Consider the following 72,089-nt stretch of genomic DNA (forward strand, 5'->3'; position numbering starts at 1 on the left):
GAAGGCAACCAGGTGATCAGGGGAAGGCGATGCCCCCATCACACCTCTGCTGCTGCCACTGCTGGCAGTGCAAGCCTTGGCTGGCCCTGGTTACCTGAGCCTCGGGCAGCCCAGGGAGGCTAGGCAGCCACCATCCGAGGCTTGCCTGCACCTTGGGCCAGCCCTGGGCAGCTGGAGGGCTGAGGGAACTGGAGGACTCTGGAGGCAGGCATGTGGAGTGGCCAGACTTGCCTGGGGGCCGGCCCGGCCATGCTGTGTGCCTGCCGCCCCGGCGGGGCTGAGGGCACTGGGCACCGCCATCTTGTGGCTGTGGACACTGCCATCTTTGAGGGTGTGACAGTTAATTAGCATGTTCCCTCTTTATTAGATAGGATGGTTATAATACTGGCTTACTTTATGATTGTTAAATGCCAGCAATATGAGCTATTTTCTTTCCAAAATTTTTTTTCTTCTTACAGATAATTAGCTGAATGTATAGTCATAATATGGCTTCCAGGAACATATACCACTATAATTTTGAGTAACACACAGTGGCCACAATAACTTTTGAAAAAGTTTCTTCTATCTTGTTCCACTTTTGCTATCCTGGATGATGAAATTATCATGTCCTGAACCCTCTGAATAGGCGACATATATAGTATCTGGTTCCAGAGTGATATCATCGTCTGGCATCAGTAATGTAAATGGATTCTTTCTGATGGATTTTGGCCAGTGCATTCTTTACCAAATGTCCCTACTGGTTGTATTTTTATTTGTTTTTGTGTTGTTTTTTAATCATTTCCCCCTGCATTACTGAATCTGCAAAAATGTTGCTTTACTTTGCCTAGGCTAACCAAGGGCTGGTATATCTGTATTATGTTCTATGACCCTAAGGACAATAGTTCTGTCTTTAAGTTGTAGATGACATTCATGTTGAAAGCTGCCTCTTTTATTCATGTGACACAGAGTATTCACACCTATGAGCTAGGATATTTTCTTGGATTTTAGGCTGACTTTATCATTTTTTTATCCAAATCATGTTACTTTTGAAAGTAAAAGCTAGTATGCAAATCAACTGAATGGTGGCATGACCGGTCACTATGATGTACACTGACCACCAGCGGGAAGATGCTAAATGCAGGAACTACCTCCTGGTGGTCAATGTGCTCTCACAGGGGGAGGGCTGCTCAGCCAGAAGCCCTGAGCCAGGCTCACGGCAGTGGTGGTGGTGGGAGCCTCTCCTGCCTCTGCAGTAGTGCTAAGGATGCCCGGGGGAGTTGGCCTAAGCCATCAGTCAGACATCCCCTGAGGGTTCCTGGACTGGAAGAGGGCACAGGCCAGGCTGAGGGACACCCCTCCCCCCTGAGTGCAAGCATTTTGTGCACTGGACCTCTAATGCTATTAATAATTACACTTGGACAGTAGGGATGAATAAGCACTATACCAACCACATCAAATTGTATCTTTGTTACAGGATAGTGAGAAGCTAGGAAAATTCCAGGCAGGAGGAATAGGGCACTGAGACAAGAAAATTAAACAAGGCCCAACAGTTTGCGCAGCTTACAGCTAGTTTGTGACTCCCAAGACCTTATCTTCCCCAAGGACACTTCAGAACAAATGGTTAATTCCCCTCTTCCCACAAACCAAAGAATTCAGGAAAGAAGAGGGCAGGGGGAAGAAAATTAGGGGGAGATTTATCTCAAAGAAGTCCTTCCTGGGGGAAGGAGAGAGGAGGGAGTTTTCATCTCATTGTTTATTTTTGCTTTTTTTTTAAATCCTCACCCGAGGATATTTTTCCATTGATATCTAGAGACAGTGGAAGAGAGAGGAAAAGACACAGAGAGATATCAATGTGAGAGAAACACATTGATTGGTTGCCTCCTGCACTTGTCCCAGATACTTCTCATAAATTCTGGGAAAGCCATAACAAAGTAAAAGGGAAACCTTGAGAGTTAATCCATATCAAGATATTTGGCAGAGGAATTTTGAAACCTATAGGCAGAAGGATATATAACCCCTTGAATCCCACTGCACTCACTTCTCAGACTAGCTGGGAAGTCTGTCTTTGCTTTTATAAGTTTGATGTATTTGATAGATTTGCTTGCCTTGCTTTTTTAATTTAATAAACTTATTTGCTTTACCTTTTAATAAATTGGCTTTACTACAATGCAATCATCTGGAGTCACTCACTTGAATTCCTTCCTAAGAGATTGACAAGAACCAAGGAGAGGACAGCCCTCTTGCTTCAACTCAGGGGGGCTATCTTACAACACTTTTCCCGGTGTTTGGAGTGCCTATAACATCTTCATTGTAGTTATTATGTTTGTAAAACTTAACGTAATGAGACATTTGGTGGGCTTTGTTGTGGTTTCCTTCACATTAAAATTATAGTGTTAAAAATATGGCAAAACATATTTTGCCATAAGTAGCGGAGTGCTTACAAGACCAAACAGTCTTTCTTATGGGCGGCCTCTGTTCCTAAATCTTACCTCTATTATTGAACTGGTCACGATATATTGCAATTATTGGAGTATGTCTTCACCTCCTGGGACTAGAACAATGCTTGTGGCCTGGAAGGGAATCAATGTGTATTTTTTGAATTGAGGTTATATGAATAAGTTGAAAGAATAGAATATTTTTAGAAACTTTCTTTCTCTAGGTGCATTAACAAAGATAGGAATATCTGTGTAAAAGATATGGTGAATTCTTTATATAACATACTTGGATATTAATATAGCTCCATGAAGCAAGCTAATATATTACTGTACAATTCATAAGATAACTTGGTAGATCTTATTGAAGGAGCAACATGGTGCAATAGTTAAGAGGATCAACTATGGAGAAAGATTGCTGGAGTCTGAATCTAGACTTTGCCACTTAGTGTCTATATGACCTTGGGAAAACGAGCTTCTCTGTGTATCTGTTTCTATCTGTGAAATGGGGTGGTAATAGTATTTATCTCATGGAGTTGTAATACATAAATGAGTTGTTTCACAAAAAGAGTGCCCAATTTTTATAAACACAAAACAGTCAGATATGGTCTTGTTATAATAATAATTATAACTACTACTAGAGGCCCAGTGCACGGATTCGTGCACCAGTGGGGTCCCTTGGAGTGCTCCTGCTCATCCCAGCCCCACTGTGCCTGCCACCGCCACCGCTCAGTAGGCTCGCTGCCAGTCTTCTGTGGTCTCCTGGCTGTGGTGGCCAGCTGTAGTCCTGCATCTGGCACCCAGTGGTCAGCTGAGCGGTGCCTCCACTGTGGGAGCACACTGACCACCAGGGGCATCCCCTGTGTTGAGCATCTGCCCCCTGGTGGTCAGTGTGCATCGTAGTGACCAGTCATTTGGTTGCTTAGGCTTTTATATATATAGACTAGAGGCCTGGTGCACAAAAATGTGTGCACCCAGCGGGGAGGGGGGTCCCTCAGCCCGGCCTGTGCCCTCTCGCAGTCTGGGACCCCTCGGGAGATAACGACCTGCTGGTTTAGGCCTGCTCCTGGGTGGCAGAGGGCAGGCCCAATCCCTAGGTGCAGCCCCTGGTTGGGCTCAGAGCAGGGCCAATTGGGGAGTTGGGGCACCGCCCCCTATCATGCACAGAGCAGGGTGATCGGGGAGGTTGTGATGCCACCCTCAGTCATGCTCAGGGTAGGGCCGATTGGGGGGTTGGGGCACTGTCCCGTCACACTCAAGGCAGGGTCGATGGGGAGGTTGCGGTGCCACCCCCTGTCACGCACAGGGCAGGGCCCATCAGGGGGGTTGGGGCTCTGTACCCTGTCACGCACAGGGCAAGGCCCATCAGGGGGGTTGGGGCTCTGTACCCTGTCACGCACAGAGCAGGGCCAATCAGGGGGTTGGGGCGCCGCCACTCTCACACACAGGGCAGGGCTGATGGGGAAGTTATGGCTCTACCCCGTCACACACAGAGCAGGGCCCGTGGGGGGGGAGGGGATTGGGGTGCCGCACGCTGTCACACACAGAGCCACAGGACGATCAGGGGGTTGGGGAGTTCCCCCCTATCAGGCACAGAGCAGGGCTGATCAGGGGGTCTGTGCGCCTTCCCCTGTCACGAACAGAGCAGGGTGGATAGGGAGGTTGTGGCCCCACCCCTTGTCACACACAGAGCCGCAGGGCAATCAGAGGGTTTGGGCGCTGCCCCCTGTCACGCTGATCCCGGTGTTGGGAGGCATGTTACCCTTTTACTATATAGGGTAGAGGCCTGGTGCACAGGTGGGTGCCAGCTTGTTTGCCCTGAAGGGTGTCCTGGATCAGGGTGGGGGTCCCCACTGGGGTGCCTGGCCAGCCTGGGTGAGGGGATGATGGCTGTTTGCAGCTGGTCACACACCCATCAGGGTGGGGGTCTCCACTGGGGTGCCTGGCCAGTCTTGGTGAGGGGCTGAGGGCTGTTTTCAGGCTGGGGGTGACTGAAGCTCCCAACCGCTCCTTTTTTTCTTTTTTTCTTTTTTTATTAGTGCCAGCTTTAGCTTTGAGGCTTGGCTCCAGCTCTTTGGCCTCCGCTGCTGAAAGTAGGTTTCTGGCCTATGCTTACAATGTTGCAATCCTGCTGCGGACTAAAGCAGGTTTCTGGGGTTTTCTTTAGCTTCTATATTTGTTACATAGTTGCTTAGAGTTGCAGCTCAGAGGCCTGCAGCGGCAGCGGGGGAATGTTGGAGTCCTCCATCACTGAAGCAAGCAAGCCTCATGTTAGTTTCAAGCTGCCTGGCTGCCGGCCGCCATCTTGGCTGGCAGTTAATTTGCAATCTCGCTGATTAGCCAATGGGAAGGGTAGCGGTCATACGCTAATTACCATGTTTCTCTTTTATTAGATTGGACTAGAGACCAGTTGCATGAAGATTTGTGCAATAGGCCTTCTTTCCCCTGGCAGCCAGCACAAGTTTTCCTCTGGCACCCAGGACCCAGACCTTCACTCTGGCCACCTCCTTCCATCTTCGCTCTGGACACAGTCTTTGCTGTGGCTGGAGCCTTCAGTCTTTGCTCCTCACTCTGGTGGGAGTCTTCAGTCTCCGGCCAGAGCTGCTCCTGTAGCTCCTTCCGCCCCCCCACCCTCCCACTCATAGCTTGATCGCTGCTTCGCCTGCAGACCTCGCCGATGGGCTCCTGGGTCCCAGGGGGCCGCCTTGCCTGCAGCCTGGCTTTCCGGTGGTTCCTGGGGTCACACATGGGGGCCTGGATGGTGGCTCCTGGTGTCCCGCCCTGCCTGCAGTATGCAAATTAGCAGCCATCTTTGTTGGTGGTTAATTTGCATATCACACTGACCAGCCAATGGCGATGGTAGTGAACGTATGGTTAATTACCATGTTTGTCTATTACTAGATAGGATTATTATTAAAGATTGAACCTCACATGCATAGATCAATAAAGATACAGATGTAGATGTTATACTCAAAGATTCGGACTACAACCTGGTTCCTTGCTTATTCTTGTAATAAAAATTCAATATGTTGAACATAAATGAAATACTAATTTAAGGATGGGAATAAGATCAGGTAGGTCAAAGTATTCATGTGGGATAAGACAATTGACTTAAATAAAAACCTATCTGCCTGAGCCCAAATATTATGAAAGAATGCAAAATAAATGTAGAGGACATTTATAATCTCTTACTTCCTCTCTTCCTATCCATCTTTCAAAGAGTAGGAATATATTTAAGATATTTCCACATATCTCTGAAGGTAGGAATATATTATCTTTTCTTTAATGCAGAACTATTTTACTTAAACATGGGGAAAGTTTATGTGCATAATGAAAAAATGACAATTTCATTTTCCAAAGGTTTTTTAATTAATTGGGAAGATCACTTCATGTTTAGAAGCAAAATATCCCCATCATTTTACAGTGTAAGTATAAAAAGATATAAATGTGCAATATTTTCATAAATGCTTCATGTTAAAATGTTTTATAAACTGCACATTGAAAGCCTCCTACATAAAATTGTTAAAAGTAGATTATGCATTATTTAAGTGTTTACAAAGAGAATTTCTGACCTCTTATAGTTGATTTTAAGTACCACCTTTCTGCTGTTTAATATTATGTTATGAACAGTGTGTCTTTAAAAAATTTTAAATGTTTCCACTCAAAGACAAGTCAACTAATACAAGATACTGATGACTTCTGTCTGCAATATATATACATGTATCTGGCTTTTATGTAAGTCTTAAGAGACCAATTGCTGGTGGTCTTAAGCTGTTATATGACATGCTTCTACATTTCTAGGCCATATACTGCTTTTCTTTAGACTCTGACTCAAAAATAGGCATATCTTTGCATTATCATTTTAATTTCATATCTAAATAGGATAGAATGAGTTTCTTCAAGGAACGGATAAACCTCTTACATATTATATGTATATGACTAAACATTGTTTTAGTTGACTATGTTCTCTGCTATTACTGTCATCAGATATTGGAATATTGTGTCTGCGTGTATGTACATGTATGTATGCGTCTGTGTGCCCATGTGTGTGTTTGTGTATATACATACTCTCATATGTTAATCAAGCAAATGTTTTCTTTTCACAAAAACACTGACTGTTTTCGCTAGTTCTGTTTGCTTACCCTAAAGGTTGACCCTCAGAACAGGTGTGAAATTGAGAGGTCAGCCATTTTCAAAGGGCACGGGGGCAGTTGGGAAGATTGAGTTTCTTACACTTTATACCTTGTGATGTTTATTCATTTTTAAGCTACTGAGCTACTTTATCTAAAAACATGTCTTGTGCTATTTTTGTCTCCATATTCTCTTGGTATCTTTCTACCTTGTCTTTGGTGGTTTACTAAAATACCCTAGCTCTGTTTTGATTAAGTTTATTCATTTTAAAACCAGTCCTAGAATATCCTGTCTACGTTTCAGGAGCAGGATAGGAAGGAGACAGCACTGCAATTCAATTCCAGCCACAAGTGTTGACTAAGGATTCCCACAAAACAAAGTAGGCCTCGTGAGTTCTAAAAGGGAAGGAGAAACCATTGTCTCTGTCCTGAGCAAGCAGACAGGCCAGTTAGTCAAATGCCCAATGCACGCAAGAAAATTAGTGTCCGCAGAGGTGTGAAAATTGTGATCCCAACGTCATCTGAAATAGTAGGAGGCTTCAAAAAGATGCAGACTTGAGCTGTACACAGAAAATGTGCAGAGTTGGATAGGGAGAAAGGCTTAGAGACAACTGAAAGTGACCTCCAGAGAGAGGGCGCACATGAGCAGTCCCAGAGAAACCAGATGAGCATATTCTAGGGACAATGTGACTGGCTTGGCTGACAGAGGACTTGAAGCAGAGAGCAGTGGAAATAAGGCTGCATGGTGCAGGCAGGATGATATGAAGGGCAAAGCTGATGCACTACTTCTGACAAAGACGAGTAACTTAATTAGGCATTGACATATATGTGCAAAATCAGATCTTGGCGGAATTTCAGCCAAATAAAAATAATTTCTTTATAATCCATTATTGATTTGACCATGACCCTCTTTATTATGAATATAAAGAATTGGATGTGTTAGGAAAAGACTTAGGAAAACTTTCCTTAAATTTCCACATAATATATGGTTTTCTATTTGAAAAATGAAGGTAATATCTACATATTTAACAAATATTGAAATGACACAAAATGAAAATCCTGAACTTTCAAAATAGTTGTTTAATAAGTTTTTACCAAACTACGATAATGACATTTCTTGTAAAACATAATTCAAAGTTAGGCTGAAAATCTAATGAAAGTTTAATTTGCAGTTTTAAAGAGTTTGGGTAAAGTTATGGAAACATTGGACTAATGAGAAAATCTGTTTTTAAAAGATGAAAACTAAATTATGTTGCCATAAATTAATATAATTTGTTTCTGAAAATAGAAAAATAATTTAATAAATAAAAGAAACTTTAAATAATATTTTTATTGGATGTATCATTGGAAAATATATTCGCTTATGTAGCGGGCTTTCTTGTTATTTTGTTGATGGCTTCTTTTGCAGTGCAGAAGACTTTTATTTTAAAGTAGTCTCATTTGTTTATTTTCTCCTTAGTTCCCATTGTCCTAGGAGATGTATCATTAAACATGTTGCAAAGAGAGATGGCTGAGATTTTGGAGCCTATGGCTTCTAGGACTTTTATGGTTTCACATCTTACATTTAAGTCTTTTATCCATTTTGAGTTTATTCTTGTGTATGGTGTAAGTTGGTGGTCTAGTTTCATTATTTTGCATGTACCTGTCCAATTTTCCCAACACCATTTATTGAAGAAACTATCTCTGCTCCAATGTATGCTCTTGCCTCCTTTGTCAAATATTAATTGAGCATAGTGGATTGGGTGAGTTTCTGGATTCTCTCCAAAATATGTAGGGAAATCATACAACTTAAGTGGGCAAAGGACCTTAATAGACACTTCTCCAAAGTGGACATACAGAAAACCAAGAGACGTATGAAAAGATGCTCAAAGTCACTAATCATCTGAGAGACCCAAATCAATATGACAATGAGATATCACCTTACACCTGTCAGAATGGCTATCATCAATAAATCATCAAATAACAAGTGTTTCAAGATTGCAGAGAAAAGGGAACCCTCGTGCACTGCTGGTGGGAATGCAGACTGGTGCAGCCATTATGGAAAACAATATTGAGTTTCCTAAAAAAATTAAAAATTGAACTCCCACTTGACCAAGTGATCCCACTTCTAGGAATATACCCTAAGAAACCCGAAACTCTCATCAGAAAGGATATATCCACCGCTATGTTCACAGCAGTGCAATTTACAATAGCTAAGATTTGGAAACAGCCTAAGTGCCCATCAGAAGATGAATAGATAAAAAACACACACACACAGTGGTATATTTACACAATGGAATACTACACGGCAATAAAAAAGTAAAAACTCCTACCATTTGCAATAGCACTATGGACCTGGAGAGTATTATGCTAAATGAAATAAGCCACTCGGAAAAAGATAAGTATCACATGATCTCACTCATATGTGGAATCTAATGAACCAAGTAAACTGATGAACAAAAATATGCCCAGAGACATTGAAGCATAAACAGACTGTTGAACCTCAGGATGAAGGCAGGAGAGGGTAGGTGGGAAGAGATCAACCAATGAACTTACATAACCCCTGGACACAGACAATGGGATGGTGAGGGCTGGGTTCGGGGTGGTGGTGAATGGGAGTAGACTGGAAGAGGTTAATGGGGGGCGGGGAAAGAAGGACCTAAGTAATACTTTCAACAATAAAAATTTAAAATAAATAGGCAGAAAAGAAAAGAGTGGCCCATGTGGCTCCAAGTTTATTAGGTGATGTCGCTGCTCTTACCTGGCCAGGCTCAGATGAGCACATTAAAAAAAATTTTTTTTTAATTGGTTTCAGAGAAGAAGGAATGGGGGGTAGGGAGAGAGAAACAGAAGCATCAATGATGAGAGAGAATCATTGCACACCCCCTACTGAGGATCAAGCCCGCAATCTGGGCATGTGCCCTGAACGGGAACTGAATGCCAACCACCTGGTTCATAGGTGACCACTCAACCACTGGACTACATGTCCTGGCTAAGAGGACCTTTTTTAGCTGTTCTCTTCATATAGGTGTACAACTGAGGAGATGCTGGAAGAGCATGGCCTGTCATACTTTTTTTGAACCTTGCTGCAAAATTAGAGTAGATTCTATTCTTTAGTTCCACAAGAACTGGTTAAGACAGGATTCAAATAACCAAAGACAAGCCTCAGTGTACGTTTCAATTTCTATGCTCGCTCACTGAAAATTTGAAGGAAAGGTCAGAAATCAGTAGATGAATTGGCCCTAGAGACAACAGCCCTCCTGCCTCATCTGTATTAGTTCTCCTGCTAGTTGACTTTTTTGTTTTGCTTTCTTTTCAGTTTTGATTTATGTATATACAAAAAAGTGAGCCTAATAAAGAAAACAACAAGCCTCCTGATACAAAATAATATTCATGACTAAAGAAATTATTAAGAACATAACATATATGCTAATGGGAAAAGTAAAGTATTTTATTCATTTCCCTAAATTTGGTACGTATATTTTAAAGTTTTCCATTTAACCAGGGAACTGGCTTAATATGACAAGTAAAAGATAATCTTGTTTCTCTCACAAAATTGTAACAGAATACATATATTCTTTGAAAGAGTTCACTATCAAAATATTGGAACTCAGCAGGGAAACACATTGCATTAATCCAATGTTCTTAAATCTTGAGGGATGAATGTCATATCAATGACATTTCTTCTTACATTAAAAGTATATTTGGCTTATACAGATGTGAATTTTTTTCCTTCTTTTTTTTTAGATGCATTTTTATTTCTTTAAATTTATCTTTATTGTTAAAAGTATTACACAGGTCCCCTTTTCTGCCCCTATTGATCCCCTCCACTCCACTTCCCACTCCCCACCACCCACCACCCCCTGACCCACAGCACTATTATCTATGTCCATGGGTTATGCATACATGCCTATAAATTCTTTGGTTAATTTCTTTCTGGCCCCACCCCCTTCCTTCAAAGATTTTTTTGGTCTGTTCTATGCTTCCATGTCTCTGGATCTATTTTGATCATCAATTTAGTTTGTTCATTAGATTCCACATGTAAGTGAGATCATGTGATACTTGTCTTTCTCTGCCTGACTTATTTTACTTAGCATAATCCTCTCCAGGTCCTCCATGCTGCCTCAAAGGGAAGAGATCCTCCTTTTTTTTTTTACAGCTATACAGATGTGGATTTTAAAGATGATTTTCCTACCTATACTTGCTAGAGTTGCCAATTTATTTTTATAATTTTGTTTCTAATAGTTAGATAAAAGGCGATGGTTTCATACATCCCATTTCTTACCCGCTATAAGATGCAAGTGTGCAATGCATTTCCCTTAGCTTATTCTCATGCCACACCCACTCTTGGCTCTTAACTAATACTTGGGAAGACACTGTGGAAGCAGTTATGCTTTGCAGAGGTCACCTTGCCATGATGGTTAACAATCAAATCTTGATTAACCAGGCTTTGACAGTTCTTTCTGAGATGTACTTCTCTTGTTCAATATAGTGATGTGACCAAAACATGTACCAACAGTCTACCTCTCCACCTAGCAATAGTTTTATAAGTCCTTAGGACTTATGTTTTCAAATGCTTCCTAAGTAATGTTTGCAAAGTCAGGTAAATCACCAATTTTTTCTTTATTGCATGCAGAAAAATACACAACTTTTTAGATCCTTTGATTGTCATATTACAAAGATGTATGAGAATGTTAATACATTTGTTACCAAAAATCAAATAAACAAAATAAATTACATTCTTTTATGCATAAGGGAATAATTACAGTCCATGTACCTGTGTTCATGAAGTAATGTAGTGTTCTTTGCAGTAAAAATATGTGATATTTTGACTGAAATTCTTAAAGATAGAATGAAAAAGCCAAACTATTAAGAACTGAAGAAACTATTAAGAATTTTCAGTTCTTAATAGTTTGTAGTTTAAATCTGTCAACAAAGTTATCAGGACAGCAATTTTAGAGATAACATTCTAGGTACAGCTTACAGTATTCCACTTGTATTTAATAAAAAAGGTGCTTTCTCAATCAAATATTTGCCCTAAGTTCTACTTCAAGATATTTGTATTTGTTCAACTTTCATTTACTACCACATGAAAGTCAGTTAAAATGTTTCACTCTAATATTATCTTCTCATAAATGCATGTTTCTTAGATGTGTGGAATGATATATGCAAGTTTCACTCATTGGATTTACCTTTACAGGTAAATAAACATATAACCTTTTTCTTTCTGAAGATCAATGCTATATGCTCTATGAAAAAATTTCCTATGAAAAAAAAAATCACCCAAAGTTGCCCCCTCAATGTGGCTCTTTCACATACCCCTGGCTAAGTCCTAAGTGTGAAACTACATACTTATGCCTCCTCCCGAGGACTGGCCTGTCAGGGCATCAAAGAGAATGTTCTGCCCTAGAACAGAGTGCAGGGTTTTTCATATAGTAGTCATTCAATAAATGGTTACTTAAATCAACTGTATAAGAATCTTGGAATTATCCCCTTGCGACTAAAATGACTAGTTCATTATTTCACAGACTTAGACATAGAAAATAACAGCCTAAACCACTGCTATTTTGGGTCATCTACCTCAGTAGATTTCCAAATCACTTATTTGCCTAGTTTACCTGATCATTATATAATAAATATCACCAATGACTACTTGTGTTTTTTTTTTATCTAAATGCACTTGGAGGAATAATTCTTTGTATTATAATGAGAAAAGATCAAACATTTGTTTGAGGACAAAAAATACTACCAAGTAGAACAGTTCATTTGGAAACATTTTTAAAAAATTATTATTAATTGAAGTTTTATAGGTACAATTCATTATAAAGCAATGTTTGTAGAACTTTAAAATTTTCAACTTTGAATAATAGTTGACATTGAAATCATTCAATTATGTTACACAGTCTCTCTTTATAAGAGAAAAGCAGATTAAAAACAGACCACCCACAACATTTTGTAGAATTGAAAGGTCATCTCCAAATTGTTTCAGTCTTTCTCAGATTTGGCTTATGAATGCCCCGCTTTTGTAGGTATAAAGAAGGTGAAAGGTATGTGTATGTGTAAAGTATTATTTAAGCAAGTCATGTGTTCCTTCAATTTAAGTTTACATATCTTAATATACATGTGTGTTGTTCTTAAAAATCTTAAATTGAAAGATTTGATCTATCAAAATGTGATGATAAATGATACAGTGGTAAATGCAAATTTCATGGCCAATACTGAAAAAAAGTAAAAGTCCTCTGCTGTTGTCCATGTTTTATCCATTTTTAAAAACCATACAGGGGAAAAATACTCTCAGGGGGAAAAAATGAAGCTTTACTGCAAAAGTAATGAATACAAGAAATGGCACTTGAAGTGGTGAAGAGACGTGAAGCATTGCAACTTCACAGCCTGGTAAGGAGCAACAGCTGTACCTAATTTCAACTTGACGTGCTTCAGATCTCATATTCATATAGGTATTTAATGATCCAAACATAATGGTCCTATATAGAATAATTACTTATATGAAGGAGCAAACTTCATACGCATTCATTTTAAATGATCCTTTAAGAGGAAAAACTGCACAGGCTCTTTGAATAATGAATAGTCTTTTTCAGCAACCCAACTGTTTGGGGCTAAATAGCTTATCTTTGAAGAGAGAGTAATAATAGTGCTGGGGTCACTTCTTTCTGACAGACTCTTTTTGTCTCCTCCCTTCCCAGGACAGCCAGTACAGCGAAAACAGGTAGAAGGCCAAGCCGATCATTAAGTCATACTGATAGATGGTTACAAGAAATATCAGAAACAATAGGAAATAAGATATTTTTGAGTTGGTGTATTTCAAAAGCAGAGATTCACTGCTTTGAGCTTGACTTTCGTGGGCAGGGAGATTAGCAGAAGCCGAGCTCTCAGATTCCTTGTCACCTGAAAAACACGGTGATTGTCCAGAGTTTAGTAAGCCTTCGTTTTTGTGGCTTACCTCTGCTATGTGTTCAACAGCTTCAGTGATTAAAACCACTGGCCCTACACACTTTGCCACAATGCATTCTCCTGTATCTGTTTCTCGTCGACTAACTGATCTCACTGTTCCTGAACTTTTGCAAACTTCTTCAGTTGTACCCCCAGTATGTGGGTATTTCTCAATACCCTGGATTTCACTTGCTGGATTACAGTTATATTCTGATTTAGTATGAGTAGATGTAGATTGGAGAGTCATGGTACTAACTGTATTATCTACTGCAGTTGCCTGTTCATAAGAAGTTTTACCATGATGATTGGAAACCTGAGAGCCATTCTCAGATGCTCTATTAGTGTCTGAGTTTAAAGCAGACTGAATAATAGCACCTGCATCCATTTCCTTTGATAATTCTTGGACCTGACCAGGAACTCTATTTTCTGAAAATATTTTTTTATCTATTGGTGACATCCCCAAATTCAGTTTTGAGGCTGTTTTTTGATTGTTTTTAATGACCTGTAAGGATTCTCCTACAGATGTTATATTTCCAGTACCACGTTTCTTCCTGTCATGTGTATTTGCAGGATTGTGCATAGGTATGGCTTCTTCACTCTCCATTTTATCTACATGTACATTACAAATATCTAAATAAGATTTTTTTTCAAAATCATCATCATAGGTTACACCTTCTGTATCTCCTTGACAAAAGGTATAATGTGAATCATCATTTCTTCCTTCATGTGGATCAAACGCTGTTTCCTTTACCTTGATGGGCCTGTCACTTCGTGCTGTCTCTTGAGGTAGCTTAGCAATTATTGCTTTTTCTCCAGCAGACATGCTTTCTAGAGTACTTTCTGATATTGTCTTAATTATATAAGCTGTACCTGCTTCTGCTTTCTCAGTAATACCATGATCAGCTAGAGAAGACAGTTCATAGCTCACTGTTTCTTGGCAGGTAAACAATTTTTCTGTAGGAGTAGCAGTCAAACTCCTTGTATCATCTCTTTCCCCCCACGTATCTTCACAGTCTGCATGTTCTTTGATCTGCTGGGTTGTATTTGTCTTACTCTCTCTTGCTTTTCCCTGACTTTCCAGAAAATTCCATCGTTTTTTATGCTGTTTGTTCTTATTCTGATCTTCCGGGTTAATCCTACCTACATTTTCTTCTTCAAACTGGAAAAGATAATCATTCTTCAAAATATTTCCATTTCTTGGTGAACAAACTTGAGTAGGCATCTCTCCTGAAGTAGTGCCTTTACTAGTTGAGAGATCATGCTCTGTGGTTGTTAACACAGCTTCTCCCCAACTTAGACTTCCTCTTGGTGATTGAAATGAGTCTTTTCTGATTGCCTGGTCGGGAGTTGAGGTGTCTTTACTCGGCAGGACAGTTAGTCCTCTGCTACTAGCTCCAATCTCTTCCACACTTATTTCAGAGTGGCTTATCTTTTCTTGGTCATGTAAGAGTGATTGAAGATTTTTGCTTTGTTTTTCATTAACACCCAGGTGCATTCTTTGCTCCTCATTCTTACCATTTCCATAATCTTTCTTGGAAGACTCCTTTTCTATTGATTCTTCCAAATGGAAATCTGAAGGGAAATCTCTTCTTAAACATTCCAAATCTCTCATTTTAATTTCCGTAGCTGATCCTTCATGTTTTTTATTAAGGTTGTCTTCCACTAGTTGATCTGAAGGGGGACAAGATATTTGCACACTGCCTCTCCATTGAGCTGGATTGGCATTATCATCCAATACTTCTTTGTTGCTAATATGTAATTGCACTAGGTCATCACTGCCAGCATTTCCCAATGGTGGCTTGATTTTTCTCGTATCTGAAGTAATTTCCTCTGAAGGTTGATGACTACACTCATTTCCTGAGAAATATTTTTCATTGCGGTAAAAATCTGTCTTTAAGGAGCTTTCTGCTGATGAACTTGGAGACAAAGTCCTTTTAAGCAAGTCACTGTATACTTCCTCATGAGCATGCTTCTTCTCTAACACCTCACCTTTATTTGGAAAATTGACTGGATCTGTTGAAAATGTATTCCTTTCATCTCTGGAAGCAGTGCTTCTTAGTGAGCCTTGATTTATCTTAAGGAATAAGAACAACAAGAAATAATGACCAATTGATTTTAAATATACACAATGAATTAGGTAGGTTTCATTAATTTGGCTACTGATTATCTGGTAGATTTCCTTGGCTCATTTCATTTGTGGATTTAGCACAAATTCTGGAAGCTAGGTGTTTTGGGGGATCCTTGCAGGCTATGACTTGGGAATCATATTAATAAGAAAAGGGGCCAAAATTAATCACTCTCCTTCCCAGCTTCCAAATATCACATTGTATTATTCAACTATTCTTGCTTGTCATTGCACTTTCTCCTCACTTAGGATATACACATTGATAGCTCCATGCTAATCAATTAGAGAGCAGCTTCCTGGGTGCCCTTTGCTGCATTCACACTTGCTGTAGGTGCCCCTATTACAGTTTCTCTTATTAATATGTTTTCTGCAAAGCCTCTGCAAACTATTAATAGCAAAACGTCACTCAAAGAAAAGTGAGGGAGTTAATGTCTCTGCAAATTCTGTTTTAATGACCCTCTGCCAACTGGTACTCAAATGTATTTGAGCTCTTCAGTGATGCCAACTGTCAGGATTTAACAGTGAGATGCCTGTGTGTGTGTTTTTTTTTCTCTCCTCATAACTGACATTTGCATGATCTCAATAATTATATGCAAATCTTACGTTTTCCCCTTCTTCTCACATAAGGCTCATGTTACTTGTCAACTGCACAGCTGTCTTGTAAGCCAATGCCTGTGGGTTCCACAGATTTGGTTGTATTTCCATCTATTATAGAGCTTCATTGTTTTATGCATTAATGTCAGCATGGAGCAAATTAGCTTCTAAATTATAGCTCCCTGTTCATTTATTGGACATTCAATCTCAGTAACTTCTAAACAAACTTTTATATTTGAGCCTGCTCATTGTAATGAGATGTATTGGTGAAGTATGTGATTTTTTAAGGCCCTTTCATTATATTCTGTTGTTTGAAAAAAAATGGCAATGTTAACTTTCAGCTGCTGAGAATTTTCACAGTGGGTGACAACTTTGTAGTTTTTTAAAGTTAGAGCAAAGTAAATTGCATACTTCAGTGATGCAGCTTCCATATCACTATAGAAAATGGAGAATGTGTGGGAAAAAAAGGGTGAGCTTTATTTCTTTTCTGTCTCAGCCCTGACACTTGAAAAGGCAAATTTTAATCTTAGATGATTATGAATCTATGTATTTTAATGACAAGAGCTCCAACCAACTACAGTAAAGGATAAATTACATTATGTGATTCATTTCTCCTATTTCTTCCTTTGTAATAAAAATGCTATCTAAACCATCCCCCCAAAATTCCAAATAGATTGAATGTTCACCGAGTGTGAAATTTATAACAAATATAATACTACATTTTACAGTACTGCACTTGTTTCCTGTTTAAAAATATGGCACAGGATATTTTCTCCTTATTTCATAATTTAATACTGTCCAATGATATAGAACATTGAGATTCTCACAAAGATGTAAGTAAGAAAAAATGCTGCTAAATGCAATACTTGTCGTGCTGGACAGAACCCTAACATCATCTAGTGCAGCCCTCTCGTTTTACAGATGAGTTTATGCTAAGTGTACACTTGTCACCAAGATGAGAAATGCACATCAAAATAGTGCTACCTCTTCTGTAACTCCTACAAACTGTTACTCAGAGCTTCTGGTAAGGAGATAAAAAAATGAATGCTATTAATTTACCACTGTAGAGAGCAGAAGCAGCACACGGAAATCAAAGCGTCTTGTTGATCAAGCCAGAGATGCAAGGACAGAATAGGCTGTGCTTTCACATTTGCAAATTACATTAGTTGAAGCTATTGAAAGGCCAGCATCGCAGCATCTTTGAAGCATAAATGGATTCATCTTCTCTAATAACGTGGCAACCAGAGCACTTACCCTCATCTCTAATTCTTTTCTGTTGTGTTCCTCATGGTCCCTGTTTACGTCTTTTACATTTTGAATACCGGTTTCCAAGTCTTCCTTATCCTCTTGGGAACAAACAATTATGGGGATACGGGTATCTGAAAAGTTAATATAATTGTACCTATGTAAGATTGTTATAATTGTAGGCTTTAACAAAAGTGGCAGATTTTGTTTAAAAGTTAAATAAGATTACCTGTAACCTTTGAATTCTCAAAGTTATTCTCATCTGATGTTACTGATGATTCTTCTTTACTGTTAAATTTAAAACAAAATGTTATACATTTTTCTGGGAAAATATCTCCTAAGTAATTCTATAAAGGGGGGAATTCAAACCAATGCCAAACCAAATACATGTTATGTAAACTTTCATCTTTTCTTTTACTACTTTGTATATTTTTCAAATAAAATTGATCCCTCAAATGATGCAAAGGTATGTATTATTGTAGAAAAAAATCAAAAGTAATTTATATAATGCCATATTTCTAACAAAGAATATGTTGCTTGTATTAAAATGTATATAACCAAAATAAAAATAAATGTAAATGTAGATTATTCCATCATTCATGAATTTAATGTTTGCAAGTGAGAACATTTTTCTCTTAGTTTAATTGATAAAGTTTTATGAACTGACAGTTCATTTGTGGCCATGGAAATTGCTTTCTAACATCCCAATTTTTAATTTTTTTGTGTTCTATCTTTATCAAAACTCACTTGGATTGATATAACATTAGCTTTTTCTCTCCAGAAAAGGAGAAGAAAAACACATTAAACTCACTAAAAACTGAAAGGCAGCTAAATTTATACTCAGTTAAAAGACTTTCTGTGTGTATTGCCACAGGCAAATTTTATAGCCAAGACTTCAGATTGCTCATATGAAAGCATATATTTTCTTTCTTTAAAATGATTCGAGTTATACTCCCTTTTCTTTTGTATTCTGCATACTGATTGAGAAAGATAAATACCTTCTAATTTTAAATGTAATCTGTTTATAGGTGTTTTTAGATTTAGAATTAACCTAAATGATTCTAATTTAGAATCATTAAATTTAGATTTCTCCAGGACACTCAGAAAAACAAAAACAAAGCTTTAGTGAAAAAGCCCACTTTGTGAAGTTATGTCATAAGTCAACCTATCAGATATTCTTGTTCTGTTTCAGCTGAGTCTGCAATAAAAGAAATCTAGAGAGTTGGCAATGACTGATAAATATGTGTAATAGTCTATTTTTCAATAGACAATGTTGATCCAAATCCCAGGTAGGCTAATTTATTTCAACAAATCATGAGAAAATTGCAAATTCTTTCATCCAGACTATCTAAGAAAGTAATTCAGTTTTATTTGTTTTTATGATGCTTAATTTTAAGTTAACCTAAAATATTTGGCAACTTCCAGTGGATCCATGAATGAAAATAATGTTTCTATATAAATATAATTTCATTAGTAGTATTTACATAATTGATACTGAATTAATCTATGAATCTATATTATTTAATGAGATCAATAATTATGTAAAGGTCCATTTTTGTGGAATACAATTGCAAACTGACACACTTTTCCTTCTCCATATACATAATATCTAGGGTTTAAAAATATATAAACCATTAAATATCACTTAATTCTTCCTGCTTCCTCTTTATTCCTATAACAATGCAGAAAAATAAATCTCACTTGTAGAGGAAAAATAATAGTCATTTAAAGCCTTTTGTTTTTGCCTAACCAAAACTCTAGCAATCTTTTTTGTTGTTGTTGTTAATCCTCACCATTGATATTTTTCCATTGATTTTCAGAGAGAGTGGAAAGGAGGGGGAGAGGCAGAAACATTGATATGAGAGACCAGGGCCAAGGACTGAGCCTGGAACCAAAGCATGTGCCCTTGGTTGGAATTAAACCCAAGGCTCTTCATTCTATGAGCTGATATTCTATCTACTGAGCAAAATTGGCCAGGGCTAGCAATTATTTTTTTTTAAACTCAATTCTCAAAACTATCTCATTTGAAAAAGAAATGATTGAATCAAAAGGAAAGAATCCTTCTTTTAACTCATTTTGGGGACAAATAATTAGGTAAACTTTGTATTTATTATACACAAATATAGGGGGAATATTAGATTCAGTGATAAATGCAAGAAAGAGAAGATAAATAGATGAAATTTAATGTCTATTTAAAAAAACCAAAAAAACAAAACAAAAAACAAAAAAACAACCCCCCCCCAAAAAACACACACAAATGGAAGATGTGTAGTAAGACTTCCAAATAATAAAATTGTATTAAGACATAGAAAAACTGAGAAATATACCATGTTCATAGATAGGCAGAACGTATTATGAGGAGATTCTCTCCCAAATTGATCTATTTTCAATTAGATTCTAATACAAATTCCAATAGAGTTTTTTACTAAATTTAAAAATATGATTCTAAAGAAAATAAGTATGGGGCTAAAGGTAGCAGGAATATTTATGAGAAAGAGCAGGAAGGAAGTAGCTGAACTTAAGAGTTTTTATGAAGATTTATTTAAGACAGCTACTTTGGCACAGAGACAGATGAGGACTGAGAAACTTAGTGATAGATCTAAACATATTGAACTTTGGTATATGACAAACATAGCATGTCAGACAGCAAGGACATAAGGAACTTTTTAGTTAATGGAGATAGGGAAAATGCAACTCCTATGGGAAAAGATGAAATTACCACACCATATATTCAAAAATCAACTCAAGATCAATTACTACCTTAAATGTCAAAAACCTTAAAATTGTTAGTAGAAAATAAATGTAAATATCTTTCGGATCTCAAAATAAATGATCAGTTTAACTTTCTCAAAATTCAAAACTTGTTCATTAAAAAATATCCTATTTCTGGGTGGTGTTTCAGGATTCTTAGGATATATTCTTAGAAGTGGGATCACGGGGTCAAAATGGGAGCTCCTTTTTAATTTTTTGAGGAAACTCCACATTGTTTTCCACTGTGGCTGCACCAGTCGGCATTCCCCTGGCAGTGTACTCGGCTCCCTTTTCTCCACATCCTCTCCAGGACTTGTTTGTTGATTTATTGATGACAGCCATTCTGGCAGGTGTGAGGTGATACTTCATTGTCATTTTAATGTGCATCTCTCTGATGTTTAGTGACATTGACCTTTATTCAAATGTCTCTTGGCCATTCATATATCCACTCTGGAGAAGTGTGTATTCAGGTCTTTTGCCCATTTTTTAATTGGATTGTTTATCTTTCTTTTGCTGAGTTGTATGAGTACTTTATATATAATGAAAATTAACACCTTCTGAGATGTATTTCTAACAAATATATTCTCTCATACAGTGGGTTCCCTTTTCATTTTGATGGTGGTTTCTTTTGCTGCGCAGAACCTTTTTAGTTTGATGAAGTCCCATTTATTTATTTATTTTTCCCTTTGTTTCCCTTGCTGTAGGAGATGTATCAGTGAAAATTCTGCTACATGAGATGTCTGAGATTTTTCTTTTTATGTTTTCTTCTAGGATTTTTATGGTTTCAAAATTACATTTAAGTTTTTTATCCATTTTGAGTTTATTCTTCTGTATGGTATAAATTGGTGGTCCAATTTCATTATTTTGCATGTACCTGTCCAATTTTCCTAATGCCATTTATTGAAGAGACTGTCTTGACTACAGTGTATGCTCTTGCTTTCTTTGCCAAATATTAATTGAACATCCTGAAACACCATGTACAAAGAATATATGCACCCCTATGTTCATAGCAGTGTTATTTACAATAGCTAAGATCTGGAAACAGCCTAAATATCCATTAGTAGATGAGTGGATAAAAAAGCTGTGGTACATCTGAAAAAAGGTACATCTGTAAAACTTTAACAATAAAGATAATTTTTTTAATAAAGATATATTTATAATGAAAAAATATAAATTACAAACTTGGAGAAGATGCTTGCATTACAAAAAATCAACACAAATACATACTAAAATATATAAAGAACTCATACAAATCAATAAGAAAGCACATAGATTTCAAAAGAATCAGAGGAGAGGGGCAGACACTTAACAGAAGATAAAATACACCTAGCCAATAGGTACATAAAGGGATGGTCAGCATTATTAAAGGACAGAGAAATAAAAAGACCTAAGGAGTTGCTCTTTTATACCACTTAATTGATAAAAATTGCTATCAACAGCATAAACTTGAATCAACCCAAATGCACATCAAATGAGTAAACATAAAACTATGTCATAACACAAAAGGAATATTATATGCCACTCAAAGATGATAAACCACAGAGAACTACAACAATATGAATAAATCTTACCAAACTATATTAAATGAACAATCCAAACATTACATAGAGGATGTTATTTTATTATCTAAAATAAAAATACCTAAAAATAATTTAAATATGCATGCCAAGGAACACATAGAATATAATAAAACTAGAGGCACAGTGCATGAAATTTATGCACTGGTGGGGGGGCATCCCTCAGCCCAGCCTGTGTCCTCTCACAGTCTGGAACTGCTTGGGGGATGTCCGCCTATCGGCTTAGGCCTGTTCCCTGTGGGAAATGGGCCTAAGCCAGCAGGCAGACATCCCTCTTGCATTCCAGGACCCTTCACTCCTTACCTCCCATCTGCTTGCTGCTACTTACCACTCAGCTTGCTGCTTCCTTCCTTAGCGCTGCCACGGAGGCAGGAGAGGCTCCCGCTACCACTGCTGCACTCGCCAGCCGTGAGCCCAGCTTCTGGCTGAGTGGTGCTCCCCCTGTGGGAGTGCACTGACCATCCGGGGGCAGCTCCTGCATTGAGTGTCTGCTCCCTGGTGGTCAGTGCACGTCTTTGCGACCAGTCGTTCTGGTCATTCTGATCGTTCTGCCCCAATGGTCACTTAGGCTTTTATTATATAGAAGTTATATAAACAAGAAAGCTTGGTTTTCAAGATAAGGTTTCATTAGGTGGGGCAAGTTGGGGGACAGAAATAGAGTCAGTTACAGTTTTGAGCAGCTGTTTTGAAGGTGCTTATTACATTATTTAAAATATTTAAATAGTTAAATTCTAGTTTTAGATAATTAATTCTCTGGCATAGATTAGAAGATATCTACAAATATCATATTATTTATTATAATATTTATAACATTTATTATGATATTTACAATATTTATTATAATATTTATTATAAAATTACACTCTGAAATTCAAATTACCCATTATATGACCAATTACATCTGAAGAGTATAATTAAAACTTTAGAAAACTTGAGGCAAAAGACAAACTGAGGGTTGATGATGGTAGAGCCCAGAATTATATAGAATTGTGATATAAAAGAAAGATATTATTAAATGTTTCTAGTCTCCCCTTTATGTTTCCTGAGTCCTTTTTGAATTTATTATTTATCTGTACTCTCAGTGGCTAACACAGTGCCTGACCCATAATAGTGGCATAAAAACGCTGCTGAGTAAAGTGTAGCATCCTTTCTACTCTCCCCGTCTTTCCACATCTTGTGAATATTATCATAACATTGTTCTTCTCCTTCCATATTAAAATTTAATTTCAGAAAAGGATCTATATAATAAAGTAAAGTAGGCATATTTTTGTATGCCTGATAAATCTTCAAATATCACCCCTCCCAAAGTTCAGGATAATAATTTTAATTATGAATTCAAATAATTAAAGAAAATTTTAAATATCTAATGTAAATTTAGAAATTAAAGTCAATAATGTCAACATTAAGATGTATTTAAATAAAAAAGTCAAAAAGGTATGCACTTTGTAGAGAAACAGTTAATTTCCAGTGAACCTTTATTACATAATGTATCATTTAATGATAAGAGGGGTCATTTATTCTTCTAATAGATATTTTGAATACCCACTATGCACCATAAATTATAATAAGCACTTGGGAAATCACATATGGATAATCTATAGCCTCTTACCTCAAGGAAGTTATAATTATGGAAAAACACATCAATAGGCAATTGTTACAATAAATGATAAATATTATAATAAATAATATGATAGATATTCTCTTAGTGAAAAAGAGGACAGAAATGAAAAGAGCACTCTGTTGGGGGCAATCAGAGAATTTTTCACAAAGAGATCAATATTCTGAGTTAAATTTTAGGGAAAGTAGAACTTCCCCAATTAGAAAAAAATGGTAAGGTAATTCCAATTAGAGGGAATAACAAGTGGACAAAGATTTAAAGGTAAGAACATCCCCCTGCCCCTAAAAAAAAAGGATACACATTGGGAACAATGAGATGTTTGAGTTTTGGACTGTGTTTTGTGGAAAGAATGCCAAGGAACAGAACTAGGGGTAGCGTCATCCAGGGTTAAAGATCTCAGCAGGCCATGCAAAGTGGGGCTGAGTTCTTTATGCACTTTTAAATCAGAATTGGGGCACGAGGGGTGGGGTGTTAAATTGGAGAGAGACATGGTCAGATTTACACTTAAGGAGGTACATTTAGAGAGCCTGGATGGAGTGAACCACAATATGGCAGAAAGACTAGTCATGAGAGTCCTGTAATATTTCAGGCACAAAATGATGAGGATTAAAGGTCACAGCAATGAGGAGAGAGAAGAGGAATAAATTTAAGTTACAACTTTTGATGTAACATTGATGAGGAAGGGCATGCAATAGAAATAGAATCACAGTTGTTTAATAGCTACTCACTATGAAGAAGAGATTTTCTTACAGACCCTGGGGCACTGAGGGACGTGGTAGAAGAAGGAGAGCAGGCCCTGAAGATAAGGTAGCCTGGAGCCCAGGTCAAGGACAGACATCTCTGAAGGGAGACCGTGTTCCAGGTTTGTCTTTGCGGTGCTCCAGGGCTGATCTTTGCCAGGACAATGAAACAAGGCAGACCCTAGGAGCTCACTAACTTTAGATTTTTTCCCACCACTAACCCATAAATAATCAGCCAACTGGCGAGGGGAGGGAGGGCAGAATTCTACGGTGACCTACTGCTCTCCCCATGTCAGTATCAATATGATTTGTTGATCAATTTCCTATAAATACATTTAAAAATGCCTCTCTCTGTCTGAACTTAGTTCCATGCCTGGGCTTTGGAAATCTAGTATTTTCCCTTCTAAGACCTTACCAAGGGAGAGTTAAGCCTGGTGGTTAACGGTGGCTCCTGCACTATAAGTCAATAAGGTCATACGTTAATCTGAAGTCTGATTTCTGATGTCTTATGGGCTATGTTATTTGCTTCCCAGGTGCTCATAAAAACAACCTTCCTCTAAAAACTATCTTCCTCTCTAATCTCTGGTGCATGTGCTGAACAGTGGACCAAGAAGTAATGCCTAGGTCCCTGACTTTTATTCTAGTCTTACACTGGGGAAAAATAAGATGCTTTATCAGCCATATTCTGTTCATCTGGGTTTATACCCATCTAAGTAGATCTTTTAAAAAATATTTTATTTATTTTTTTCACAGAGAGGAAGGGAGAGGGGTAGAGAGTTAGAAACATTGATGAGAGAGAAACATCGATCAGCTGCCTCCTGCACACTCCCCACTGGAGATGTGCCCACAACCAAGGTACATGCCATTGACCGGAATCGAACCTGGGACCCCTTGGTCCACAGGCCGACGCTCTATCCACTGAGCCAAACTGGTTAGGGCTCATCTAAGTAGCTCTTAACAAACTTGTAAGTGGTAACTAACCTGCTTTGCTAGATTTAGGCATTCTACTTAGAGGAATTTCTAAAAAACTAGAAATTAAGCTCATAAAGGAACTTTCAGCATCTCAGGTGTTTAGTAGCCCTGCTACTTTGGCCCTCCCTTCCACTCTAACACTATAGCTTTTAAATCTAACAGTAGTTCCCCAAATTACCTTTCAGATCCTGTCTCTGTAAATTCAAAATTAACAGACCTGCACATGGGGGTGGTGAGAGGGGATGGAGTGTGATGGTACTAGGAATCTCCCAAGATGGTTTTGATGCGAGACCAGAATTACAAACTCCAGAAATATACAATGATGTATCTCAGAGCACTAAGCCCATTGGACTTAGCTGTTTAGACTGTTCCTTTCCTAGGCAGTTGGGAGAATCTTGGGGCCCCAAATCTAGTTCTCTTATTTTGTATTAGTTTTACATGTGAGTAGCATTCTTTGCTACTATCTAGAAAATATGTCTGAATGAGGCAGAGGCTTTTAATCAATAATGTAAAGATGAAACCCACATTACTTGAGATGGGGACTTCAGAAGGTTAAACGAGATGAAGGAAAGAGGATGATTTCTGTTGAAGGAAATGTGTTATGCCTAGAAGGTCTTTGGGATATGTATTGAATGCCCACCAATTTCCAAATATTGTGCTAGATCACCACAATAAACAAGACAGAGTCCCTGCCCTCAGAGTGCTCACAAGCCAGTGGGGAAGATGGACAATTAAATAAAAACAATATAGACCTTGGCCAGTGTGGCTCAATCATCCCATGCACCAAAAGGTTGTTGGTTCATTTTCTGATTAGAGAGTATACCCAGATTGTGGGTTTGATCCCCATTGGGGTGCGTGTGGGAGGCAACTGATGGATGTTTCTCTCTCATATTGATGTTTCTCTATTTCCCTTTCTCTCTCTCCAAAATCAATAAAAACACATTTTAAAAATAAATAAATAAAGCAACACAATCATCCCCCATCATGTGAAGTTTTGTTTTCTAGAGTTTCACTTGCCCATGGCCAACCACGATCTAAAAATATTAAATGAAAAATTCACGAAGTAAATGGCTCATATGTTTTAAATAGAATACAGTTCTGAGTATTGTGATAAAATCCTGAACCATCCTGCTTTGTCCTTCCCAGGACGTGAATCATCTCTTTGGCATTTCCACACTATAAATGCTCCCTGCCCATCAGTCACTTAGTACCTTCTTGCTGGTTACACAGACAGCCACACTATTGCAGTTCTTGTGCTCAATTTCACTTAATAAAGGGACCAAAGTGCAAAAATAGCGATGCTGGCAATTCAGCTATGCCAAAGAGAAGCCAGAAAGTGCTTCCTTTAAGCGAAAAGGTGAAAGTTCTTGACTTAATAATGAATAAAAAAACACACACACTGAGGTTGCTAAAATCTTTGGTAAGAACGAATTTTTTGTCTGTGAAATTATAAAGAACAAAGAAATTTAGGCTAGTTTTTTCTTTGCACCTCAAACTCCAAAAGTTACAGTCATAGTGCATGATAAATGCTTAGTTAAGATGAAAAAGGCATTAAATTTGTGGGTGGAAGACATGAACAGAATATATATATATATATATATATATATATATATATATATATATATATATATCTTGGTACTATCCATGATTTCAGACCTATACCAAGCTCCCCAGTCCAGCGCTCCAGTACCAGAAACAGAATTCCCCATAACTTCTGGCTATAAAAACCAATGGAGATTGAGACAGAGTGAGACAGAGGCTGCTGGAATCCCAGGGGTTCCTCTTGAAGGGTCTGCACATGGATTTACTTGTGACAGACTCATTTGCTAATGGGCTCACTCGCTCTGAGATGCAGCACTGAGGCAAGAACTCAGAAGGCACCAGGGATACAGAGAAGGGATTACATTGTCTGGCTTCTGGGCAAGGGCTGGAAGAGCAGCTTTCTCCCAGACAGAAGTGCTGGCAGAAGAAAGAGAGCAAGGGATTTAAAACGGATTGAAAAAACAATGACAGAAAACCTCCCTAACTTGGAGAAGGAAATAGACATACAAGCCCAGAAAGTGCAGAAGGTCCCAAACAAGATGAAACTGTTAGTGCCCCAGATCAGGGGTTCCGACAGAACACAAAGGGTACTCGGGAGCCAGACAGCAAGGCAGGTATCTTCACTCCTGCAGGAGGTGCACACCAACACAGGGTCTGGGAGTACGCACACTAAGCTGGCCATGCCCTCCGGGTTTTATCCCTGAGGCACATCATCTGTCCCTCACTCTTGATTGGGAGAGCTCAGGCTCCCACTCTTGCATGATTGGCTAACTTAAAGGAAAAGGGGAGGGGTTGCTCTTTGCCATTTCTAAATGGCCGTCCCCAGGGGAACTGCAAGTCATGGGAGCCAAAATGGCAGCTGCCTAAACTCCCTTCTTTGACAGAAAAGCTTACTTGTTTATTCTCACAAAACCAAAGAGGCCCACACCAAGACACATCATTAAAATGCCAAAGGTTACAGAAAAAGAGACACTCTTAAAGGGGCCAGAGAAAAGCAGTTAGTTACCTACAAGGGAGCTCCTGTTGATCCATCAGCGGATTTCTTGAAAGAAACTTTGCAGGCCAGAAGAGACTTGCACAAAATATTCAAAGTGATAAAGAGCAAGGACTTAAAAACAAGATCACTCTATCCAGCAAAGCTATCATTTAGAATAAAAAGACAATAACACACAAAGAGCTTCACAGGAGAAAAAAAAGAACAAAACACACAAAAAAACTAAAAGAATTCATCACCACCAAACCAATATTACCAGAAAAGTTATTTAAGAAGAAATATAAACTATATGAATAATAAAATGGCGACACATACATCTCTATTAAGAATTACTTTAAATGCAAATGAATGAAAGGTCCTAATCAAAAGAAATATGATGGCTGAATGGATAATAAAACAAGAAGCTTACATATGCTGTCTACAAGAGATTCTCTTCAAATTGAAAGACATGCACTGACTAAAAGTAAAGGAATAGAAAAAGTTATTTCATGAAAATAGAAACAAAGAAAGAAAAGCTGGGGTAGCCATACTTATACCAGACAAAATAGACTGTAAAAAAAAGGCTATAACGAGAGGCAAAGAGGGACCCAGCAATTCTACTTCTGGGTATTTGCCAAAAGAAACCCAAAACACTAAATCAAAAAGACATATCCATATGCTCATTGCAACATTGTTTAAATTAGCAAAGTTATGGGAGCAACCTAAAAGTCCATACATAGATGAATGTATAAGAAGAAGGGATGCACATATACAAGTGGAATATGTCTCAGCCCTAAAAAAAGAATGAACTCTTGTCATCAGCAACAGCACAGATGGACCTGTAGGCTATTCTGCTGAGTGAAACTAGGAAGACAGAGAAAGGGAAATGCCATATGATCACACTTATTTATGGAATATAAAAAACCAAAAATATACAAACACACGAGACAGAAACAAATGCATAGATAAAGAGAAGATTTTGATAACTGCCAGTGGGCAGAGGGGTTGGAGGGTATGTGTGAAAGGGGATGGAATTAAGAAGTACAAATCAGTAGTTACAAAATAGTCACAGGGCTGTGAGGTACAGCATATGGAATAGCGAATAATGTTCTGATATCTATGTATGCTGTAAGATGGGTACTAGATTTATCGGGGTGATCACTTTACAAGTTATATAAAAGTCTAAACACTATGTTGTATACCTGAAACTAATATAATATTTTTAAAATAAGCAAGTGAAGAATGTTGTATTTGTGTCCTCTTAACACCCTGCATGAAGTTATTCAGCACTGTCTAGAGGGAACAAAACTGGCAATTCTTGGGCTTCCCCTCTCACGCCATGATAAAAAGCTAAAAAAAATGAATGTGAACTCCTCAAGAACTTTTCTGTCATCTTTGTTCAGCGTGTGGTCTTATTTGATTTCCTCTACCCTCATCCCCTAAAGAAAAAAAAGTAAAGTAAATGAATGGAGAGATTTTAAATTAGAAATAATATGTAACTCATTAGAGATTTGTTTTTTTAAAGAAATTTAGAGAGTATATTAGCATTGACATTGATAAGTGGGTATTTATAGAAATGCTGAGAAGGTTTTCCTAAGGTAAATAATTACATATTGTGTGCTATTTCTAGTACTTGACATTTTATATCCACTTATAAATGGGAGGAAGAAGGAAAGCAGAAACTTGTGCTTAATGAGAAGAAAAGTTTATAATAAATAAATCAACTAATGTCTACCCTTTGGTGTTACAATATCTATAGTCTTCTCTTGATCAAGAATAAAACTAAAAGCAGAAGGAAAATATTTCATCAAAAGAGAGACAAATTGATAAGTGTTTAAGTGTGAAGAGAAGAGTCTAAGAAAAAAATGTTAAAGAAATGATGCAGAAATAATTTAAGATGAAAACATAAATTACATCTACTTCCTTGATGATAATGCCAGGAAAAAAAAATGCTTTCATTAGTTATGTATTAACAGGGGTTTGTAAGAAGCAAGAAATTATCTAAAACAATTTGTAATGACTTTATATTTTTCTTAGATGTGGAATAAGAAGGCTAAAACTAGCATGGCAAGGAACATGGCTTTTGTGCATATTACATTCCTTATCTTCAAAGATAAAGCACTGGATTAGATAAAAGGTATCAAATACAATACCTTCATGTTGGCTTCTCTCTCTAGCACCCAAGGCAAGCACTGATACAGATTCAGGGTGACCCTTCTCTGCATAAGCAGGCAGCCACTACTGATCTACCCCTCAATTGCTCAGAGTGGAACCAATTCTCAATCCTATATAATAAAAGGGTAATATGCAAATTGACCCCAATGGCAGAATGACTGGTTGCTATGATTCACCCTGACCACCAGGGGGCACTCAATGCAGGAGCTGCCCCTGGTGGTCAGTGCACTCCCGTAGTAAGCTGCACTCAGCCAGAAGCCGGCTCATGGCTGGCCAGCGCAGTGGCAGTGGTGGGACCCTCTCCCTCCTCTGCGGCAACACTAAGGATGTCTAACAGCTTAGGCCCACTCCCCAGGGGAAGTGGACCTAAACTGTTAGTTGGACATCCCCCGAGGGCTTGTGGGCTGTCTGAGGGATGTCTGACTGCCAGCTTAGGACCAATTCCCTGGGGAGTGGGCCTAAGTCGTCAGTTGGACATCCCCCAAGGGATCCCAGACTGTGAGAGGGTGCAGGCTGGGCTGAGGGACCACTCTGAGTGCACAAATTTTTGTGCACAGGCCCTCTAGTTTTAATAATAAATAACATGCATTCCAGTTTTAGAGTTTTATATTTATATAACTAACAGGAGTATTCCCTAAATATACTTTAAAAATATTTAATTAAAAGTTTCTTAAAATTTTTTTCCAAAAGAAATATAAATATAGAATCAATATAAATAACTGTTAAAATTGCGAAAATAAATTCTCAAACTTTATGGTCAGCATTAGCAGTTCAAATTGATAGAAATCTTACCTGCACACTTTGCTAGCTAGTCTTACATTATTTGTAGTTCAGACTATGGGGAGATTTATTCCCACTTTATTTTACTTATGTCCAGGCAAAACTTTTCAAATAGTGGAACATTAGCAATGTCTACAACTGACTTGAATAAACAAATGCATTGGATAATACATATTATACAAGCTAATATATTACTTTTAAAAATTTTGTTTTTAGTGCTTAAAGTATTACAAAGAGTATTATATATGCCTCCTTTCCTCCCCCCCGGCTTGGCATTCCCCTGGCCTCCCCTACCCCCCAGTGTCTTATGTCCACAGGTCATGCTTATATGCATGCATACAAGTCCTTCGGTTGATCTTTTACCCACCCCCCTCCCACCCCCAATCCACCCCAGCCTTCCCGCTGTAGTTTGACAGTCTGTTCGATGCTGCTCTGCCTCTGTATCTATTTTTGTTCATCAGCTTATAATGGTTAATATATTACTTTTAAAATATAATCATAAGACATGACAAACCACAAGTCTGTTGAGTATACACTAGTGAAGTGTTCAAGTATTCAAGTATGTAAGAACATTACCATTTTGTTAGTGACTAGATGGTTTTATTGTCATTTTCTTATTTTCCATGAAGTGGAAATATCACATTTCTAAAACCTTTTCTATCTCTATTTCTAAATTAGGACATTGTCTATTACCTCAGTGCTTGATCTTGAAAATGTACTGGAAACAATGGTACCGTGCCTTCTTGATGCAGATTTTAATAGAGTAGGAAGAAGAATTCTTATTGAATAATTCTTTTATAAGTTTTTTCCCCCAAAGTTTCTTCATTTCCTAACTCCTTGTTTCCTACCAAGGATTGCCCATACAAATCTGATTTGTCATGTCAAAGTGGTGGGTGTTATTTTTTCATGCTCATACCACAGGAGTCAGGGAGAAGAAGACTATTAAAATTTAATTTTGTGATTGAATTTGTATACCACTTGAATTTTGTATGCATATGTATATTCTCAAGAGGGACTAACTAAATTGTGAGAATCTAGTCCATATATATGTAGAATCCTGAGGGTCAAAGCACAAGCCAAAAAATTGTAGGTTGCTTGGTCATAAAATATCCCAAGTGTAATTTATGAATCTTAAGTGGAAAAAGATTTATAGGTAAACTTGGCTCAAGGGACACCTCTGCCACTACCTACCAATTATATTCTATTGCAGTGATGGCGAACCTATGACATGCGTGTCAGAAATGACACATGAACTTATTTTTTTGGTTGATTTTTCTTTGTTAAATGGCATTTAAATATATAAAATAAATATCAAAAATATAAGTCTTTGTTTTACTATGGTTGCAAATATCAAAAAATTTCTATATGTGACACGGCACCAGAGTTAAGTTAGGGTTTTTCAAAATGCTGACACGCCGAGCTCAAAAGGTTCACCATCACTGTTCTATTGAGAGAGAAATGTAAATGTTTTTGTTTTTAAGTGAATGACATTGGAAAAAATAAAAAACAATATACATCAGAGAGAAATCAGAAAAAAATTTTAAATTTATTGGCTTAAAGTCTTTATTTTACCTAATTTCTTTTCTTTTTTAAAAAAATTAAATTTATTTGGGTGACAATGGTTAATAGGGACATATAAAGGGTGTCCCAAAATTCACGCAAGAAGTAATTTTGATAGAAAACACAGGTGTATAATTAAAAATTGTAAATTTTTTATTGATTCATAAAGTATACAGTATAGGGTCATGTAAAGAATAGCATACTGGGTAAATGGTCTTCATGGCTTTGCTGGCACATACACACTCTTTTGTTGAAATTTGCCATGACTGTTTTGCATAAATGTGGCTGAATTTCAATGAGGCTCATTTTCATCTTGATGGCTTGGTTAATCGACAAAATTATCGCATTTTGGGTTCAGAAGATCCACGAGTGATTGTTGAGAAACAAATGCATCCACAGCATGTCACTGTTTGGTGCAGATTTTGGGCTGGAGGCATCCTCGGACCATTCTTCTTCGAAAATGCGGCTGCTCAGGCAATAACAAAAGAGTGCGTACTTCCAAGGTCCATCTGTGTTATCCCAAATGGAAGTATTTCATGTTTTCTTATGGCTGAGTAGTATTCTATTGTGTATATGTACCACATCTTCTTTATCTAGTCCTCTGTTGTAGGGCACTTTGATTGTCTTCATGTACTGACCACTATCCTACATAATAAAAGCCTAGGTGGCGTCATACTCTTGTCTGACACCCCCACGTGATGTCATCACAAGATGGCCACCACAAGATGGCCATCATAAGATTGCCACACGCACAATGGAGGCAGGGCCTGGTGGCCGTTCCATGCAGTGAGGCCTGGGGATCCCATGGCTCTGTGCAGTGCGGAGGAGGTCAGTCCCGGGGTCTCTGCTGCCTCGTGTGGAGGAGGCGGGTCCCGGTGGAGGAGGGGGGTCATGGCAGGGGAGGGAAATTGTGGGTGATCAGGCTGTTAGGGGAGGGTAATTGGGAGCAATCAGGCCAGAAGGGGAGCAGGTAGGCATCAATCAGGCTGGCAGGGGAGTAGTCAGGGGCAATCAGGCAGGCAGGCAGGCGGGCAAGTGGTTAGGAGCCAGCAGTCCCAGATTGTGAGAGGGATGTCCAACTGCCCTGTGGGATCGGGCCTAAACCAGCAGTCAGACATCCCCCAAGGGGTCCCAGATTGGAAAGGGTGCAGGCCGGGTTGAGGGTCACCCCTCCCCGGTGTGCGAATTTTGTGCACTGTGCCTTTAGTGAATAATAATGCTGTATTGAACATATGGGTGCATATCTTTGAAAATACATGTTTTTGAGTTTTTTGGATATATACCCAAGAGAGGAGTTGCTGGGTCATATGGTCACCCAATTCTTAATTTTTTGAGGTATTACCAGACTGTTTTCCATAGTGGTTGTACCAGCAGTGAATGAGGCTTCTCTTTTCTACACAACCTCTCCAACACCTGTTATTACTTGTCTTGTAGATAATAGCCATTCTAACAGGTGTGAGGCAGTATAACATTGTAGTTTTGGTTTGCATTTCCCTAATTGCTAGAAAGGTTAACATTTTTTTTCATATATCTATTGGCTGTTTGTATGTCTTAGGAGAGGTGTCTGTTTAGGTCTCCTGCCCATTTTTTTAATTGGGTTTGTCTGGTGTTGAGTTTTATGAGTTCTTTATATATTTTGGATATTAAACCTTTATTGGAGCTATTATTTGGAAATATCTCCCATTTGGTCATCTGCCTGTTTGTTTTGTTGTCATTTTATTTTACTGTGCAGAAGCTTTTTAGTTCCCAGATTTGTGGCCAGAGCTAATAAAATATTTTTAGGTGTACTATGTAGCAAATTGCCCAAACAATTATTGTAAATGCAAGCAACATAAAGTATATTGTCAAAGACACTACTAGAGGAGATCCTATAAAAGAAACAATTAATCTTGAAATGAAAATAATAGAGATGAGGTAACAGTCACTGAAAAAAGGTAGAGTGCAATATAATAGTTTAAATATAAGTTCATGTGTAATGCTGATATTTTCATGTTTGAAGTTTATCATATGTAAAAGAATGCTTCATATAAAAATAAAATAACTACATCTGTTATGATTTTTTTCCTGATTTGGTAATAAGTGAAGGTACTGCAAGATTATACTTGCTGTCTTTCAGAAACATCCCTTTACAATGGTTTTGCTTGATTTATATGTATATGGTATTGATTATACAAAATTTTTCTTCTTCTCACAAATACTACTTTACATAAATTTATCTGACTGTAATATTTGGGATAATAAAAGCATTTGAAAATAAAAATAATGATAGATACAATAATCTAGTACTTTTAAAGTTAACTCAAATGCAGAATTTCTTCTTTGATTAGGTTAACTAAGCACAACTCTACCTTTGCTAAAATTGCAACTGGATCTCTCAGTGGAAAAGATAAGTCTAGTGAAAAAAAATGGTGGTGGGGTAAGTGGATGATACACTGACAAGATCCCAGGCCCAAACTGAAATTACAACTAAAATACAAAATAAGTGATCCTGAATAATCATCTGAAGACTAGCTGGACAGAACCCCGATAACCAAGGACAGAAAGTGGAGACTGCATAAAGACTAGTAGGAAGGACAGTGGTGCTAAAGTGCTGGCTAGATTTCCAAAGACAGCAGCTGAAGTTCTAAAGAGATATCACAGCTATGGGGATTGCCACTGCGAACTCTGGGGTCTAAACCCTAAGCTGGGCACCCCAGCAGAGAGTACCAGAACTGAGAAAGGTACCTACATAACATCTGGCTGTGAAAAGCAGCAGAGTTGCTGTCTGCCAGCAAGAAATGGCTGTAAATGTAGACATTCTCTTAAAGGGCCAATGAAGAAAATTATGTGCATAGCCACTTACCTTGGTTCTGGCAGAGAAAGGTCAGAGTGAACTGGAGCTGTGTGAGCAGAAGCCAGGGTTGGGGGCTCTGTACTTAGAGCTTAGAAGGCAGACACCCTGGTTTCTTATGCTGAGTCATTCTCTCATGCTGCAGAGGATATGTTTATCAGTAAGACCTTTGCTATACTGGAGGAATTTGCCTGTGGGGAAGGCAGTTACCACACCAATTGGAAACCCCTTTGCCACAACCTATGGAGTTTCTGAGTCCTATTAAGAGACTGAGAAAAACAATTAACCTCCAGGCAGAAGCATTCGCCCTACCCTGTTAGAAAACCTCAAGACAGAATGTAATCAGTCTACAGGCAGAGGCAGGACTCTGGAGGCTTTGAGCCTTTACCTGATCTAATTGTTCAGAAACAGCATTTTACACTGTCCTGCACTAGAGATTGAGAGGCATAGCAGATCAACTAATACATAGTCACAAGCCCAAAAAGGTAGCCAAAATGGGGAAACAAAAAAACAACAACCCTCAAATGAAAGAACAAGAGAATTCTCCTGAGAAGAGCTAACTGAAATGGAGATAAGAATATATCAGATATAGAGTTCAGAATAATGATGTCAAAGACGCTCAACAGCATGAGAAAAGATATAGTAAATATGAAGAATAACATAGCACTAAAAAAGAATACAGTGGAAGAAATACACAGCAGATTAGAGGAAGCCAAGGTTCAGTGAATTAGAAGGCAGGGAAGAAAAAAATCACTCAATCAGAGAACCAAAAGAAAAAAAAAATTAAAAAACAGGAGGACAGCTTAAGAGAGCTTTGGGACAACATTAAATGTAACGATATTTGTAAAATTGTAGTACCAGAAGGAGAGGAAGGTGAGCAAGGGATAGAGAATGTGTTTGAAGAAACAATGGCAGAAAACTGCCCTAACCCGATGAAGGAAAAAGTCACACAAGTCCAGGAGGCACAGAGAATCCCAAGCAGGAAGAACTCAAACAGGGCCATGTCCAGATACATCATAATTAAAATGCCAAAAATTAAAGACAAGGAGAGAGATTCAAAGGCAGCAAGAGAAAAATAATGTGTTACCTACTAAGGAGCTTCTATAAGGCTGTCAGCTGATTTATCATCAGAAACTCTACAGGCCAGAAGGGAATGGCATGAAGTAGTTAAGGCAATGAAAAGCAAGGATCTGAAACCTAGATTACTATATCCAGCAAGGCTATCATTCAAAATATATGGTGAAACAAAGAGCTTCCCAGACAAAAAAAAGGCTAGAGGAGTTTATCACCATCAAACCAGTACTACAAGAAATGCTAAAGGGAATCAAATGAAATGGAGATTCTAAATTACTGCTGTAATGAGAACAAGAAATACAGAGAGAAACATAGGCATACAGAATTAAAATGGCAATAAATACATATCAATCTATGATAACCTTAAATGTAAATAAATTAAATGCTACAATCAAAAGACATAGGGTAGCTGATTGAATACAATAACATGACCCAAATACATGATACATGGTGTCTACACGAGACCCACCTCAGAACAAAAGACTCACACAGGATGAGAGTAAAGAGATGGGAAAAATTTCCATGCAAATAGAGTTAAAAAAACACACACAAAACTGCTGGGGTAGCAATACTCATATCTGACAAAATAGACTTCAAAATGAAGGCTATCACAAGTGACAACAAAGGTCACTACATAATACTAAAGGGAGCAATCCAATAGGAGAATGTAACCCTGGTAAACATATGTGAATATATATATATATACTTCTAGAGGGCCATGTCCAGATAAGGGAGAGGTTGACAACAATACAGTCATAGTAGGGAACTTTTTCACCCCACTGACTTCATTGGATAGATCATCCAGATAAAAATTAACAAGGAGAAAGTAACTCAAAATGGCATACTGGATTTAATTGACATTTATAGAACATTTCACCCCAAAGCTGCAGAATATGCATTCTTCTCAAGTGCACATGGGTCATTCACAAAGCTAGACCATATGTTAGGACACAAAACAAGAGATGCAAATTCAAACAACAACGGTGTATCACCTCACAACTGTCAGAATGGCTACCATCAACAAATCAACAAATGACAAGAGCTGGCGAGGGTCTGGAGAAAGGGAACCCTAGTACACTGGTGGTGGGAATGCAGACTGGTGAGCCATTATGAAAAACAGTATTAAGTCTCCTCAAAAAATTAAAAATGGAGCTCCCATTTGACCCAGTGATCTCACTTCTAGGATTATATCCTCAGAAACCTGAAACACCAATCAGAAAGAATGTAAGCACCCCTATGTTTATAGCAGCACAATTTACAATAGCTAAGATCTGGAAATACCCCAAGTGTCCATCAGATGAGTGGATAAAAAAGCCGTGGAACATTTATACCATGGAATACTATGCAGCAGTAAAAAAAGAAGTATCTCTTATCCTTTTGGACAGCATAGAGTGATCTGGGGAGTATTATGCTAAGCAAAAATAAGCTAGTCAGAGAAAGACAAGATTCACATGGTCTCAGTCATATGTAGAATCTAATGAACAAAATAAACTGTGGGGCGTGGTTACGGTGTTTTGGCCAGGTTCAAGCCTCGGACTAATGAAAGGACAGGGTCCTCTCATTGCCACGTGCAAGTCCCAGCTGGAGGGCAGGGTCCCCCCCGCCCCCCAGCACAATTATAGCCAACGGCTGTGGTTGTAAGCTTGAACCTACGTGCCTTGTGCTAGAGTTCAGGTGCATGTAGTTGAGTAGGGTTGGAGCTCACGAGAATGCTGTAAACAACGTGATCACGCCCCTACTTTGCCTCGTGGCATCTGCTATAAAATAAAGACATGGTTTGTGGGCACTGTCGTTGTCTCCTCATCAGGGAGGCAGTGTCCCACCGAGACCCATCTATTATTCTCTTGCCTGTCTTTTCCTTAATCCTTTCACCCCCCACCCCACTAGGGATCACCCTTGGTCGTGCAGCCACAATGAACTGATTAACAAAATAAATCCTGAGACATATAAGCATGGGACAGAGTGTGAAATATCAAGGGAGGGTGGGTCGTTGGGAAGTGATCAACCAAAGAACTCATATGCATATATGCATAACCCATGGACCCAGACTTTAGGGCAGTGAAGGTCTGGGGTGGGGAGATGTGTGGGTGGGCTAGAAGGGATCAATGTGGGGGAAGGAGCCATATTAATACTTTCAACAATAAAGATTTAATTTAAATAAAAGATGAGTCTAAAATATAGCCTATGGGTATCCTGGAAGCTGTAAAGCAGCCAGAGAAAGGTGAAAGGGACCCTAAAAAGATTGGTGTCCAAGACAACAGGTAATTGTATGTTTCATCTGTGCTTTTGCTACAGTCCCTATTTCTCTCAGAGACTCTGCGGGTAGTACTGGTCCTATGGGAAATAAGCACAAGACTCTAAAAGACCTAAAGTAAAGGAGAACCCTATGCAAGCAGAAGAGAAAGTCCATTACTTGAACTTGTTTAGTGTATTTGCACTGTTGCTTCTTTTAGCATGGAACTCTAGTCCCCCAGATTTCTTCATGACTATCTTTGAGTATCTAATCAATTTTCACCTTCTCACTGAAAAAATACTTTGCTCCTTATTCTTCTTATGCTGCTCTGCATTTTGTATTCTTAATTGCATGTATCACCTTTTAATATATTTATTCTTTATGTTTATTACTTCCTAGTTTTCCCTCCATTAGAATATAAGCTACATGAGCACAAGAGTTGTATTTTTTTTTTTTTTGCTGATGTATACTTAGTGCTTAGAATAGTACCTGACACTTAGTATGTTTCAATAAATATTTGTGGAAGGTATAAAGATTCTATGTTAATTTCTTCCAGTTATTGATTTTTTACTCCCAATCTATACACAAACTAAAGAGCATAATAACAGCTTTGTAGCTGACATAATTATTTTTATTTCATGTTAACAAAGACCCATACCCTCTCAATTTTGAGGTCATTAGTGTTATAAAATAAATCATACTAGTAGAATTATTTCCATGTGATTTCCATATATCCAAGAGGGCAAAGATTCAAATACCTGAGCTAATCTTTTTCATTAAGTTAAAATATCAACCTTAGTTTTTGAAGGAATAATTGGGATTGAAACCAATTGCAAAAAATAAATCTAAGTATGATAAAAGTAGTATAATAAATCACTCATGAAATAGGTATATATATATATCCTACATAATAAAAGCCTAATATGCTAAGAATATAGTCATCCGGTCAGCTGGTTGGCCATTCAACCAATCAAAGTGTAATATGCTAATGATATGCTAAGGCTGATCAACTGCTGCTATGAGGTGCATTGACCACCAAGAGGCAGACAGTTGACCAGTCACTATAATGTGCACTGACCACCAGGGGACAGATGCTCCGACCAGTAGGTTAGCTTGCTGCTGGGGTCGGGCCAATTGGGACTGAGACAGGCTGGACACACCCTGGAGCCCTCTTGTGGTCCCTTCTTAGCTGGCCAACCTCCCATGTCCCTCCCCGGCCCTGATCGTGTACTAGAAGAGTCCCTCAACTTGGCCTGCACCCTTTCACAATCTGGGCTGAGGGACACCCCTACTCCCCCTGAGTACACGGATTTCATGCACCGGGCCTCTAGTACATATATATAATCTCTGGCATAATTCATATCTACTTACTTATATTAAAGATGACCTAGAGCAGAATTCAAAATGAAATTGATAGTGGAAAAGAATAAGACTTTTGTTTTAAAATTCCAATATGTAGAGACAGTAAGTGAAAAATGACTATAAATATAGAAAATATTATTTAATCTACTATATAACTCAAACATAGTCATAATTATGGTGATATTCATAAGTGTTATAAGAAGTTTTCAAGGCAATGAGAATCTTTAAATAATGAATGAAATCATCTAAAGAGAAAAAAATTTAGGGAAGTTATAACATTTACAATTACATTCAAACTAATTCATTTTTTTTCTCCATTCTAATTTACCCAGCATACTCTTTCTAGATTAATAGAATTAAAATGCTACTTTGTCCTTGAGTATAGAGACTCAAATTCAAAATTTTTAGCCTACCAAGATGTACAATTCTTTTTCAACTTTGTTCTTCAAGTTTGAGTTAAACAGTTCTTTCCATTCCAAGCAATCTGATTGACTAACAAAACTTTCAACTTATCCTTTTGCTGCCATTTCAATTTTTTTTTATTTTTACTATGTGAATGCTCTCCTACCATTTTCTCCACTGACCCAAGTTTTACCATTTCAAGGTCAAGTTCAATTCCTTTTGATGCTGTTTCTAATTAGGTCAGCCTGTAGTACAATCACTTCTTTAGTGCCTGTTGCTCTTTAACCCCTATGTTTTCCTCTGAGCATCTGTTATTCAATTTGGGACATAATGTGTTGGTTGATAACATATCATGTGTATAAATATTGTCCCTTAACCAAATTAATGCTTAAAGATAGAAACTTTCTAGAAGAGTTCTATATAAACTAAAAACTCCATAATTTCTTCATGAATAATTGGCTTTTTGAAGCACTGTTGGTCTGAGCTACAGAAATTTAGAGACCTTAATTCACAAAGCAAGCTTCTCTTCTCATATATTTCCTGCACTTGATCTACTGAATCCCTTTTGCCTAAATTTCTCATGTGAAATGGGACTGGTTTGCTTACTGCAACATATAAAAGTAATCTAATGAAAGGTCATTTTATATCACTTAGGAAATAGTAATAAGAGAATTAAAACATACATTCCTTAAGTTTATCTGATTAGAAAATTTTAAATTAGAAAAACAAACTAAGTCAATGTAGCAGTAAAATATCATAAAATTAAAGTTATCAATAGGCTTTGGTTCATACATGCGGTGAAAGTATCACCTGGTTTTGCAAGCAAGTTCTCACAAATGTTACAGACTCATAGATACAAAATTAAGAAAATGAAAGAAAATTGGTCCAAAATTACTATAAGTGTACAAGTGGCTAAGCAATTCCCCAGGAATTAAAGAAACACACACACACACACACACACACACACACACACACACACACACACACTTGACCATTATAATCATGCTGACATAATTTTTAAAAAGTTTCCAAACTATTAATTTCCTCAGAGGTTACAATTCATCACAGACAAGTACATTATGTTGTACAACAAATTACTGCTCAGCCAACAGCTAAGCCTTCTCCAGAAAATATTTAATTTAGACTTACAGGTAACATTTCCAGTGGAACCAGTCTACATATAGAAATTTAATTGGAAAACAGCAAATATAAATGTTGAAATATTAATTTTCAACTAACTTCATTGAGACTTTTCTCAGAAAGTGAAATATAACTATTTGCAAATGTCATGCATTTTCCTACCTCAACAATACATGTATACTTTGTGTGAAGACTTTAGGTTTTGTACAATAAATTTGTTTAGGATATTAGGAACATTATAGTTAAAGTCTTAATGAAAACTAATATAAGAGCTATATTATAGATATGTTATTATTTTTACCATGTAAAATATATAATTATTTATGCTACTTCCTAAAATATACATTTGTCATAAAAATAATATAATTTTAAAAGTTTTAAAAACATTATAATATATTTGATATTAGTGCTATTTCCAATTGAGTTTGTTAATATTTTCACAAAACATTTAAAATGCATTTTATATTCTGCAAAATAGGCCATTAGTTGCAAACTAGAAAGTTACCACTGTTTAAAGTTTTCAAAAGTAAAAGATTTTACCTACAAGAATCAATGCAACTAGAACCCTCTGTTATATAATTTTAAAACATTTATCTACAAGAATATGGGAAATCTTCATATTCTTCCTGTTGCTTTCTTTAAAATCTAAAATTATATCAAAATAAAAAAACTTTTAAATAGTGCTCAGTAGAGTGCTGCAGATTGATCACACTGTCCTTTTGTAGGTTTTAAGGTTAAACATTTTAGATGCATTGTATTGATCTAGGTTACAGGTAGGGTAAGACCAAGACTGCAATCTAAAGACAGAAATGACAGTGGTACCCAACTTGGTAATGTTTAGGTACATAGGAGGAATCTGGTAGAGGTAAAAGGGAAGTCAATACAGTAAAAAAAAAAAAAAAGCAGACTGGACAACCAGGTCCAGATATACTGGTGTCAGAATCTGTGAGTGTCATATTAGCAGCAGAATTAACAGGAGCTCTGGCCCTGATCCTGGTCCTGGCAAGAACAAAGAGTGAATGACTCAGTTCTGATTAGTGGACAAACAGTATCTGCCTTTGGTCTTTTATTACTCAGCCTGTTGTATTTTTCTGGTTCTGGTCCCCCTGGTCTAGACCATAGCATAAAGGATGTCAAAGGCTGACCAAAAGTATTTCTTTCCTGTGAGATGTTAAGATTACCTGACATTACTGAAAAGTAAAATCGTAGTGACTCAATGAATCATTTCCTTAAAGGCATTAAACAAGAGGAAAGACAATAATGAGATTATCAATTTATTCCTCAATTTGATCCTTCCTTGATACTATGGTAACTGAAAGTAAAATCTAAATTTAGACTATCTACAAGATGTTAACATGGCTAATATATTTAATTTTGAATTAATTTAGGCAACAAATATGTGGTTATTGCAGAAACAAAATTCATTTTCATCTATTGTTTTTATAATATACAATATATTTTAAAGTGATTTTTATTTTTCACCAAATGAACAGTTATTATCTCCACAGCCATAGAATAGAATATGGATGTGAAATTAAAAGGTGTTAGCAAAAGAAAAATCAGTAGTTATGTTGAAGTTTCCTATTTGCCTGGAAGGAATGATGACTATGATTTTAAACAAAATGTAGAATAAAGGAAAAAGAATTAAGATTGTAGCAGAAATGTAATTTTGTTTTGGGACTTTATGGAAATTAATTTGACACCTGGATATCCAGATGGAGATGTCCAGAGGCATCTTATTTTTAAAGATTATGAAAACAATAAAAGCACTCAATATTAAAACTATAGAAAACATAATTCATTCTCTGAATACTTGGAAGGTACTGTTGTGTTTTACCAGGCCTCAGCATTATCAATGAGAAAACCAGTTGCCTTTAATATTTTTTCAGAGTTTTTTATGTGCAAAATCCTGAGTTGGTCACTATGGGTAATGATGCCTAGACTGACATACCATTAGTGACCTCAAGGAACTTGCAATCCACTTGGCTAGATGGCACACACTTACGGTATTTAGAAGTTCAGGGAAAGGCCACAATTTTGTAAATGACACCATTGTGAACATTCTGACTGAATAGATAAAGAGGGCCATGTAGCAAAAGTCCTCTTCCTTACAGACAAAAAAATCTGATAAACCTTAGGTCTTTTGCTAAATGTTAATTTTGTTGCCTATAAATAAATTGCAACAGATGCAAATGTGGCCAATACAAACCCTTTTATTTAAGAAAAATTTTTATTTTTGTAGCATAGGTGTAGTTATTTCATGGGAAAATATTGCTAACATACTGGCAATTTAAAGGAAGTATAACAAAGAAATGAAATAGCAAAAGCAAGTCTCACAATATTGATAAATCAACAATAAGAGTAGGGGTCTTATTGAACTACATAATTTTATGAGATTTGGAAACAAATGCCTTGTATGTTCATATAACTAGCATTTTCTAAAAACAACTTGGTTTGCCAAAGTTTCGTTTGATTGACATATTATTAATACAGAAAAAAAAATATATATATATATAAAAGCCTAAGTGACCGAACAACTGGAATGACCAGAACAACCAGAACAACCAGTCACTATGATGCGCACTGATCACTGGGGGCAGATGCTCAATGCAGGAGCTGCCCCGTGGTGGTCAGTGCACTCCCACAGCAGGAGCGCCACTCAGCTGACCGACCCATCCTGGTGGCCCACCAGCTCAACAGCAGCCACTCACTCCTTCAGTAATCCTGCAGGTTCAATCTCGGGAGAACAGGCCAGGCACTGACAGACCAACGCTGCCAGCACGATCCTGACAGTGCCACCAGCCTCCTGGAAGTTGGCCTTGAGCACTGTGGATTCCCCTCCCTAAATGCTCAGCAAGGAAGAAACAATAAAAAAAAACGGCTGCCAGGTGGCTCCCACCAACTGGTGTGAATGTCAGCAGGATGGATCTGGATCCCGGGCTGGCAAGGGCATCCCAGCCCCCTCCCCTACCCCATTTGGGACCCCACCAGTGCACAAATTCGTGCACTGGGCCTCTAGTGTAACATAATAGAAAAACTAAACTAACTGAAGAATGTTTTTATTATATTTAATACATACACATATGTATACAAAAGACAAATTTTAAGTAAAGCTCATGCATACATATGTGTGTAATTTTTCTACATAAAGAAACACATCAAGGATAATTAAATGTAGATGTTTTGAATGCATACTGCTACCTATGTTCAATTTACTAAATAAATTATCAAGTGGATTTGCACATATTCATTGACCAGAAAAAATAGCTCTTCGTTAAAATTATACACACATACAAGCATGTCAAGAAATTTAACATATATTACATGAATCCTGTCTATAGACACAGTATTAACCTTTCTACAAAAGGATGCACTTCTAACAAACTTAAATTTCAGCTGATCTATATTACATTGGATTTTTACAAATCTAATCAATAATTATTTTCAATGTCTTACTTACGCAATTACATTTTTGGGTAAAATTTTATTTAAAAATTAGATATCTAGAAATTAGTGTAACTAGTATTTTAATTATTTTTTATATGTTTAAGAGGGTTTCAGAAACTCTAAGACAGCTATCTTTTTAGGTAGGATTGAGATCTGAACTAAGTAATCTTCTGAAATACTTTAATTTTGTAAAAAAAAAAAAAAAGAAGAAAAAGTATCATTCCTGTCTCTAACTACCAGAGGAGGTATAGTAATAATATGAATACTACCTCTATTACTCAGTCCTATCAACTAAAGAGGGAGAGCTTCTTAGCTAGCCTGCTATTAACCTATTGGGCTTCCTTTTGATACATTAGTTCTGGCAAAGCACAGTCCTTAAAATAACAGTATAATTAATTGTTTAAGAGGATCCAGTTGGTAATGAGTTTCTTTTTTTCTGAATTCTGCATTAAAATGCTACAAACTATTTTTATTAGTTTACTAGTTAGGACCTCAAAGAAAAAACAATCTAAAGTTATTGGATAACTTGACATAAAAAATAAAAACCAGTGATAGAAACAATATAATTTTGCTAAATGTTATTTTATTTTTGTGTTTTTTTAAAATACATTTTTATTGATTTCAGAGAGGAAGGGAGAGGAAAGAGAGATAGAAACATCAATGATGAGAGAGAATCATTGATTGGCTGCCTCCTGCATGCCCCCAACTGGGGATCGAGCTTGCAACCCCGGGCATGTGCCCTTGACTGGAATGGAACTTGGGATCCTTCAGTCCACAGGCCTATGCTCTATCCACTGAGCCAAACCAGCTGGGCTAATTTTGTTAAATTTTAAAGTATAATGATAGGAACTCCAACATTTAATTCGAGTGAAAATCAGAGAAACAAATGACAAGATTGAAGACATAGAACAATATGAATAGCTGCATAAAACTCACAGTATTTTCTATAGAATGCATTACTGAAGAATACTATCTTCCAAGGAGATGATTAAGAAATTTATAACTATTTGGCTTGAGTAGTTTTCAGAATTATTCTGCCTGAAAACAAAAGATAAACTTAGATGGTATCTTCTAACAGCGGTTCTCAAACTGTGGGTAGCGACCCTTTTGGCGGTTGAACAACCCTTTCACAGGGGTCGCCTAAGACCATCCTGCATATCAGATATTTACATTACGATTCATAACAGTAGTAACATTACAGTTATGAAGTAGCAACGAGAATAATTTTATGGTTGGGTCACAACATGAGGAACTGTATTTAAAGGACCAGAAGGTTAAGAACCACTGTTAGAACAATATAATTCAATGAATATTGTTAAGAAATCATTAGAGACAATGATTAAAACTTTACACTAAATGCAATAGTTTTATATATCTACTTAAGATTCCATGTGAAGACTATATTCTTTTCCTGCTACACCTCAACGTGATTTTTAAAATCTGTGCAACTTTTCTATTGATAAATACTCAAAAGATTTAAGTTGTAACAATATATTATGAAATTATTTGTAAACGTTCTCAAAAGAAGATATTAGCAAAATGTGCATTTTTTTGCCCAGCTTCATGTTACATATGGCTTATGAGGCTGAAATGTACCTGAGTGATTCTATGTGATTTGTATTTGTGTGAAGACATCCACAGTAATATTCAAGAATAAAAATCAGCTTGAAGTTTTTCTTATAGATTTGGTGTCATTAGGGTATGTTTGTATAATGGCTTAATTTTATTAAACAAATCAGAATGCCATGAGTGTTAAATGGGCTCTAAAATCTGTTTCAAATACTTAGGAAAAGCATCTACTATTTGGCAGGCTTTACACATATAAATTGAGCAAATATTTTTATCTTTTTGACTACCACAAATTGCAAAAGGGATAAGTAAAATTCAAATCCACAACTGCACATAAGATAATCATTGTCTTACAATGTTAAATTCTACTTCTAGTTGTGATTAGAATAGACTCCTGTACAACACATACAGACCATTTTCAGAGTAACTTAATGGGGGAGGGAGTAGTAAAATTTTATAAGAAAGGTTTGTTTAATGTACAATTAGTGGCTCTCACTAAACAATGCATAGCTATTTAACAATTTATTTCTATTTTCATGCGACCTTTAAACAGCAAGATGGTATGATGAAGGTTTCAAAATCAGTTATTAACAGTACCATGCCAGTTATGAAGTAAGTCTATTAGAGAAGCAGAATAAAAATGTGAAAACAATTGAGAGATATTCTGAGGAGCTTTTACTTTTTTATATAGTGGTAAGGTAAAGAGAATGCTTAAGACAAAGAAATGGCTGAAATGCAATGGTATATAATGTATTTTTTTGGAGGAAAATATTTTTATAAAATGCAATTTTATCTTCTATTCATAGATATTCTGTACAGGAGTAATAAGGTGAAATTCTGCACAGCCAACTCAGTTATTTAGTCCAAAAGAACCACTTTAGGAAGAACAACTTTAAAAAAACCCCACACCATATCATAGTTTACTTTAAAAAAAGTGCCTAGTGTCAACTTCCCATCAAGATGGCAGCATAGGTAAATATGTTATAAACCGTCTCCCACAACCACATCAAAATTACATCTAAACTAAAGAACAACCATCATTCAGAACCATCTGGAACAGCTGAATTGAAGTCCTACAACTATGAAATTTAAGAAGAAACCACATCAAGTCTGGTAGGAAGGGTTGAGGCATGGAAGGGCTGGTCCCACATCCACATGTGGTGGATAAAGATGAGGAGGGTAATCTCAGCTGTGGTGGTCCCCCTGAGGAGCATGGGGGTTTCAGTCCCACATCAGGCCCCCCAGCTCAGGGGTCCAGTGCCAGGAAGAGAAGTCCCCATAACTTCTGGTTGTAAAAATCATCATGGATTGAGGAGGGAGGCTCAGGCTGCTGTAGTCCCAGGCAGTTCCTCTTAAAGGGTTTGTGCTCGGACTTACTCAGACTCACTCTCTCTGAGCTCCAGCACTGGGGCGGAAGCTTGAAAGGCTCCAGAGACCTATGGGGAGGAACTGAACTGTTTGGCATCAGGGTAAGATGAGAGCTGGAGGGGCAACTTTCTCCCAGAAAGAAGTGCTGGCAGGGCCATTGTTCCTTTGATGAGCCCTTCTCCCCACAGAGCCAGCAGGTATGTGCCATATCTGAGATTCCATCAACCTAACTCACACTGTTTGCCCTACCCTGGTGATTCCCTGAGATCCTACCCCATCCAATTTTCAGGCCCACCCAAGCTGTTTTCAGTGGCTTTACCATAGGAATCGCCTATCTTAGCACAGGCTTCAGATTTTCCTAAAATCTCTCAAACAAGAAGTATTTGGCATCAGGGAGTGCCATACCTATTGTAAGTGACCCCAAGCCTGGCACTGGCAGTGCTGGCCTTGGTTCACAGTGTGGCCTTGCTGGGGCACCCCCAAGCCCAGCACAAGGAGCAGCCATCTCCAGAGCACTTTGATGTTTATGCCTGGTGGACCTGGGCAGAATACAGGTTGTGGCTGACCTTGGCCTGTACCTCCTGGGAAGCCCCAGAGCCAGCACATCCAGTGAACAACTCCAGACAAAGAGAGAATCTTAGAAGCAGCAAGAGAAAAGCAGTTAGGTACCTACAAGGGAGCTCCCATAAGACTCTCAGCTGATTTCTCTAAAGAAACTTTGCAGGCCAGAAAGGAATGGTAAGAAATATTCAAAGTGAATCAATGGACATATAAAGAGCTTCCCAGACAAGAAAAACTAAAAAAGTTAATCACCACCAAACCAGTATTATATGAAATGCTGAAAGGTCTTCTTGAAGAAGATAAAAAATATGAACAATAAAATGGCAATAAATACATATCTATTAACATTTGAATCTATATACAAAATAAACAAGCAGAACAGATACAGACTCATAGATATAGAGAATTTTTTGTTGTTTGACAGATTGGAGGTGGGGGGAAGGAATATTGTAGGGTAGAGGGGTGGGGTGGGAAGAGATTAACCAAAGAACTTATATGCATATATGCATAACCTATTGACTTAGACAATAGGATGGTGAAGGCCTTGTGGGGTAGAATTGAGGGGGTCAGTGAAGGAAAAGAAGGAGAAATCTGCTATATTTTCAATGATAAAGATAATTTTTAAAAAACTGGAAGATCTGAACAATTAGTTCATAGAAAATGAGATGAAAATCACCAGTAAACAGCCTGGTCAGTGTTGCTCAGCAGTTGAGCATTTATCTATGAACTAGGAGGTTACGGTTCAATTCCCAGTCAGGGCACATGCCCTGGTTCTGGGCTTGATCCCCAATAGGAGTGTGCAGGAGGCAGCCGATCAATGATTCTCTCTTATCATTGAAGTTTCTATCTCTACCTCTCCCTTCCTCTCTGAAATCAATAAAAATATATTTTAACAAATTATCAGTAAATATAAACATTTTTTAAGCATTCAAGAAATAAAAATTAAATTTTCATGAAATGATATTTAAATGAAAATAAAAACAATAAATGTTTTTTTTAAAAGTACCTAGTGTCCAACTTATGAGGTGATGTTTCAAAATCTTTTCTAATCCAGAAATTGCTAAAAGTTGGAAATATTCTCCCCCATAGAAGCAATGCCATATATATACATTAGTTTTTCTGATTAGTGACTAAAAACATTGAACCCATAACATAACTAATTTTGAAACTATTTATATTATCCTGGGTCATGGCAGCAGAAATAATATTGAGAGAAACAAGCATTTCTCCATTAATCTTGGGCATATGACTTGCCAACGCAAGATTTTAAAATGTAGAATTTATCACTTATGCTATTTTGAGGCTCTACAACTTCTCAGCAACTGGGAGACATATATATATATCCTATATAATAAAAGGCTAATATGCAAATAGACCGAATGGTAGAACAATCGGTCAGTATGATGTGCACTAACCACCAGGGGGCAGATGCTCAATGCAGGAGTTGCCCTGGTGGTCAATGTGGTCCCACAGGGGAGCGCCGCTCAGCCAGAAGCCAGGCTCATGGCTGGTGAGTGCAACGGCGGTGGCAGAAGCCTCGCCTGCTTCCATGGCAGAACTGACGATGTCCCACTGATGGCTTAGGCCTGCTCCCCATCCCTCGAGGGCTCCCGAACTACAAGAGGGAGCAGGCCAGGCTGAGGGAATCCCCTCTGAATGCATGAATTTCATGCACTGGGCCTCTAGTATATATATATATCCTATCTAATAAAAGAGAAACATGGTAATTAGCCATACCTCCGCTACCCTTCCCATTGGCTAATCAGGGCAATATGCAAATTAACTGCCAGCCAAGATGGTGGCCGGCAGCCAGGCAGCTTGAAGCTAACATGAGGCTTGCTTGCTTCAGTGACGGAGGACTCCAACGTTCCCCACCTGCCGCTGCCGGCCTCTGAGCTTGCAGTTTGAAAAACATTGTAACAAATATAGAAGCTAAAAAAAACTCCAGAAACCTGCTTTCAGCCAGCCGGGACCTCAGAGCTGGAGTTGAAACAGTGTTTCTATTATAGAACCCAAACAAACCAGATACCTTCTTTCAGCAGCCGAGGCCTAAGAGCTGGAGCCAAGCCTCAGAGCTAAAGCTGGCCCAGAATAAAAAAAAAAAAAAAGAAAAAAATGAGAGGTTGGGAGCTTCAGTCACCCGCCAGCCTGAAAACAGCCCTCAGCCCCTCACCCAGACTGTCCAGGCACCCCAGTGGGGACCACCACCCTGATCCAGGACACCCTTCAGGGCAAACCAGCTGGCCCCCACCCATGCACCAGGCCTCGATCCTATATAGTAAAAAAGTAATATGCCTCCCAGCACCGGGATCAGCGGAGCCACAAGGCCTCCCAGCACCGGGATCAGCGGAGCCACGAGGCCTCCCGGCACCGGGATCAGCATGACAAGGGGCAGCGCCCAAACCCCCTGATCGCCCTGCGGCTCTGTGTGTGACAGGGTGCGGCGCCCCAACCCTCCCCCATGGGCTCTGCTCTGTGTGTGACGGGGTAGAGCCATAACCTCCCCATCGGCCCTGCCCTGAGTGTGACAGTGGCGGTGCCCCAACCCCCTGATCCGCCCTGCTCTGCGTGTGACAGGGGGCGGTGCCCCAAATCCCCTATTGGCCCTACTCTGTGAGTGACAGGGGGGAGCTCCTCAACCACCTGATCAGCCCTGCTCTGTGCATGACAGGGGGGAGCTCCCCAACCACCTGATGGGCCCTGCTCTGTGCATGACAGGGTACGGAGCCCCAACCCCCTTGATGGGAGCTGCTCTGTGAGTGACAGGGGGCAGCACCCCAACCCCCTGATTGGCCCTGCTCTGTGCGTGACGGGGTGGCGCCACAACCTCCCCATTGACCCTGCCTTGAGTGTGACAGGGGGTGGTGCCCCAACCCCCCAATCGGCCCTACCCTGAGCGTGACTGAGGGTGGCATCGCAACCTCCCAATCCGCCCTGCTCTGTGCATGACAGGGGACGGCGCCCCAACTCCCCAATCAGCCCTGCTCTGAGCCCGACCAGGGGCTGCACCTAGGGATTGGGCCTGCCCTCTGCCACCTGGGAGCAGGCCTAAGCCAGCAGGTCATTATCTCCCCTGGGGTCCCAGACTGCGAGAGGGCAGAGGCCGGGCTGAGGGACCCTCCCTTCCCCCCGAGTGCACAAATTTTTGTGCACCAGGCCTCTAATATATATATATGTATATGTATATGTATATGTATATGTATTTCTTATAGTAATTCTGGCAAGTAGAAATTATCATCCTTATTTTCCTCCTGAATAAAATGGATACAAAATATAATTTATCCAAGTTAACAGTAGTTAGAATAAAAACCCGAATCTGCCCCACTTTAAAGCCTGTGCTATTTCCATTATGCCTCCATTTGAGTCCTCCTTCCCCTCAAATAAACACACACACACACACACACACACACTCCATACTCTCAGAGTCTTTAGGCTTCTACAGAGCCCTTACCATAATTGTGTACTCAAATCTGCCTGAAACCTCATAGTGCTTTCTGCTCTTGAATTATCCATATCCATGGTCTCAATCCAACATCAAAGCCCGTTTGTGCAACAACCTTAATTGAGTATAAGATAGGGATACCTCCTGACATTGCTGACATCTTAGAGGTGTCTGCATTTAAAGAGGGGAAATTTTATGTGTGTGTGTGTTTGTGTGATATATGTCTGGGTACATACCCATATAAACACACACGTACATTTGTACACACACACACACGCATGTGTGTATATCCATATCTACACTAATAAAAGAGAACCATGCAAATTAGTGCCACTCTGCTATGCCCACCAGCCAATCAGGATGAGTATGCAAATTAGCCCAACAAAGATGGCAGTTAATTTGCATATGCAGGCGCGGAGTGAAGATTGAAGGCTCTGGCCCGAGCGAAGACTGAAGACTGAAGACGACTGAAGACTGAAGAGGCTTGGCTCCTCCACTGCGGTCAGAGCAGAGAGGCCTCGTGGCTTGCCTTCTCCACTGCGGCTGGAGCGAAGGCCTGGGTCTCGGGTGCCGGAGGAAAACCGGTGCCGGCAGCCAGGGGAAGGAAGGACTATTGCACTAATCTCTTCGTGAAATGGGCCTCTAGTGTATTATATTTTCAGGCATAGTTTCAAAGTGAGGTATCATAGTAGAGAAGATTTTTAAGTTTGACAGGACACAGGGCAATTAGGCCCACCTCAAGTGTGTGTCATTTAGGCCACTTCCCTTACACTATTCCTGTCGAGGCATTGGGATAAGAACTTGGAACAAGGATGAGTCACAGTCAGCAGAATAGGAAGATGGTATAAAACTGTGTCCCACTTCACAACCTTGGTTTTTTGTTTTGTTTTGTTTTGTTTTTGGTCTGGAGCTTTATTGGCTCAGAGTTCTTGAGCCCTCCTCCATTTTCTATGGTTGCAGATGGGCTTTGGGTGGAAAGTTAGGTTTAGAGAGATCCCAGAGGATCCAAGTCAGGCATGATATCCATAGTGATTCTCTTCAGCTCGAGCTTGAGAGAAACCCTGAGTGAACAGACCCTCTTCTTCATCTCTCAGAAAAGGTGCACAAGTACTCCAGGGAAAGTCTAGGCTGAATGGTACAAATTTTCAAAATCCAGGAAACCACGAAACCCTGGTCGATCTCCAAGGAAACACTGAGCTATTTGGCTCCTTTCTGCAACCAGCTGGCAGCTTGCACACAGTCCTCTCGCTGGGGCCTTGCAGCTGTGTTTTATGTTTCTATATGGCCTTCACAGGGGCCCCTCCACAATTAGTGTGGACTCAAAACAAGGTAGCTATGGAATACATGAGGCCTAAAGGCCTCCCGGGGCTATTTACTCCTCTTTGGACTATTTCCAGGATCCCAGGTGACACTGCAGGTGTAAATTAAGGAAGTCTCACAGTTCAATGGCACTGACGGAACGTGCCACATGACCCTATCTTATGCCCCATTTTACAATGCTTTCCTTGGCCTCCTTTTAATGATTTTACCACCCTGCAATATAAACTCTCTGGAATCATAAAATCGTGCTTTAGAAAGTATTTCTCTCCCATTCTTGAATGTACCCAGTTCTACTCCTCAATTAAAAAAAAATTGACCACTGATCAAATTTCTTCTTTGGCATTAAAATTTTTCAGAAATGTATTTGCATTCACCTGGCCAAGTTATAAATACCACCCAACACCTATATTATGCAGCTTCTTTATTTCAAATAATAAATTGGCTTCACTTACTAAAATACAAACCAGATGAAGTTAGTCTATGTACCCAACTATTGGGAACATACATAGAGCAGCTGGTGGAAGGGGGGAAAAAAAAGATGTTGAAAAAGTAACGCTCTTACCCAACGCACAAGATCAGTTACAGATCACACATTCTAGAAAACTCTAAATGTACAATAAGTGGTTCTTATTTCATCTTTTATCCATGGCTTCCATTGTGTACCCAAAGAATCTGAGCTTGGTTTGGGTACTCTCTCTCTCCAACTCTCCGCTTTCATTCCCTGTGAGGCCTTTCCCTAGGGGCCTCTCCTTGTTTTCACAGGATCAGATTTCCCGCCATGCTTCGTACGCAGATACTGATGCCTAACAACAGAGTACCTGACACCCCAACACGTGTGAAATGAGTTTTGGAACCTGAACAAGGGTGGCTGTGCTGTCTGGGAAGTAATGCAGGCCCAAGAATCAGGAAATTAGCTGAAGAAGATGATAGTTGGCTTTTGATGACTATTCTGTATATGCCCCAAACTGTACTGAAAATGTTAAAAATACAATCTCATTTTACTTTAATTTAATCATCGCAACATCAGGCATCATTACCCCATTTCCATATGAGTAAACGGAGGCTCTGAGAAATTCAGTACTATGCCCATGGTCACATAGCTAGTCAGTATACATTTACTGGGATTAATGCTGCACATGTCTTTTTAAAGGCACAATTAATGGCTTCTTAACCTTTCTGATCTGGTCCTCCATCGATTTATCTATTAAATATGGAAATATTAATAATCCTTAAGATCTCTTCCAACTTCAAGATGTTCTAGATATACTGACACACATCTCAGAAAATTTGCAATTCAAACAGTTTTGCTTATTTATTGAAATCTTGCAAGAGACAAAGAAATGGCTCTTGACAGCTGAAAATTTAGGAACCCTGAAAGGAAAGAGGAGAGGACCTTTTGGGCAGGTTGAGCCCTTCTGGGATTTTTCAGATCCACTTAAAGCTAGATTGAGCCTTTTCTTTTTTCAGCAGCTCATATTTACTGATAGCTTACTATGTGCCAGATACTGTGTCAAAAGTTTATAAATATGATGTCATGCATCTCAAAAACCCCTATGAGATATTATTATATTGTTCCTAATTAACAGATGAGGAAATGAAGTTCAACTTGCTCAAGGTCACACAGCTAGCATGTGATAAAGCTTGGACTCAAATCCAGATATGATTGACTGGAAAGCCCATAATTTTTAAAAAATATGCTTTTATTGATTTCAGAGAGAGGAAAGAAGAGAGGAAGAGAGAGAGATAGAAACATCAATGATGATAGAGAATCATCGAGGGGCTCCTCCTACACATCCCCTCCTGAGAATTGAGCCCGAAATCCAGCCATGTGCCCTGCCTAGGGATCAAATCATAAGCTCCTGGTTTATGGGTCGATGCTCAACCTCTGAGTCACACCAGCCAGGCTGAAGTCCATAATTTTAACTTTGAGGTTATTATACTGCTTCTGTATGCCACTTTTAGCCTATTTATCTATATACATTTAATGCAAATTACATCAATATCACTTATTTCTTTGGAATAAAGCCTATGAGATGTCGATCAGAAATCTGCTTAGTTCATCAGCACATACTTGAGTGCCACATATTTGATGACACTTATCCTGTATCTCATGAGGCATGACTTATTGGTGCAGTTAATTGCCTTTGGGCAGCTCTCAGTCACATGCATATGAGTTACAAGCTCTGCTTTCTGCTCCCTCATATGTTTCTTTTTGTCCAAAGTGGATAGATTAACAAGCATCAAAGAAAATAGATAACTACATCAAAGAAAATAGGCAATGTCTGACCTGAAAAAAAATTAAAATCTCTGTAGAAAGAACTTATTGCCTAGGGTGATCGCCTTAACTGAAATCCTACCTCACTAAACACATCCCCACAGTTCATTCTGAATGTGTTAGAAGGGTTTGTTGACATTCTCAGAAGATACAATCTCCAAGACCCTGATAGCAAATTAACCTTGGTATTAACAGGAATTCAAGTGAGATATTACTCTCTAGGACAACTTTATATTCATCTTAACTCTGACATAGATTGTACACTATTATTAATCTACTTGAATGTCTGAAGCTAAAATTCACATACATTGCCCTTCTCTATCTTGAGAAGCAAGTGACCTCCAAAGTAAGCTACATGGAAAGTGTGGGAATGTTTTTGTTTTAAAAAGGCCCATTTAGATTCTGTAACCTTTTTAGGGGAGGAGAATATTTTAGAGGCTATAATTATTTATTAAGTATTAGTTCATTTTTATTTTAGCCAAATACACATTTTGTAAAATAGCATCAATACAGCGTGGTATTTTTCTCTAACCAAATTCTTCACAATGAAATCCATTTGTAATATTCATTTAAAAAATTTGGTAATGCTCTCTTGCGTGAGTTTTGGGAATATTTGAAACACCATTGCATATCAGTTATATCATGGAAAAGCTGTATAAACATTCTGTAACGGGACATTCTCTTCTAAGGACCTGTCAGGACTTCCTTCGTACACTTCCTCGTGAGTGTCATATACCAGGTGTAAACACTCACGTTGGACTGAAACAGCACAGAAGGCCTCCTCCAGAGGCAAGTGCTTCTCTTCAAAACGTGGCTGGAATGATGTTGATGTTGGTGGTTTCTACGTTAGTTATAGACATGCATTCAATGTATTTGTAGTTTTGAAGGAGAGAGATTCCCCCCCCCCCCATTTTTATAAATCATTAGGAAAGGTTAAAAGCCTTCAGGCTATTTTATGGTTTTGCTCTTCTCAGGTTTCCCCCCAAAGCAATGTTGGCCTGGTGGTTGGTGGGAGGGTGTCAATGGGGAAAAAGGGAGACATCTGTAATACTTTCAACAATAAAGATAAATAGATAAATAAATAAAAACTTGAATGGTGTCCCCTATGAATCCAATGATTACTGTTCTGGATACAAACATGTGTATGGATATATATACAGGGTGGGGCAAAAAAGCAGGTTTCCAGTTGTGAGTACAAGAAACACAGAGCTTATTCTTATGTTATTATTTATTAATTATTTTATTATTTTCCATACAAACAACTATAAACTTACTTTTGCCCCACCCTGTATCTAGTTGTACATACCTTACACTTGAAGTTCCAATAATATAGTGACTGGGGTAGATTAGGCCTATCAGGTGCCCATTTGTTCTGATAGCAGATGAAAGTTTGGTTTATCAAAGAAATCCCTTCTATATACCATAGTTCAGCATGTATTTCTTGTCATTTTGAAACTCTATCTTTAACGTGCACAAAAATCCCAAGTCAAACATTGCTTTTCTGATGAGCTCTTTGATAATAAGGATGTGCCTTTTCTAAAATCTGCTTTCCTCTATAGAGCAAGTTGTAGCACATTTAATAAATATCATGGTGATGATCTCATCTGAAGGTATTTAACACATAAATGTTTATGTATAAAAATTAGTTTGTTAAATAGTGTTGAGCTTACTTTTTTCTACATAGCTACATAGCTGAGTAATTTCATAAACATCTAAATTATTATTTCAGCACATGTAGAGATTATGATTTCTCTCTTAATAACATCAGTTAAAGTCTGAGAAAGTTTTCTTTAGACTAAGAAAGTTGGCATAATTCACAAAGTTGAGTAAGTTAATCTTTCAAATGACTTTAAAGGATAAAGAAAACAGAAATATTTTATATGGTTAATCGCTTCCATCTATTTTATATTTAGTTCATTAATGCATTAGAATTACACATTTAGATCAGAACATGAAAGCACAAAAATGTTAAACATGTCCCACATCATATCTTAGGTTTTTATTTAATTTTGTTTAGAATCCTTAATGCGGTCCCCTTTTCATCATATTATACTATTTCTGTCGCAGTTATTTGATCTTTGGACAACCCAGAAGACTATCAAACATTTGCCTGCGGCTGGGGGAGCACTGTGGACTTTCCCAGTGGGACAACGCGCAGCAGAGGAGATCTATCTCCTCCTCGGTGTTTACTACTGACCCAGAGTCATGGAAATTACCCAGCTCTACAATAAAGAGATCTGAATGCCAGTTTTCTTTTTTTGCATATTAATAAAAGAGCAAGGTTACTAATGAGGGAGTCACAGCCCCAATCTCTAATCTATAAAGCTGAATATTTATATTTCTAGTTGTTTTTATTTTAATTCTGCTCCATTTACTTTTATTAACTTAGACTACCTGTGTTCCATGTTACATTTGATTATAATTATATTATGATGTTTTATGTGTAATTCATACATCATTCATATGTTTATGTGTTGCTCTTAGTTCACTAAGAAAATCATAGCTTTGATGATTTAACTTAAAATGTATCATTCCAAACAAAAATGTGTTGCAGCTTTTAGGGGAAGGCTAAAAATTTCTGAGCACTAGGTACATTGCAACACACTTTTATATCGATCAGAAATGTTTTGAAGTAAAACAAAGGCATTTCAAAACTGCTGAAAATAAATACATTTTAAATGACAAATAGTTTCATATGTTAAGAATCTGGATCCTATAGTTTCAACTGAAGGAATTTATATCTCATTAGGCAAGCAATACACACATTGCATTCCCCCTTCCAACAATTAAATTATACCCTATTTTTTCTTGTGTTAGCAGGAGAGTTAATACAGTGCTATTATCTAAATAGCATTGACCTTGTTAAGGCCTAACAGCATTGTTTCATACATAACAAGCAGTATAATTTTAAACAGAATGGCAATCCCTTAATAGCCCATGAAATAATGACATAAAAACTTTAAGATTTTAAAGAGTAACGAATGTAAGATATATTCTCACCTTGGTTTCACTTTTAAGCAGCCTTTTATTTGTTTGTTGGGAACTTCTTCCTTAGGTTTCTCAGGCTTTGGCTCTTGTTCTTTCTTTTGATAAACCAACACATAATTTGTGCCATTATTATTTGACCAAAATGTACCAACAGAAGTTTCATAGCGTATACAAAACTCGACTTTACTGCCATCTTTTTGATAATGGGGAACCAATGAAATCTTAAAGGAGAACTGGTCAGTCTCTCCATCACATGAATTTGGCACATATTCTGCTAAAATGTCAAAATGTGTCTTCCAGTCATCTAAGGACATTCTCACATATACTGACTTCTCAAAAGAAATATTTAAAACTCGAATAATGCCCTTTATACTTGCAGACCCGGGAAGATACTCCGCTGACTCCAATATCGCTTTCTGGACTTGAAGTTGTTGCATAAGATCTTTCGGAGAAGGCAAGTCAAACAGTGGAGATAAAACATATTCTTCCTGGTGGAAAATGTCCTTTGTTAGGTTGAAATTGGTTGAAACATTCGGTAAATCCCAGCAATCAAATTCTTTGACAGATACAAGATTGAACCCAAAGGTGTCAGCAAATGAAACTCTTCTTGTACCCGAAGACGGAGTGTCCAGATACATATCTTCAGAGGAGTCAGAACCTCGTCTCCTAGGCTGAGGGGAGAAACCAGGTTTCAAAGTAGCTTGAACTTCTTCATCTTCAGAAAGAGAATCAGATAAATTAGGAACTTCTAAAAAGTTATCTTTGCTAATCTGACTGGGTGCTTCAGAAGGCTCCATTGGGCTCTCTGATATCAAATAAGAGAGAACTATACAACTAGGAAGGCTGATATTCGAGATCCAGCGGCTAAAATAAGTGTAACGTTACAGTTGACATTAAAAGAAGGAGTCAGCTCTATAAATAGGCTCGTTGACATGTAAACTATGCCAGCTTGCCTCCAAAGGCCATTAATATGATAACATTCATGCTACTCTCACCAGTATGTTTCAAAGTTACCTCTTAGTTTTAAAGTTAATGTGTTTATCAGCTAAATTCCAAAGAGACACTTAGCTGTGCTAGAAAATCTAAAACTTAAGGATAAAAATATGATTTTATTCAGTTGTTAGTAAAAAGTAAATCCAGGCTCATTTATTTTAAAAGAAAATAAATGTAGTATCACAATACTGAATATGCAGTTTAAGCTAAACCAATCCATTGGAGCAGGCAAGCACAAGAGAGAATCAGAACATTTATAGAACTGAAAATATTCAGTACCTAATGATAATAATAGCTACCATTTATAAGGGACTTATTATGTAAAATGTGAAGTATAAAATAGTTAAATAGGAGTGCTGGGAATTCTGAGGAAGGAAACATGACTTAAATGGAGAAGGTACCATTTAAATCAAACCATGAAGGGCAGGTAAGACATCAACATGCAGGATTGAAGAAAGGTGGTTTTTCCAAGTGGAAAAAATAGCATGAGTTAATGTCCAGAAAAAATCTTTGGTTAAATACATTATTTTGAACATTAGTACATTTTTTTAATCCATGGAAAAATACACACAAGTAATGTGTTTTTGACTTGAAAATATAAGTGAGCAATGCTAAGTATTGCCCAGGAGTAAAACATTTATGTAGAATAAAATTTTCATCTTTTATTTGTGGCAAATTTCCATTTTATGCCCACAAAACAGAAATTACTCACATCTTGGAGTTCAATGTGAGTTTTAAAGGGTGAACAGCCTGTTTAGATACTAATTTTTGTGTGTGTTGATTTAAAGTCCACTTTGGGGATACCAATTGAGTAAAAACCTATAAAAATGTTATATGCTTTGACCCAGAATGCTCCAGCTAGAAATATACCCTATCAGTATGGGATAAGTATGCAGATGTAATTGAAGATAAATGTTTATAACAGACTTTTTAAAAAACTCTAGAAATATCCAATAGGTAACTGAATAAATAATGTTACAGCCATATGATAGAGTGTCATTAAAAAGTAACACTTTGTGTGTTGAAATGAAAAGTTAACTAAAATAAATGGCTAAGTGAAAAAAAAGTGCACATATATGTGCATAGAAAATTCCTGAAAAGATCTAAGATGTTATCATCAGTGGTTATCTCTAACCACAGCAGTTGAGGGTTGTAGGGAAAATTTTCATTTATTTCAGTTTAACCATTTGTACGCCATAAGCATCTATAGATGCAAGCAGTGGACCTTTTTTTAAAAATTAAATTAAAAATATAGTGGCAGTTAACTGGTTAAAGTTGTCTGTACTGTTTGAAATGTTAGCAATGAGCAAGATTTTTTTTCAAATTCTCTTCAACTGAAATAAATTTAAATATTTTTGAGAGTCAAAGATGGCTATAGAGTAGATGGAAGCCACAGTCACCTGCTCCTGGCCCCAAACAGGATTTACAGATAAATTATAGAGCCATCAACCTGAATAACCAACTGGAAGCTGGCTGAAATGAAATATTATAACAAAGGATTTACAGAAGAAGCCACTAGAGGCTGATAAGAAGGACAGAAACATGGAAAGGGCTAGCCCCCACACCTATGTGCAGTGGCTAAGAAGCCAGAAAAATGTTTTGGCTGCAAAACTCCCTCCCCCCAGAAACATGGAGTCTCAATAATCCAGAGCCACAAAACCAGGAACAGAAGCCCACATAGAAACAGGTGGTGAAAATAAGTGGAGATTCAGCTGCCGGGGAGAGAAGAGGGTCTGCTAGAGACCCAGATACCACCTTCCCACGATTGAGCGCTCCTATTGTTATAACACCAGCCTGTGGAGCACACTTCCTGGTCCTCTAACTGCTGGCAACACCACTCTGCCATCCTCAGGTCCTGCAAAAATGCCTGTTGGCTGTACTAAGCAGGGGCATTTGGGGCTCTTTTTCTGAAGAAGCTCTTGGCAAAGACGCGGGCAGTGATTGAACTGTGTAACTTTAGAAACAGGACCATTCATCCCCACCTTGAGGACACAGTCAGCGCCCCGCTCCAACTTGTTGAATCACTTCCCTACCCTTCCACTCTGTGGACCTCTCCTGTGCATTAAGTCATGCAAAGTGATCAGAGTAGTGCACAGAGATGGGACTTTACCAGAGTATCACCCAGAAAGACTTTTGTCTGGGAATCAGGGTTGCATGGCTACACTGTGGGGTGTGCAACTTCTACCTCCCCTGTGAGCTCAGCCCTTGCTGTCCCGGGAAGGGGAAGAAGTGCCTGCTTTCCTCCCCCAGGCCTGTCAGCACCAATCCACACAGGAGATTCTTTGGATCTGTCCTCCCAAGTCCCAGTGGCCATTCCCTGCTGAGCTCACTTATACAGGGGGACGCGTCTGCTGCTTGGAGCTGGGGCATTTAGAGTGTGTGTCCCTCAAAGGCTATTGTCTGGGACCGGAACAAAGTGGTTGACCTCCTCCTGCAGGATTGGCCAGCACCACCCTCAACTGGAGATTTGTAAAAATCTGTCCTCCCTAGTCAGGGTGGCTCTGCCCTGCTGAGCTTGCTCCTACAGAGAAAATGCCTGGCTGAGCCAACCTGAACATATGGCTCCTGTGGGAGCTAGAGTTAGAGACTCTGGCAGAGACTGAGTGGTTTGGCTTTGGGATAGGAGTCATTTTCCCTTCATTGAATGCTTAACTGTGCAATGCTCTAGGAGGAGATCCACTAGCCCTTTCTCTCTACCCTGGTCATCCTGCCCTACCAAGATGATGAACTGTGGAAGTGTCTGTGCATTGAGACCAGCCGCAGCCCACTCTACAGTCTTCCTTCAGAAGGCTCTGGAGGAAGAACAGGCAACCTCAGGGGGAGGAAGAGTAGCTGACAGGAGGAGACTGACCTCAGGGATCCTAGGACCTTTTATAGAACTGTCTGCACATTTAATCTGGAGGAAACTGACGATCGGACACAGATTGGCCCTTCCTACACACACCAAGGCCAAGTAGATGCAGCCACAAACACTGTAAAGCTATGTAGCTCCAGACAGGTAACCCAAGGCCAGTTAAACACAATGTGTGAAATCAACCTTTACCTGAGTCTTGCCCAAACAAACCCAGAGCCAACACAACCAGTGGTGATCTTCAGAACACACCAGAGCTCAGTCCAACTAGTCACATAAGTGGCACACTGAAAGGGGACGCCAGCAAGCACCCTGCTGAGAACAACTCTCCCTCAAGGGCAGCCCCTGCAGAGTGACTCATACACAGTGATCAAAATTTATCCTTATAGTCAGCCAGCCTGAGGTGTTAACTCCACCCACAAAGGGGCCAATGGCAATCAAGATGCAACTACAACATTCTTGGAGCATAGAGTTCAGGTTATCTGAAAAATTGTGCCACTGAGCCAACAAGACACCTACGTAATATAGCCAACATAAAAAGCTTGAGAGTTATAGCTAACCTAACTAATATACACAGACAAAATGGGCAAAGACATATGCCCCAAATGAAAGAACAAGAGAAATCTCCAGAAGAAGAATTAAATAAAATGGAAGCAGGCAAGATTGCAGATGCAGAGTTTAAAACAATGTTTATAAGGATGCTCAAGAACCTTAGTGAAAAAATGTATAGTCTCATTGAGAACTTAAACAAAGAGATAGTAAGCATTAAAAACTACATAGAAACCATAAAAAAGAACCAGTCAGAAAAGAATACAATTTTTGAAATGAAGAATACACTGGAAGAAATCAATAGCAGGATAGATGAAGCAGAGGGTCAAATCAGTGAGAATACAAGATAACAGCAAGCACCCAAGCTGAGCAATAAAAAAAAGAAATATTTTAAAAATAAGAGAAGTCTAAGGGACAACATCAGGTGTAAAAATACGTGTATCATCATAGTAACAGAAGGAAAAGACAGTGAGCAAAAGATTGAGAACTTCTTTGAAGAAATAATGCCTGAAATGTCCCTATCTCAGTGAAGAAAAAGTCATACAAGTTGAGGAAGCACAGAGATTCTAAATTAAGATGAACCCAAAGAGGTGCACACTGAGACACATCATAATTAAAGTAGGAAAGGTTAAAGATAAAAAAAGAATCTTAAGAGCAACAAGCTAATGATAGGTATGTTTTTACAAGGGACATCTCATAAGGCTGTCAGCTGATTTCTCAACAAAAACACTTCAAACCAGAAGGGATTGGCATAAAATATTAAATGCAATGAAAAGTAAGGACCTACAAACAAGACTACTTCATCCAGCAAGGCTATAATTTAAAACTGGAGGCAAACAAAAAGATTTCCAGGCAAAAAAGAAAAAACACAAAAAACAAACAAACAAAACTAAAGGAGTTCATTACCACCAAACCACAATTACCAGCGATGTTAAAGGCCTTGCTTTGAGGAGAAAAAGAAAAAAAGAAAGAAAGAGAGATACACATAGGTATAAAGAATAAAATGGCAATAACTGAGTACTTAGCAACAGTAACCTAAAATACAAATGGGTAAAATGCTCTAAACAAAAGACATAAGGTAGCTGAATGGATAAGAAAATATGACTCATATATATGCTCTCTAGAAGAGACCCACCTCAGAACAAAGGTACACACAGACATAAAATCAAAGAATATAAATAAACTAGAGGCCTGGTGCACAAAAATTTGTGCACTTGCAGGGGAGGGGGGGGCGTCCTTCAGCCCAGCCTGTGCCCTCTCGCAGTCTGGGACCCCTCGGGGGTGACCACTTGCTGTCTTAGGCCTGCTCCCCGGGGGATTGTGCCTAAGATGGCAATCAGACATCCCTCTGGCAGCCCGGCAGCCCTCAGGAGATGTCCACTTGCCAGTGGGGAGCAGGCCTAAACTGCAGTTGGACATCCTTAGGGCTGCTGAGGAGGCAGGAGAGGCTCCCACCACCACTGCTGTACTGGCAGCCATCAGCCTGGCTTGTGGCTGAGCAGAGCTCCCCCCAGTGAGAGCGCACTGACCACCAGAGGGCAGCTCCTGCATTGAGCATCTGGCCCCTGGTGTTCAGTGTGTGTCATTGTGACCAGTCATTCCCAGTCTTTCTGCTGTTAGGGTCAGTTTGCATATTACCCTTTTACTATATAGGATAGAGGCCTGGTGCATGGTTGGAGGCCGGCTAGTTTGCTCTGAAGGGTGTCCTGGATCAGGGTGGGGGTCCCCACTGGGGTGCCTGGCCAGCCTGGATAACGGGCTGATGGCTGTTTGCAGCTGGTCATACCTCCTTCAGGGTGGGGGTCCCCACTGAGGTGCCTGGCCAGTCTGGGTGAGGGCCTGAGGGCCATTTTCAGGCTGGCGGGTGACTGAAGCTCCAAGCCTCTTTTTTTCTTCTTTTTTTTTATTCTAGGATTTATTTACCTTTTATGGCTGTCACTGGAACTGAGAGCCGGCTCCAGCTCTGAGGCCATGACTGGCTGAAAGCAGGTATCTGGGTTTGTTTAGATTCTATAATTGAAGCTCTGTTACCATCACTGGCCCTCTAAGCTCTGAGGCCGTGCCTGCTGAAAGCGGGTACCTGGGGTTTGTTTAGGTTCTATAATTGCAACGTTGTTGCATCAGGAGCTCAGAGCTGGGCTGCGGCAGGCGGGGAACCTTGGCTTCCTCCGTCACTGGAGCAAGCAAACCTCATGTTTGCTTCAGCTGTATGGCTGCCGGCCTCCATCTTGGCTGGCAGTTAATTTGCATATCTCGCTGATTAGCCAATGGGAAGGGTAGTGAAGTTATGGCTAGTTACCATGTTTCTCTATTATTAGATAGGATATTCCATGAAAATGGAATGAAAAATAAAGCTGAGGTTGCATTATTTATAGCAGACAAAATAGACTTCAAAAAAAACAAAAACCATTGTAAGACACAAAGAAGGTCACTGTGTAATGCTAAAGGGATCAATCCAAAAAGAGAATATAACCCTTGTAAACATACATGCAACCTACAAAGGAGCACCTACACCTATAAAGAAAGTCCTGGTGGACTTTGAGGAGAGAATGACAGCAATACATAAAATCTCATAGTAGGAGATTTTAACACCCCACTGAAATCAGTGGATAGATCTTCCAGACAAAAAAATCAACAAGGCAATGGTGAACTTAAAGAATGCACTGGACCAGATGGATTTAACTTACATTTACAAATTATTTCATCCCAAAGCAGCAGAATGTACATTTTCTCAAGTGCACATGGAACACTCTCAAAGAGAGACCACGTGTTAGAACACAAAATAAATCTGAAATATTCAAGAAGATTAAAATAATATCAAGTTTCTTTTCTGATCACAAATGGTATAAAACTAGAAATCAATAACAATAAAATAACTGAAAAACATTAAGACACATGAAGGCTAAATAACATGTTGTTAAGCAACGAATAGGTTAACAATGAGAAGAATGAAAAAATCAAAAGTTACCAGTACACAAAAGAAAATAAACACACAATTATCAAAAAATCTATGGAACACAGTGAAAGCAGTCCTGAGAGGAAGTTTATACAGACCTACCTCATGAAGCAAGAAAAATCTCAATTAAACAATCTACATGCACACCCAAAAGAACTAGAATACCGCAACCAAGCCCAGAGTATGTAAAAGAAAGAAAATAATGAAGATTATATCAGAAATAAATGACATAGAGATTAAAAGAACAATACAAAAAGAATCAATAAAACCAAGAGCTAGTTCTTTGAAAAGATAAATACAATTGATGAACATTTAACAAAACTTATCATAATAAAAAAGAGAGGACCTAAATTAAAAAAAAATTAGAAATGAAAGAGGAGAAATAACAACTGACATCACAGAAATACAAAGGATTGTATGAAAGTACTGTGACCAACTATATGCCATAATACTGGACTCCTGGGCAAAGTGAACAATTTCCTAGAAACACACAATCTTCCAAAACTGAGTCAGAAAGAATCAGAAAACACGAATAGACCAATTACAACTAATGAAATTGAAACAGTAATCAAAATCCTCCCAGCAAACAAAAGTTATGGATTAGATTAGTTCACAGGCAAATTTTACCAAGCATTCAAAGAAGAAGCAACACCTCGCCTTCTCAAACTATTCCAAATATTTCAAGAGGAGGAATAATTCCAAGCTCTTTGTATGAGGCTAGCATTACCCTAATTCCAAAACTAGATAGAGACACTACAAAGAAAGAAAATTATTCCTGATAAACATAAATGTTAAAATCCTCAATAAAATATTAGCAAACCAAATCCAGCAATACATTAAAAAGATTTATACCACGAGCAAGTGGGATTTATTATGGGGATGCAAGGTTAGTACAATATTTGCAAATCAATAACTGTGATACATTACATAAACCAAATGAAGATAAAAATCACATGATTATATCAATACATGCAGGAACAGAATTTGATAAAATCTAGCACCCATTTATGATAAAAACACTCAGCAAAGTGATAATACAGAGATTTTACCTCAACATAATAAAGGCCCTTATAACAAACCCACATACTCAATTGGCAGAAAATAAAAGTGTCTCCATTAAAATTGGCAACAAAGTGTTTCCACATTCATCAGTCTTATTCAATAGAGTGCTGTAAGTCCTAGCCACAGCAATCAGAAAAGAAACATAAATGAAAGGCATCCAAATTAAAAAGAGGAATTAAAACTGTAATTATTTGCTGAAAACATGATATTGGATATAAAAAAATCCTAAAGATACTACCAAACAACTACTTGAACTAATAAATGAATTCAGCAAAGTAGCAGGGTACAAAGTTAATATTCAGAAATCAATGGCATGTTTATATACCAATAATAAATTATCTGAAAGAGAAATGAAGAAACAAATCCCATTTACTATTGTAGGGGAAAAAGTACCTAGGAATACATTTAACCAAGGTGGTAAAAAACCTGTACTCGGAAGATTGTAAGGTACTGAAGAAAGAACTTGAGAGAGATACAAATAAGTGAAAGCATAGACCGTGTTCATGGGTAGGAAAAATTAACATCATTAAATCGTCCATACTACCCAGAGCAATCTATAAATTTAATGAAATGCTTATTAAAACACCAATAGCATATCTCACAGATCTAGAATAAATATTCCAAAAATATTTGTGGAATCACAAAATACCCAAGTAGCCTCAGCAACCTTGAGAAAGAAAAACAATGGTGGGGGGTATCACACTGCCTGATATCAAACTCTACTACAAGGCCGTAGTAATCAAATAGTTAGGTATTCACACAAGAATAAGCATATAAAGCAATGGAACAAAATAGAGAGCCCAGAAATAAACTCACGCCTCCATAGTCAATATTTGACAAAGCAGGCAAGAACACACAATGGGGTAAAGACAGCCTCTTCAATAGATAATGTTGGGCAAATTGGACAGACACATGGGAAAAAAAAACGAAACTAGACCACCAACTGATACCATAGAAAAGAATAAACTCTAAATGGCTTAAAGGATAAATGTAAGTCAGGAAATCATAAAAAACCTAGAAGAAAACATAGACAGTAAAATTTCAGAGATTTATTGTAGCAAAATTTTTCTGATTCACCTCAGCCAAACAAAGCAAAGGAAAAAGCAAGCATATGGGGCTACAGCAAACTAAAAAGCTTTTGTTCAGCAAAAGAAACCATTATCGAAATGAAAATAATTCCCACTGCATATAAGAACATATTTGCCAATGATATATCTGTTAAGGGGTCAATTTCTAAGATATATAAAAGACTTATATATGATATTCAACACCAAGAAGACAAGCAACCCAATTAAAAAATGGGCAAAGGATCTTAATAGACACCTCTTCAAAGAGATCATACAGATGACCAATAGATTTATGAAAAGTTGCTCAATGCCACTCATCATCAAAGTGCTGCAAATACAACCACAATGTGTTATCACCTTACACCTATCGGAGTGGCTATCATCACTAAATCAACAAGAGCTGGTGAGAATGTGGAGAAAAGGGAACCGTAGTGCACTGTTGGTAGGCATGCAGACGGGTGCAGCCACTTTGAAAACAGGATGGAGTTACCTCAAAATATTAAAAATGGAACTGCCTTATGATCCAGTGATCCCATTTCTGGAATCCAAAGAAAACTGAAACACTCATTTAAAAGAATATATGCACCCTATGTTCATTGCAATTTTATTTGGAATAGCCAACATTTGGAAGTGGCTCAAGTACCCAATCAGGGAGCACCAAAATATATAAAGCAAGTACTCACAGAACTATAGGAAGAAACTGACAAAAACACAATCATAGTTGGGAGCCTATATACCACATTGACAGCTTTGTATAGATCATTCAAGCAGAAAATCAATAAGGAAATAATGGCCTTAAATGACACATTAGACCAAATGGACATAATTGACATTACAAAGCCTTTCATCCTAGAAAACCAGCTTACACATTCTTCTCTAGTGTGCACGGAGCATTCTTAAGGTTAGGCATATGTTGGGCCACAGAACTAGCCTCAACAATTTAAGAAGATTGAAATCATACCAAGCATATTCTCTGACCACAATGCTTTGATATTGGAAATCAACTGCAAAAAGAATGTGGGGAAAACCACAAGTATGTGGAGATTAAGCAACATGCTACTACAAAACAAGTGAGTCAAAGAAGAAATAAAAGGAGAGGTTAAAATATAGAGAGAAAAATGAGAATGACAATATGAAATATCAAAACGTTTTGTATGCAGCAAAAGTGGTAATATCATTATACTATTACAGGCCTAGCTAAGTAAACAATAAAAAAAATCCCCCCCCCCCAAAAAAAACAACCTAACATTACATTTTAAAAACCTAGTAAAAGAAGAAAAAAATTATCAAAAAGTCAGAAGAAAGTAAATAATAAAAATTAGAGCAGAATAAAAAGAAATAGAGAACAATAAGACAATACAAAATTAATGTAATAAAGAGTCAGTACTTTGATAAGATTAATAAAATTGACAACTTCTGGCTAGACTCACTAAGGAAAAAAGAAAAAAGCTCAAATATAAACAATTAGAAATGAAAGAGGAGAAATTATGATGGACATCACAAAAATACAAAGGGTCATACAAGAATACTCTGAAATACTCAATATGCCACCACATTAAATAACCCAAAGAATGGACAAGTTATTAAAAATATATAATCTTTCTGGACTGAATCATGAAGATATGAAAAGTCTAAATAAATCAATCAACACTGAGGAAATTGAAACAACCATCAAAGACCTCCCAAAAAGTAAATGTCCAGAACCAGATGGCTTCAATATTGAATTCTATCAAACATTCAAAGAAAATTTGATGCCTAACCTTCTTAATCTCTTCCAAAAAATTGAAGAAGAGGCAATAGTTCCCAAAACATTTTATAGTCAACATAACCATGAAACTTGACAAGGATAACACACAAAAAGAAAACTACAGGCTAATATCTCTGATGAATATAGATGCAAAAATCCTAAACAAAACAATTAAGCAGCGTTCATTCCAAGGGGGCACAGGGATGGTTCAACATATGCAAGTCGGTCAATGTCGTACACCACATTAACAAAATAAAGCATGAAAACCATGTGATCATACCAATAGATGCAAGAACAGCATCTGACAAGATACAATACCCATTTGTGGTTAAAACTCTCAATAAAATGTGTATAGAAGAAAAGTATATCACCATAATAAACCCTGAGCTAATAACATATTCAATGGTGAAAACTTGTTTTCTGAGATCAGGAATAAGTTAAGGATGCCCACTCTCATTCGTATTATTCAACACAATACTGGGAATCCTAGCTAGAGCAATCAGGCAAGAGAAAGACCCAAAAGGCATTCAAATTGGAAGCAAAAAGTGAAATTATCACCTTTGCAGATAACATGATTCTTTATACAGAAAATCCTAAAGACTCCCCCCCCCCAAAATAACACTATTAGAAACAATAAACAAATACAGTAAATTTGCATGATACAAAATCAATGTTCAAAAATCCATTGCGTTCCTATATACTAACAATTAAATTTAAGAAAAAATAAATAAAAAATATAATTCGTTTGCAACTACAACAAAAAATAGTAATGAACTTAAAACTGCAAGACATTATGAAAAGAAATTGAAGAAGACACAAATAAATGAAAAGATATGTTGTGTTCATGGGTGGGAAGAATCAATACAGTTAAAATGGCCATATTACCCAAAGCAATATACAGACTTAGTGCAATCACCTTCAAAATATCAATGACATTTTTTAAAGAAATAGAACAAAAAAATCATCAGATTTGTATGAGACCACAAAAGACCCCAAATAGATAAAGCAATCCTAGAAAAAAATAACAAAGCATGAGGTATAACACTCCCTGATTCAAAATTATACTATAAAGCAACAATAACAAAACAGCATAATATTGACAGAAAAACAGACACACATAACAGTGTAGCAGAATTGAGGGCTCAGAAATAACCCACAGGTATATGTACAAAAAATGTTTGACAGAGAAGAAAAAAATACAGTGGAGAAATGAAAGGGTCTTCAATAGGTGGTGCTGGGAAAATTGGAAAGCCAAATGAAAAATAATAAAAGTAGACTATTTGTCACCACACACAGAAATTAAGTCAAAATTGATCAAAGACCTACATATAAGACCTGAAATGATAGGAAACATCATTACTAAACAGATGGACCTTGGTCTTACAGAGGATTTTATTAATTTGACCTCAAAGTCAAGGAAGTAAAAGCAAAAATAAATGAATGAAACTATCTAATCTAATAAAAGAGAAAGATGCAAATTGACTGTACCTTTGCTACACCCCAAGCCATGCCCACCAGCCAAGCAGAGTGACTATATGCAAATTAATCCAACCAAGATGGTGGCCAGCAGCCACGGAGCTGGAGCAAGCAGGAGGCTTGGTTACCCTGGTGATGGAGGAGGCCAAGCTTCCCACCTGCCCTGGCCGACTGTGGCCTCCGCTCAAGGCAACAAAGTTTCCAATTATAGAAGATAAACAAATCCCAGATACCTGCTTCCAGCCAGACTCCACTGGGAGCTTGGGTGGCTGGGGGCCATGGCCAGCCTGCAAACAACTATCAGCCCCTCACCCAGAATGGCCACGCCCTCATGGGGTGAGGGTCCCCACTGGGGGGTTGGCAGCCAGCAAACAGCCATCAGCCCCTCACCCAGGCTGGCCAGGCACCCCAGGAGACCCCCACCCTGAAGGGGGTGTGGCCAGTCTGAAAATGGCCCATAGCCCCTCACCCAGGCTGGTCAAGCACCCTAGCAGGACCCCCACCCTGATCCGGGACATCCTTCAGGGCAAACCAGCCAGCCCCCACCCATGCACCAGCCATATAATAAAAGGGTAAGATGCAAATTGACCCTAACAGCAGAACGACTGGGAATGACTGGTCACTATGACACACACTGACCACCAAGGGGTGGATGCTCAATGCAGGAGCTGCCCTCTGGTGGTCAGTGCGCTCCCACAGGGGGAGCTCTGCTCAGCCACAAGCCAGGCGGATGCCTGCCAGTACAGCGGTGGTGGTGGGAGCCTCTCCCGCCTCCTCAGCAGCACTAAGGATGTCTGACTGCAGCTTAGGCCTGCTCCCCGCTGGCAAGTGGACATCCCCCGAGGGCTCCCGGGCTGCCAGAGGGATGTCTGACTGCCAGGTTAGGCCCAGTCCCCCAGGAAGCAGGCCTAAGCCAGAAGGTGGACATCTCCCAAGGAGTCCTAGACTGCGAGAGGGCACAGGCTGGGCTGAGGGACCCCCACAAGTGCACAAATTTGTGTGCACCGGGCCTCTAGTATCAAGCTAAAAAGCTTCTGTTCTGCAAAAGAAGCCATCAACAAAACACCAAGCCATCAACAAAACAAGACAAACAACCAAATGGGAGAAGATATTTGCAAACAACTGCTCTGACAAGGGTTTAGTATCCAAAATATAAAAGGAACACTTACAACTCAACAACAAAAAGACAAACAATCCCTTTAAAAAAAATCAGCAAAGAACCTGAACAGACACTTCTCCCAAGAAGACATATGAATG

General features: G+C 38.4%; 1 protein-coding gene across 1 annotated transcript; it reads right to left on the reverse strand.

The window, feature by feature from the left end:
- Positions 1-11,124: 11,124 nt before the first annotated feature.
- PPP1R3A (protein phosphatase 1 regulatory subunit 3A) lies at positions 11,125-58,974 on the reverse strand. Its single transcript, XM_059711546.1, has 4 exons — positions 58,144-58,974; positions 17,662-17,720; positions 17,442-17,566; positions 11,125-15,542 (listed from the first exon to the last, which is right to left on the reverse strand). Exons 1-4 carry the CDS (start codon positions 58,926-58,928, stop codon positions 13,179-13,181), a joined length of 3,333 nt encoding a protein of 1,110 aa, XP_059567529.1. The 5' UTR covers positions 58,929-58,974; the 3' UTR covers positions 11,125-13,178.
- Positions 58,975-72,089: the final 13,115 nt, after the last annotated feature.

Source organism: Myotis daubentonii, chromosome 10 (assembly GCF_963259705.1).
Source record: "Myotis daubentonii chromosome 10, mMyoDau2.1, whole genome shotgun sequence".
NCBI classification, from domain to species: domain Eukaryota; kingdom Metazoa; phylum Chordata; class Mammalia; order Chiroptera; family Vespertilionidae; genus Myotis; species Myotis daubentonii.

Bases quoted from the DNA above. Each gene is read 5' to 3' on its own strand.
- PPP1R3A (XM_059711546.1), bottom strand. From the start codon at position 58,928: ATGGAGCCTTCTGAAGCACCCAGTCAGATTAGCAAAGATAACTTTTTA. The intron at 17,567-17,661 runs GTAATCTTATTT...TTAACTTTTCAG, and splicing joins TGAGAATTCAAAGGTTACAG to ATACCCGTATCCCCATAATT. The intron at 15,543-17,441 runs GTAAGTGCTCTG...TTATTCCTTAAG, and splicing joins GAAAAGAATTAGAGATGAGG to ATAAATCAAGGCTCACTAAG.